Below are 72,089 nucleotides of genomic sequence, written 5' to 3' on the forward strand. Positions count from 1 at the left end.
TGATGGAGTAAGAGGAATTGAATTTACCTTCCCACTTTAAACAACTAAAAAAAAATCATCAGACATATGAAACCTCACTTTTCACTAGATAGAGCAAGACAATGATCCTGGAGGGAAAGTGAAACAAATAAATGAGTCATATGATTGCCCACATTTACTATCTGAAAAGAATTTCCAAAGATGAAACTCACAAGCCCACGGAAAGACCACCAGATGATCAGGCAGAAAAAAATCCAGAAATTGCAAAAGACCAGGTTCCTGTTCACATGAGCCAGAGTGGAAAAATCTCCTAACACACAGGCATTAAGTTGAGTCCACAGAAGATTATTGCCTCAAAAGTGGGGCCAGACTAATCCTAGACTAAATGTTGTCCTGGATCTGCCTAACAATGATTAAACCCAAGTCTTCAAGAGATCATAACATTGTTTCTAGGTAATGTAACTGTGTCCCAGAAAAGAATCCAAATTTATAAAGGAATGCAAAAGTTCCAGCCACCAACAAAGTAAAATCCACAATGTCTGGTATTCAATAAAAATCACTAGGCATGTAAAAAGTAGAAATAAGGCCACTAACGAGGAAAAAAAAATCAATCAATGAAAATACTCAGAAACAATACAAGTAGTATGTCTAGAAGATGATGAAGTAAAAAAAGCTATTGTAAATACTCGATACGATAAAAAAGGTAGAGGAAAGAATGAGGATGATAAGGAAGAACATGAAAGATTTTTTTTTTAAAGGTTGGCACCTGAGCTAACAACTGTTGCCAATCTTCCATTTTTTTCCTGCTTTTTTCTCCCCAAATTCCCCCAGTACATAGTTGTATATTTTAGTTGTGGGCCCTTCTAGTTGTGGCATGTGGGACACCGTCTCAACATGGCCTAATGAGCGGTGCTATGTCCGCGCCCAGGATCTGAACCCTGGGCTGCTGAAGCAGGGCCTGCAAACTTAACCACTCGGCCATGGGGCCAGCCCCAGAAGGATGGTTTTTTTTAAAAGATCCAAACTGAACACTTAGATATGAAAAATACAATATCTGAAATAAAAATATTTGAGATAGGATTAACAGGAGATTACACACTGCAGGTGAAAAGATTAGTCAATATAAAGTAGAAGACTTTCTTAAAATTTCCCTCCCTCACGCCCACCCATAAAACTTTCTATCGCTCCTAACAGGTCCTTTAATCTAATGGTTAAACACCATTACTCTCAGTATAGCCTCAAAAACCTGCGTGGTACATCCCCACGTATTTCCAATCTCATCATGCATCATAGTCTCTTTACTCTCAGGAGGCTTTAGCTACATTGCCCTTTTTTTTTTAATTCCCTAAAACTAAAGATGCATCAATTGCACATGATATTCCATCTTCCAGAATTTCACCCTCCCATTGCCTCCCTTTTTCTCCTAGTTAACACTTTTAAATATCACCTGCAGCATCACCTCTTCAGAGAAGTTCTCCATGACCCCACAGTTTAGGTCCTACCTTCTTATCATACACTCCCATAGCTCCTGTGTTTATTTCATTGCCAATTTATCACTCAGCTGTAATTTTACATTTTTTCTGTCATTACACTATTAGTGCCTAGCTTTTCCACTAGTGTGAGTCATAAGAGTAAGAGAGAGATTTTGTTCACCAGTGAATTCCAAGCATCCAACACTCTGCCTGACATATATTAATTATTAAGTAATCAGTACATTTTTTGAAAAAAACAATGAGCAAATTCATTTTAAATTAAGCTTTCTCATTGAGTTAAAATGTTTTTGGTTTATGAAATCTCTGCTTCGTTCAATATAATTATGCAGTCGTAAACTTTTTCATTAGCATTTACGCCTCAAATCAATTAGTTTTCCATATTTGGATTTATTATTTATTATTTATTTATTATTCTCAAGTGGCAATTTCTCAGAAATACTAAGTAATTTATCAAGACTAACACTAAGCTCAAGTACAAATGGATTCATGTTTTAGCTAAAAACATATCAAAGAATAATAAATAAAATACATTAAAATGTAACAGTATCCATATCAAAATGCTAACAGGTCTTAAACTTTATAAAATTTTAGTGTTTATGGTAAGAGCTAAATTTAACATAGACTAATAGTTAAATCATATAGAATCAGCTAGTATCTAATACTAAAAATATTTTGCTTCCCATTATTGAATTTAGTCCATGATTGACAAAAGTAATTACTTATTCAAATTCCCCTAGTAAAATATGTAAGATAATTTGTATTGATGATAAAAGTTAGTGATGATGCTAGTCAGTATGTGCCAATAAAAATTCCCCCAGAAGTCCGGAGAGATAATGAAATTGCTTACCTGCATCAAGGTGTATATTGAGTTTAGGGGGAGTAGTCTCCCCTGAGTAGAAGCACTCCCTTCACAGAGTATGAGGTTAGATTTTAGACTACTTTCACATTCTGGAAATTAAAAGCAAAAAATTAATATAAAATGATCCTCTTTATGTGTGAAACCAATGGAGTGCTTGACAAAAAAATAAAAACCACACTGCAAAAGAACATAATCTTATCCCAAGTCAAACACAATTTTCCATGAAAAATACTCATGAAGAAGATTCATATTTCAAAATTACAAAATTCACAAGATTTTACCACAAAGCAGGGTGAATTGACACAACAAAGAGCAGATAAAGATCCTCCAGAAATCTTCAGAAAATAGTTGACCATCTGAAAGAAATTATACGATAGTACATGTAAAATTATTAAAAGCCTAACAAGAAGGAACATAAAACAAGGAAAAGAAAACAAAATATAAGAAAAGACAACTTGGAGGAAGAACAAAGCAATTTCTGAAACTAAAAAGTAAAAAAAAGATGAAGAAAATGTAAAATTGGGGATTATCTAACAGCAAATACAGAATTAGTGAACTCCAAGATAGAGCTGAGAAAATTATACAGCATGCATCACATGAGATAAAAGGACAGATATGCAAATGAGATTGAGAGACTTGGAAGATAGAATAAGAAGGTACTTATATTAGAGTCAACCATGGAAACAGACCCAATATGAGTGCTATGAGATAAGAAATGTATTACAATAACTGGATCTTACACTACTGTGGGGGGAGCCAAGAACATAAAATAGAGTCACATGACCAAAGAAAAGTCACTAATAAGGGACCTCAAAGGAGAGCTGGCGCAGAAATGAATGAAGGGCTGTTGCCTCTGAGTCTAGTAATGGCCTGAAACTGCTGTATGTCAATAGGACAATAGTTGATTAGAACAGCTGGACACAAACCAGGGGAAGGCAAGGACAAAGGGTAACCAAACAGCAATAGCTTCAAGGACAACCTTGAAAAAGTAAAGAGGAGATCTGTTAAAAGCTGGAGAAGCAAAGGGCCGGAATGCTATCCCACACCAACAAAGTGAGCCAATAAGTCACCAGCAACATAGCAGAGCTGTAGTGGGGCCTAGGACCTACCAGCTGCTTCAATTCTGCCTTCCAAATCTCATGCAAAGTTTTCTTGCAGCCAGTGCTAACCTGGAACCATAGACAGAAAAGAATTCTGGGAAAGATAGTTCTAGCTTAGCTACACTGACAAAGTATGGATTCACCACAGTCCTCTTCTTTACAAATGGCATCCATACATCACTCTTTAGAACATATTTAATTTGCAAATAAATACACAATTGTGCTTTCATCTTTGCAACAATCTCTTCTACAATTGAAAACAGCTAACTTTCACCATAAAATAATACAAAGTTTCATACGTCACCTTGTCCCTCTTTGGGTGATGTTTATTCCTCTTCTGGCTGAGTCTCAGTCCCTCTTTGATATCCTTTAACATAATACCAATAAATTTTATATATATGTCTATATAACACAAACCCAAATATACAAATATATTATTTTCAAAACAAGCAAGAAGCACTCATAAAAATGTAACTAATCACGTGGTAGTAACAGGCATTTAAACTTTCTTTTCCTAATAATTCCATATTCCTTTTGCCATCAGCCAGCATCTCAAATGACTGATTCCTTGTGTGACGGAGTAACTCAAAACTTCATTCATGAAATGTCTGGGTCATAAATCGGTTGCTTGTACTGAGTTGTGTGTGGATCACCATCGATTTTTATCACAGGAAAATGACGGTATTAGAAGAGAACTTAATTTTTCCATCCTTAAGTGTGGTCTAGACTTTTAGTGACTTACTTCCAATGAATAGAGTATGGAAGGTGAAAAACAGTACCTTTATAGTGGAGAACCCAGGCAGATACCACCTCAACCAAATGATTAACAATAACATCGTTAGGGAGAAGTCGAGTTGAAATCATATAGCCCCTGATAGGATGAAATGAGGAAAGTATTTTATCTCTATGGTATTCCATAACCCCAGTCCCAAATCCATAACCCCAATATAATCATGAGAAAAGATTAAAGTCTTAAAATTCATAGAACAATGAAATGTTTGTTAGTATATATGTTTATTAACATAGAAATATAAAAAATATATATGTAATGCATGGGAAAAATAACACAAAATTTAGGGATGTTGTTAGCAAAGGAGGCAGAGAATAGTGTGTCTGGAATTCTGGGGTCCGCTAAGACATCTTTTGAAGCTCCCATGCCCCATTATAATAGTGATTGGTCAATTGTATTCAATCTTAGCCAAGTAAGTACAAGGTTACTAATGCCTCAAAACCCTTGTGTTGAAGTATGGGTCAACCAATCAGGCTAACATCATCCCAGTTGAAGTGACACCCAAATGTGAGGAAAATATAGAATGAGTGGTAGTAGAAGAAGGAAATAAAGAATATTAAATGTAACCTTGGAACTCGTTAGAGCAGCAAGGACAATAGCTTCTTGCCCTAATTCTCCTGCATTAAATATGGAAGACTGGCTGAATGACTTAGGCACATTGTGGGCAGATCCAAGTGAAGCAAGAATGGACCATGTGAATCTTACTTTTCCGCTGACTTATATCCTCTGATTCCAGCCATGGCTATGTGAACAATTCTGAGCAGACTTCAGCTTACTTCTGTGTACCATATGTAAACATCAGGACTTCTCTGATGTGGAGGCATGGGATACCTCAAAAGGATGCTTGGCTTTCATAAACAAACACTACAGGAGTGTGGGCAGTATATGCTCTAAGGGTCAAATCTCAAGGAATAGGAGAATGGAGCTAATGGATACATCTTCCATTTCTCCCCTAGGCAGGCAATTACACAGCTTCTCAGAAAGTCCTGGTGGAGTCTAGCATCTGAAGCCCACGGTGGTCGCCAACTCAGCAATAAATTTTTATTTTGGCTCTCCCTCTTTCTTGTTTCATTCTCTTCATTCTTTACTCTTGTTTCCTGAATTTGGTACCTTCATAAACTATGTGCGTACAGGCTCATGTCTTGGGCTCTGCTTTCTGGAGATATTCAAGCTGTCCAATTAAGTAACTTAATTTCTCTGTGCCTGAGTGTCTTCATTGGATTGGGATAGCAATAATAATACCTGTCTCATCTGTTTATTATAAGGATTAAATGAGTTACCGTTACAAACTACTTAGAACAGTGCCTGGCACATAATAAGCATTTTGTATGTCATTAATAATTAAAGAGGGGGAAGGAAGAAGTTTTAAAAGATTAGATTGGATACAATATAAATAAGAAATAAAATTTTCCAGAAATATATATAGTTTTCTTATTTGTACTGCCTTCAACTCCCCAAATTTTCCCATTTCTATGCCATCAGAATTAATTTATTTTGACTCTACCCACATAATGAATTTCTGATGATAATGGAAAACATGAAATGCCAGATCACACAGTGTAATGAAAACCGTCCACTGAGAATAAAAATAGAATGCCCAAGTGAACAAGTTGCTGCTGATAAAATCTGGGCAGTATTTACTAACCACAATTAAGGCGAGGACTTTAAAAATACGGTTTCCAGAGTACCATTAGAAGTAGATAGATAGATAGATAGATTCCTCCCTCATGAGGCTGAGTAGAAGAGGAGAAAGGAAGGAGAAATAGGTACAGTATCTTATGAGTTCCAATACTAATTGTCCATTTCCTCAAGGAAATAGGAAGGGGGTACACACCTGTGAGATTTTCCTCAGGGCACTGACAAGCATCCTGCATCCATCTTCCTCCCGTGGAAGAACACTTGATTAACCTGAATATACAGCTTTTCAAATAGCCTTTAGCCTTGCACAAAGATAGTACTCCCAAACACTACTGAATTATTCCTTCCTAATGTGCCACTTCCTCAAATATTCCATAAAATTGCTGTCCTAAGCCCTCTCTTTCCTCAAAAGTATAATGAAATGCGTTATTTTTATTGTAAAGGAAAATATTTTCATGCTTGATTACATAAATAGGCAAAGTATCTATTCTTTTCACACTCTTGGAGAAAAAAGGAACTTTAATAAAAGTTCAATGTCTGCATATAAGAAATTGATTGACAATGGGGGTGAAATCTGGATAACAAACAAACAAATCTCCCAAAGTCTTTTTCCTCAGTATTTTGGATATTTAAAAATAGTGGTAAAATGTATTCCCTCCATTCCTCTTGCTGCCGTAAATATTATCATCTACCATGGAGGAAGCCTTCATGTTCAGCTGTCAAGCAGAGACATGAGCAGCCACTCTATGTATGCATTACAGTAAATTAAAAAATCTCAGGTTGAAACATTTCACACGATGAAATGATGTTATAGAGATTTTTATCAATAAGTGGATTTGGTAAAGAGGGTTAAAGGATTCATTTAGTATAAAAATGTCACTTAAGAACCATTCTTGCTGCTTAATTGCACTCTGTGTAAAATACTGCCCTTTCCCAATCATATTTTTGGAAAGTGAAGTATTTTTCTCAACTACATAGTCACGCTTCAGAGAACAATGTTAAATGCATCTGCTCTGGAGCTATTATATCCTTCCTTCATCGCATCAATCCATTGTTATTCAGAGAAGGAGAAAGGATGTATAATGAATGAGAACTTTATTATTTTATAGCACTTGTCAATCTGACATTTAAAAAAAAAGAAACACCTGCACGGAAGTTTTGTTTTGAAGAAATGACATTTTTCTCTTATGGACTCAACATTTCTTAGTAAATCGAAAGAAGGAGATTGCAAAGAATACAATGAAGGTATCTAATCATGTCAGAAGGTAAAATAAGCACTATAGCCAGGAGCCATTCCATGCTGAGATATTGACAATTTTCTTTTACCATTTACTTTAAATATTAGAGAACCCAGCTCACTTGACCTTAAATGATAATGCAAATCAAATGTGGCGAGGAAACAGATTTCAGATGCCAAAAGATCCCTCTTTCTAGACTGCCTGCATTGTTTATACATATTTATCTAGATTATTTTGTTTCCATATTAGTCAGATTAATAGATAAAACAACATGCTTGATTTACTGACAAGCTTAGTTTTTCTTTCTCTTTCAGATGATTTCCCTTAATAATTCATCTTTCCCAATTGTAAAGGAGAAGATATTCATCTCTTTTCCCTATCTTTGCATTCAACTTTCACCTAGTTTGTATCACGTGGTGTAAAAGATATTCTTTACAAAACCCCATCAATATCAGACCTTCTACCTTTGTGGAATATATTATCACAGTGCTTAGAAGGAGGGTATGAAATGACATCAACAAAAGAACATGCAGGCACAATACTAACTTTCTCTGTTTCTATAGCTAGATAGCTCTATACGAGGTCAGAGGAAGCCACAGAATTATACTAGAGAAGTTATAAAACGAATATAGATTTCCCACTTGTCATCATTGAGTTCATACACAAAAGAGTAAGAGATACACTGGAGAATAAGAAAGATGGTGGAGGGAACTCAAATCACAGAATTATTGCTCCCAATGCCTAATAAAATGAGTATAAAGCAACAAATCATGAAAGAGAGGAATTCAAAGTGGTAACCAAGATGGAAAGGATAGAATTTGATTCCATATAAATAAATAAAGATTCTGGTACCTTAACCAAGCCTCTATACTATGCTCCAAACACACACTCACATGCACAAACACACAGAATTAACACCAAGAAAGAGAATGAGCGACTGAGTGACACAAACGTGAGCACTTCCACTATTACACTTGAATTTGGAAGGAAACAGACTAAGGAAACAGAAGGTACTCTGGGGAAAAATGAGAAAAAAACTTATTGAGAGTAGGAGATTTTACTAAGACAGAGGATTTCAGCAGAAGCAAGAAAAGTGTCAAATTTTGACATTTTCCAGTATTCCTTGCAGAAATGTGCTAATGATTAGAAGCCCAAAGTTATTCTTCTTATAGAAATAGTTGCCTTAAATCCTGGTAGAGGACATTTGCCAGGATCTTAGAAGAAAGAACAGAAGTTCCAACTGAGATTCTCCCACATGCTCAGACTGCAGAAACAGGATAAAACACCCCTCTGACTGGAGCTCAGAGGGAAGACAAACAGTCTCAGATAAGGTGGGAATCACTTGATGCCAAGGAAAATTGGTTTCAAGATAGAGTAAGTAGAAGGGCGGGCTACCCTGAACATGAGCAAATGACAAGTGGTACTGCACAGCAACATGGTATGTGCAACAAAGACTATAGCTGGAGAGAAAGAAAGGAGGAAAGAATTGATGGTAGAGAAAGAGAAATGAAAGAAGAAAGAAAGAAATATAGAAAATAGAAAGAAACAAAATAGGGAGCTCATTTTGGAAGAAAACATAATGGAATGATCAGAAGAAAATGAAAAGAGAAGAAAATGAGAACACAAATTCAAAAAAGTAAGACCACAATGATGAGATTAAAAGGTATTATTGTCTAAAAAGTGAGAGCCAGGGAAATAAATTAAGAATCAAGACAGCCATTTGAGAGAACTACATTAGAGTCCCATACCAGAACAAACACGAATGAAAATCTGATCACTGGCCCCAAAGACGGACGTGTGCTAATCGGAGCGAATACGAAAGAGAAAGACAAAGACTAAAGATATCAGAGTCCATAACTTTTGTCCAATTGAACAAGAGGTTCTGTGCCCTCAAAAAAGGCAAGAAATACTGAGCACCCTTGAAAAACTAAAATATGCTTGGGTTTCAGAATATGCTTGTATGTCCATTTCCAAAATACAAAGCTTTGTTAACCTCGCTTATATTGCACCCTCACAACAGTCACATGAGATTAGAAGTAACCTTTTTCCTCTTTAACAGAAAACTAAATGGAGGCACAGAGAAATTGACTTGCCCAAGATCAAATGTCAAGGAAGTTAAGGAGAAAAGGTATAAACTTAGTCTCGACTCGGAGCCGAGCCAGAGCCGACACTCCCTCTTTTGTTCTGGAAAATTGCTTGAGGGAAGCCAATTAAGGGAAAGAGTAGTGTTGTGAGAAATCGTGTGGAATCGTGAAGGCAGGATGAGAGTGGGATGGTCATTTATCTGTCATTTTAAAATGTCTTATATCTTTCTCCCAGATCATAAGCAACTTCATATATTTTATTTCAAATGACATCTTCAGAGAATAACCGAAAATAACTCAAATTGGATGAAATGCAGCAGCAGGTTCCTGTAGGGACCAATTACAAATAAACAGCCTCATTAAAGCTGTAAATGCTTATAAAGAACATCGGAGCAGGAGCAACCAACAGTGCAGCACAGGTGTACACAGTTACTACCAATATTTAGCATAATTTAAATTTGGAACATAATTTAAAGTAATTTATGGGAGAATGCGGGCATATGAGGATCTCCCAACCAAATAATGAGAGAAGAAACTGCAGTGCAGTGAAGATTGAAGTGTCTACTTTGTTCTCTATTCTATTTGTCCAATTTGCCTTTTCTCTTTCCCTTTCTGTCCCCCTCTCTCCTCATGTCTCTCTTCTTATTAGAAATTAACTAGTGCTTTTTGTAATTCATTGATGTTCCCCACATTGGCTTCCTCCTTTGAAAGTTATTCCAGATCTGTTCATACATTTTCCTCATTTAGATAAGTCATTCCATTCTTTCTTCCTCCTGGATTTTTAGAACCAAGTTTCATTAACAGGACTAAGAGGATATTTATCAATACATGTCTTAAAGTGCCAATGCTTTTCATAAAATGAATTCTTTAAAAAGAAAAAAAATTTAGAGGAATAGATATTTGAGGATGATAGGGCAAAAACTATGATTATAAAGAAATGCATGGAATTATAATATCCATTTTTGCTTTCTAATTCCATAAAACTGAATTTAGCAGGATAGGCTAATTCCTACCACATCCAGAATAGAAAATGAAATCTTCATCAATACGAGTCAATGCACTTTGTATTGAGACTAAAATAAAATGTAACTGGCAGAATTAATTCTAATGGCTTCAAAGTTAGTAGTAAATAGCTCCATAAATAAGAATGATGTGTAGGGAAAAAAATTTATTTTCAAATTGAATTCACAAACTGAATTTACTGACTGTGATTTTTATATTTGCATTAGAGAAAAAGTTATACTCAAATAAATTATTTGAAAATCACTTCATCTGCTTGCCTAGGACCTAGTTAAATTTGACTTTTAAACTGTCAAAAATTGAAAATGTGAAAGTCTGAATGTGTGACCTTAGTCAAAATATTAACACTCTAGGCTACTGTTTTCTCATCTATAGAAAGAATATAGGATAGACTGAAATAGATTCTTTTAACTTGAGAACAAAGGACCTTTTGTTAACAAACTATACGTTGGCTTCACCCTTGAAGAGATCTCAGAATATCCCAGAATTTTATGCAAAATCATGTGTAGGTTCCTGTGTGCATTGTTCTGGAGAGAAGATCAATAAATTTCACGAGATTCTGTGCAAAGCAAACTATATGTTTCTTTGCCTCTCTAATATTCTGTTAATGCTATGATGTTCTATCCGTGGTTCACTAACTTGAATGCATAAGAATAATCTATGAAGACTTGAAAATATGGATCATTGGAACACACCAAAAAGCTTTCTGACTCAGGAGTGCTGGGGTCAAGTTTATACGAGAAACACTGAGAAGGGCCAGTCCTGTGGCCTAGTGGTTAAGTTTGGTGCACTCCACTTCAGTGGCCTGGGTTTGGTTCCCAGGCATGGATCTACACCACTTGTAGGCAGCCATGCTGTGGTGGCAACCCATATACAAAATAAAGGAAGACTGACACAGACGTTAGCTCAGGGCGAATCTTTCTCAGCAAAACACAGCAACATTGCTGTGCGCCACAAGACCCATGCTAATTGTAGATGGGACAACCGAAAAGTAGTCCAAAGTTTTTTAAAATGATAAAACAGAATATTCTTTTATAGTCTGTGCTGATTAGCATAACTGATTTTCTGAGAATCCAAGCCCTTTGAATTTTCTTTATTGATGTGTTGATTCTTGATAAGATGGCTCTGCTCTCTATACTTTCACAAGCAGGGACAAGAGTGGAGATGAAGTTCACCTAAATAGATTTAAGTTCATATAGAATGTCTGATAAAAGATTTAGACACATAGAAGAGCAATACTATTAGCTAAAGTAAGGTTTGAGTTCCGGACACACACACCATATACTCTTACTACTTCAATGTAGTTGTACTAGCTCTATTTCTTTCAATTACTCTGAATTGCGAAGATCTAATTTTCTTCTTACAAAGCGGCCATTTTTCTGCATTACTGTTAATTCTACAGGGGGTCATATGTCAGAGAAACTCTAAAAACAATCATGTCACTAAGGAATCAAAGCCATTACTTTAAAATTTCTTTGTTTCATTGCTTATCACTTCTACAAAGTCATCTCCTTTGAAGTATCCTGGAGAATTTCCAGAGGGTCATGAGACAACACTAGTTATACTTCCAATTATTACTGAAAAGAAATGGAAATATCTACTTTGTCCAGATGAGGTCATTAGCTAAAAGCTAAGGAGGATGACTGCAACACAATAGAAAATTCATCTAATTCACTTTTTAAACACTGCTGCCAACCTGAAAAATGAGGAATTTAACAAAGCATAAGTGTTCTCACGAATAAACGTTGCAGCAAATTAGGACTTTTTCTTAAAAAAACAGAATAAGTAAACTACTGGCCTCTAACCATGGTTCTAGAAAATAAGCATATGTCAAATAAAGAACAAATCCAGACTTAGTAAGAAGAGACTTTATTCAAAAGGATAATCGCAAGGCGGGGGAAAGAGACTGTTGCAATAGAGAGAAAGCTCTGATCTTAGGGTGACCCAACATCTTAGTGGTCAATTAAAAAGGGCTTTCATCTTATAGAGAATAGTGAAGAAGCTAGAAAGAGCAGAGTGAGGGGAAGTGGGATGACAGGATAGTGTGACAGGATAGTAGGTAGAGAATGTTTTATCCTGAGGTCAGACTATACTCCGGTGGGGTTCCTAAGAAGGGCCGTATGCTGGCTCAGGCTGAAGGCAGGCCAAAAGTTAGCGACCTGGGGGAAGGAGACAAGCTTAATAGAGCTTTCTTAACGAGCATTTTGTTCCAAAGACCAGTAGGGACAGCAGTTCATCTAATCATTTATGAGGCAAAGAATAGGAATTGGAGTATCTGTAGCTGACCGTATCACAGGGAAACAAGGGGCATTGTGAGTCTTATCTAAGTTATAGGGGAAGAGTGGTTCTGTGCAGTAAGCTGTAGGGTAGAACACAAAAAGGTAGGGAGATTTCTTACCCTTCACTGTTTTCCAGGCTCACAGGACTCTGATAAAAGTCAACAGTGTTACAGGTTTTCCATATGTCATAGTAAAATATCACGCGAATTTTATATTCTAACTCATTGTGCATCCTTCACAGACAGAAACTAACTCCTCATTGATCCAGAGATGCCCTTCTTTTGGGGGTGGGGTGAGGCAGTAGAATGGGGGATCTAGATGTGATAGATAACTACAGAGCAGAAAGAGCTTCCCTCACCTGTGAGGACTCAGAAAAGGGAGACTGCACAGCCAAGGAGCCATAGGGAAATGTATGTTGCCTTATCACTGAAACAAACATATTGTCACGGCACCCAATATAGCAGTGATTTCAGCCAGAAGATGTGGTAGAAACAGATGACTCTGGCAGCCAATTTTAGATTCATGGAACCTTATATCTGATCTACTAGTTGAATCCAGAGAAAGGATTTTTCTTTTTCCTGTAAAATAAATTAATATTGCTTATTATGTTGTAAGCCCTACACTGTTTGCTGGTTTGCCAGACATGAAGGCATCATTCATATTTAATTTTAAATCTTCGTGAGTAACAATTCCTTGGTTATTTTCAAAGTTTATATATGACCTAATACTTCTAAATAAAATTTAGCATTCGTGGAAAATAGGTTGTTAAACATTTCCATTTAATAAACAACCTAAATTCAATAGTTATCTTAAACATGTCTCTGTACCTTCTCCTACCCCATTACCATATTGTCATCATCATTTAAAACATAAACTACACAAATGAACTGCGGAGTAATTGGACCATTTCCACAAGCTATAGACCATATGCCCATGCTCTCATCTGGCTGTTTCTCTCGGCTTCCTCCAGGGGAAATCTGAGAAACTGTAAACTACAGATCAACACTTGTCCACTTCATAAAGTATCCTGGAGTTTTATAAGACAGGCAAAGGGAAGATATATTTCAGCAAGCTTCCACAAGAACAGGTGGCATGCAGCTTCTCCTAGGCCAAGACTAAGAGGATGTTTGCCTCAGGTCTGGTGCTTTAAGAGCATTCTGTGATTCTTTGGGGAAAAACAAATAGGTATTCCAACAGCTGGTGCTAAAAAGTAAGAGACACGAAACAATGAAATCTATTTTCATAGGTACCACATGGAACTGTTATCATTTTAACCATCATCCTATTTATATAGTCACACATTTTTAAAAAGGTATTGTCTATAATTAGTCCTTAAATTTTAAGCCTCCCTTTTGTGATTAATTTCCCTAATCCAATGTGCTCCTGCTGTCCATTTCAGCTTGATTCTAGCTTATAAAAATATTGATGAAAGTGGAAAAATACCTAGATTACAAGGTAATGTACCCAAGAAACACAGCTCTAGAGGTTGACCCAGTATTATGATGTAATAATTCCACATGTATTGCCACTTGTTAAAGATATCTTTGACTAGGATGATGAAGCATTAGAAATAGATATTAACATTTGATTATTCAAACTAAGAATGTCTTGAACATCATGCTTGTAAATTGTCCATAGAATTTTCAAGGTTTATATCTTTAAAATATACATAAAACATAGAACTACAGTCCACAGATCAAAATATAGCCAAATATATTTATCTAATTGTTTTAAGCCACATACAATAGTAGAAAATGATGCGTACACGTCCATACCAAGCAAGGAGAGACAGAACAGGTCAAGTGCACAGGCTTTAGACCAGCCTGCCTGGGTTTGACTCCCAGCTTCACCACTAACCTTGGGCAAACCACCTTGGGTGAACTACTCTCTTCCTCATTTCCTCAATTGTATTGTGAATATTAAAATAGGACGAACTTCAAAGGTTGTTCTAAAAATAAAATGAGCTAATTGTCATAAAGCTCTTAGAAAAATCCCTGACATATTTTAAATGCCCAATAAATACTGGCTATTATTAGGGCACATGACTTTAGTAAAGACATTCGTCTACGTGCTGTAAAGGAACCAGTTTCTTTATTACATACTCTTACTATGTAATGGATACTGCTAACTAATTGCAAGATGGCACTATACTAAGCATCATGCACTCACACAAATGCACACATGTATACATAAAGTCTCATTTGATTTTTGTCACCCATCTAAGGATTATAAGTAATATTATAATGCCCATAATACCGAAAAGGAATTGAGGCATAGAGTGGCAAAGTAACTTTCCCAAGATCACAGTCCATTTAAATAATGGGAGAAAACACTACTCTAAGAATTAACAAAATCTAGATTCTTATTCAAGATTTATAATTTATTAGCTGTGTTAGCTAAAGAAAACCACGTGTCTGGGTTTGTTTCCTCACCTGTAAAATGGGAATAACATTATGTACCCCTTCCTGCTTCTCGAGTAAGTGGAGAGAATCAAACGATGTAATCGTGATGAAAACACTCCACAAAGTGGAATAGGAATAATTGAAGATTCCTCAACACGCAGTATCTAGGTCTCTTTGCAGAGTGCTTCAGATTTCAATGCTCTTACCCACCTGCTTAATTAGCACGGAGCCTGGTTTTCCTTTGATGCACACTCCTGTTATTCCTCCCAGGAGTGCCTAAAGGAAGAAAGGATCTTATCTATAATCATAGCTGATGTCTGAATGCGTGGGGCTTCTCTTCTCTGCCTGTGGTTACTAGGCTGCCAGGAGATGTAGCTGCCTGTGGTTGCTACATGCACATCTATAGATCTCATTCAAAATGCTAAACTCCAATAAATTTCTCCTTTTCTGGCCTGAAGATAAATTTGTTCTGCTTCTCAAGACTGCTTGGGAGTTCCCAAAATGGAGCTGCTGAGATTTTAATGGTTCAATTCATCTTGTATAAAACAATCATCTCCTTAACGTAGAGACTCTCAGGAGCATTTGGAATTGGGGGTTTGGGAAACACAGTTTCAGTGACTAAGGCTTAACCTTACACTTCATGTTCTTATATCAGGAGCCATTGAGTCCTCTAAAACATAGGCCTTGTGACTCATCCTTAGCCCAGCTGCCCAGAATTCTGCTTCTCTCCTGGTGTTTGTAAGCTCAGCAGGACCATTCACTTTCCTTGGCTGCTTTAAAGGATCCACAATTTATCAAATAAGTCTGAATCCATCCAAAAACTTTGACTATGACAGCAATATACCTCTACATTTAGAGAAACATGTTTTATAAAATTGTCATTGCTACCCTGTTAACAGCAATCTGAAAGAAAAAAATATGCCTATTATTATGGTAAGTAATGTAAAGTCATAAGTGTGGTTATATTGCTTGTATTATCACTTTAAAATGGGGAAAATCTAAAATAAATACACAGAATTTCAGTCATTAACCCAGAATATATTAAAAGCTATTTTTTAGGAGTTTATCAGTAATTAATGGGTCCTGATATGTTTTTAACACTCTGCTAAGAGATTCAGTGTATTCTTAAAAAGTAAGACATGATTTCCAGTGTTAAAGTGCATGAATGTTTCATAGTAAGAGAGGGCTGACACACTTTAAACATGAGAATAAGATAAAAAATATTGATACATATGTAGGTATAAATAATGAGGGCAAGAAAAAAGAATTAGAGACTTCAAAAAGAGCTTCTTGAAGAAGAGAGAATCAAGTTGACCTTTGGTATTCATTCATGATAAAAAAATGCTTTGTAAACTAGAAATAGAAGGTAAATTTGTTAATTTCACAAAAGTTATCTGCCACGAAACCTTCTTCATTCATCATACTTAATGGTGAACATTGAAAGCTTTCCATCTGTAATCAGAGACGAGAAAAGGATGGCTGCTGTCACTATTTCTATGCCTCATCACTTTGAAGGTCCTAGCTGGTATGATTGTGCAAGAAAAAGAAAAAAAATGTAACAATTAGCTACAAAGAAATAAAACTCTCATGATTCCCTAATATGATTGTGTTTAAGAAAATCAAAAATAAAACACACAAAAATTATTACAGTTAATAAGTAAGTTTAGCAAATTTGCTGGTTACCATCTTATAATACAAAAATCAGTTTTACTTCTATATAAGAGAAGCAAACAGTAAATATAATTTTAGAAATTAAGTGAAATCTAAAATAATTTAACAATAGCCTCAAAATTATTAAATGCCAAAAAATAAACCCCATGGAAGATATACAAGATCTCTACAAAGAAAACAATGAGGCATTGTTAACAGAAATCAAAGAAGATCTAAACAAACAGACATCTATTTCATGTCCATGGGTTAGAAGACAAAATTATAAAGGTTTCAATTTTTCCTTCACTGATCTATGATTCAATGCAATACCAGTAAAAAATCTCAGCAGACTTGTTATTGGTAGAAATGAATAAGCAGACTCTAAAATTTATATGAAATTACAAATAGTCAAGGCACTTTCAATGAAGAAAAGGTGAATAATTTGCTCCACCAGAAATAAGGCCTTATAATAAAACTACTCCAATAAAGAAAAGGTAGTGTTGGTTCAAGGATGAACAAAAAGACTAATGAATAGAATAGTCTAGAAAAGTAAACACATACTTAGGGACACTGATTTAAGGAAAGATATGACCAAAAAAAGAGAGAAATGGTGCTGAGCTAAATGGAAATCCGTAAGGAAAAACATTGAAACTTGATATAAGCCATACACAAAATCAATCCAGGTACATTATTGACCTAAATTTGAAAGACAAGATGGTAAAGCTTCTGGAAGATATTATAGGAGGATATAGTCATGATTTGGTTTAGGGAAAGATGTATTAAGACACGGAAAGCATTAGCCATAAAGGAAAAAAAATGGCGCTAAACTGGACTACACTAAAATTAAGAAATTTCATTTTTCAAAAGACATCATTAAGCAAGTGAAAAGATGAACCAAAGACTGGACAAAGATGGTTACAACATATAATTCACAAATGGTTGAAATTCAGACAATGTGAAGACCTCCTACAAATCAATAAGAAAAAGAAGTAACAAGACAAATGGAGAAAAGATTTAAACAATTGATGTTTGTCATTATTGTACACCATGGATACAGGCCATATTCCAATGGCCACAAACTTATGAATGATTCTCAAGTGCATTAATACCAGGAGAAGGCAAATTAAAATCCAGTGTAGCTAAAATAGAATATGACTGTCAATATCAAGTGCAGTGAGGACGTGGAGCGATGGAAAATTGAAAAATCTAATAAACTGCTGGTAGGAGTGTAAATTAGTAAAACCACTTTGGAAAATAGTTTGGAATTATCTACTGAGGTTGGAAATAAACCTCCCACATGATACAGCATTTCCACCTCAAGATATATACAAAAGAGGAATGTGTAGAGTTGTACAGCAAGACACAAGTTTAAGAATGTTCATGGCATTGTTATTGGTAATAGCCAGGAACTTGGGGAGGGGTACCAAAAACTATTGTCCATTAACAGTAAAAGTCATAATTAAATGTGGAATATTTATATTATGGAACACCACTTGTTGTTGTTAGTGCTGTCAAGTCGATTCTGACTCCTAGCTACAGGCGTACAGCGGAGCGGAACCTTGTCTGGTCTTTTTGCGCCCTCCTCACCTTCTCGTGCTCTATCAATGCCCTGCTGCTATTCATAGGGTTTTCACGGTCAGTTTTCTCAGAAGTAGGTGGCCAGGTGCTTCTTCCTAGCCTGTCTCAGTCTGGAAAATCTGCTGAAATCTGTCCATCATGGTTGACTCTGTTGGTATTTGAAATATTGATGACGTAGCTTTCAGCATCACAGCAACACACAGCCGCCATAGCGTGACAATGGGTGTTGTGGTTCCCTCACTGGGAAACAAACCCAGGCCTCGATGGTGAGAGTACTGAATCTTAACCACTAGACCACCAGGGCTGGCTCATAGAATACAATATAGCATTGAAAATAATTGAACTAGGGGCTGGCCCAGTGGCGTAGGGTTAAATTCGCACACTCCACCTCAGCAGCCGAGGTTTGCCCATTTGGATCCCAGGTGCTGACCTGCACACCACGTGTCAAGCCATGCTGTGGCAGGTGTCCCACATATAAAGTGGAGGAGGATGGGCACGGATGTTAACTCAGGGCCAGTCTTCCTCAGCAGAAAGAGGAGGATTGGCAGCAGATGTTAGCTCAGGGCTAATCTTCCTCAAAAAAAAAAAAAAAAAGACAGAAAGAAAAGAACTGAACTATAACAAGAATATAAACAAATCTTACAAACATGTTGAGAAAAAGCTGGACACATACTATATAAATTAATTTATATAAATTTCAAAAACAAAAGAAATTCAACTATAGTATTTAGGAATGCCTGACTACGTGGTACAGCTATAAAGGATATAACAAGGATTTAAATATCATAACAGCCAGGGTAGTGGTTACTTTTGAGGGGAAGGGAGGCAGTACTGATTAAAAGGGCTTCTGAGATGGTTTCTGAGATGATGTGAAAGGTCAACATGTTGAACTGGGTAGATGTTACATTGGTGTTTCTTTTGTGAAAATTCATTGAGCCATACATTTATGTTTCATGCACTTTTCTCTTTACATGCTATATTTTTTAAGTGTTAACGAAAGGAGGAAAGTAGTGATGCCAATTATTCCTGGAGGGTAACACTGACCATGTTCTGATCTGCTAGGCATGGTTTCGCCTTTAATATCACCATCTTTTTTAAAGGGAAAGCTGTCACCTAGGTTCTGCTCAGGTTCATCTAACCCTCACTGCTATTATTATTTTTTTTCTGCTTTTTCTCCCTGAATTCCCCCAGTTCGTAGTTGTATACTTTAGTTGTGGGTCCCTCTGGTTGTGGCATATCACTGCTATTATTGAGCAAAGAACCCTTAGCATGAGTTAGAGCTTACTGTTCCAGTAAGACCTAAGTCAACTTGTCTTCTGTCTCTGATAGAATTAGACATATAGGATGGACACAGATCATGGAGCTTCTTAAATGCCAGGTTAAGTTATTTATATGTTATTTGCAATCAATGTTTCTATTTTTCTGTGTTTCTCAAATCCCAGACCCCCTGCATTAAATACGCCTGGAGCATTTACCAGAAATTTCGTCTTCAAATCAGCTCAATTAGCATTTTGAGAGGTAGAGACCCCGGCAAACATATTTTTTAAAAAATATTTCATCTAATTCTTACATACACAAAAGATTGACTCAACTGCAATGAGTAATGTGGTACCATAAAAGACTTTTTTGATTAAGGAGTGACATGTTCACAGTTACGAGCCACGTTGAAAACCCTGAGATATAGGCGGTTATTTTTGTCTCTATTTTACTTATAATGAAGCTGAAGGAAACAAGGTTATGCAGAACATTAATCAGCAAGTTTGCTTCCAATGGCAAGCAGTGCTAAATAAGCTGCCTGAAAATTATTTGTACATCAGAAATAACTCTGGTTGATAGATGGGCAGCATTTTTTGAATACGGAAGCCTGTGCTTCACCCACCTGCCCTCCTAAAATACAGAGCCAAGGCTGAGAACCCTTGCTCCAATCAGGATGTGCTTCATAGTTAGATCCTAGGCCATCTGGCAGTCAATTATTCCTGTTGTTTGCTGATTGACTAAAGAATGGAGGCATATGGGAAAGGATAGCACAATTATGGTTTAGAAGGGGTTAAAATAGAACTGAATATATAGAAAAAAAGTAAGTTAAAAATTTTATGATATAATAAAAAGCCAAAAGATGTATCAATTTTTAAAATGTCATTATGCACTTATGATTTTAAATATATTTTCCAGCTTAGGCATCCAAGTGGCCTCACGGCAATGGGTTCAACCAAGTCACTCCTAAAATCTGATGTATATTTTAGCACCCGTACTAGGGACTCACTAAGGGAGAAAGGCTGGGAAATATGAAGATAGAATATCAAAAAGCAGGTATAATTTCAAAAATGCCTGTGATTTTACTAAAAGGATAATGGAGCCAAATAAAATGGCTACAATTGTCATCACAAAATAATGATGGTTCGGGGCCGGCCCTGCGGCATAGTGGTTAAGTTCATGTGCTCCACTTCGGTATCCTAGGGTTCATGGATTTGGATCCTGGGCACAGACCTACACACCGCTCATCAAGACATACTGTGGCAGTGTCCCACATACAAAATAGAGGAAGATTGGCAACAGATGTTAGCTCAGAGCCAATCTTCCTCACCAAAAATAATAATAATGATGATGATGATGGTTGATTCCAATGGTTTTTAACCAGGGACAATTTTGCCCCCTGGGAGACATTAGCAAAGTCTGAAGACATTTTTGGTTATCACAATAGGGAAATGCTACTGGCATCTAATGGATAGAGGCCTGGGGTATTGCTAAACATCCTACATTTCCCAGAACAACTCCTCTACAAAAGAGATTTTACAGTCCAAAATGCTAATAGTGATGAGATTGAGAAAGCCTGATCAACTAAAACAACTTCAGGCTATAAACATACTCCAAAGGGGAAAAACTACACAAATGGAAAGAAATGTAGTTGCACGCAAAGGAAGAGCAAGTTTAATGCATATTTTAAAATGAGTTTTAATGTGTGAGTGGATTGACATATATGAGTGTGCTTATCTCAGAGTTTTGTTTGTTTTTATTAAGAATACGCATGATATTAGATATTTGTTTGCTAACTATGTGATGGAGAAGAGTTGACAAGAGTCACGAGTGAGCCAAGCTGAACCAGAAAACTAAGAACCATATTATAAACTAGAAGAGTGGTCAGCAGAAATGGTCACACAAAATAATTAGGTAGAACCAGCTTTTAATGGTGGACTGCAAGACAGTAGTTTAACCAAATAGCCGTAAGACAGAGCTGACTCCAGACTCAGCCATCCTGGGAGGGGAAATCTCTGTATGACTCTCAATTATAATGAGGTATTAACAAGATAAAGGGAAGTAAATAACTATCTGATGCGTCTGTGGCCAAAATTTGATGGATGAGGGAGCAAAAAGGGGAGGTGCAAGAAAAGGAATGGGTTTAGAAAGTCTTGTGAAACAGCACATGAATCTGTACTAAAAGGAGGGAGCCATGTCAACTAGTGTAGATCTGAAATTGAATTTTACCCCTGGGGTAAAACCAGGTCTTATCTTCACACCAAGAATCAGTCAATAAACTAGAACTTGATATCTTATCTTGAGAGACTATTATCATTTGAGGAGTGCTGTTAAGGTTATGCTATCCAAGAGGATGAAGACAAATGCTAGTTTTGCAAATCCACAAATCCAGAGTATCAATATCCTTATAATGGTTTAAGTGTCAATGTAACAATATTTGTAATCATTGAACTGTGTTGTGTCTATTTGATTTAAAAGGTTGAAGCATTTGAAAGATCTCCTGTATTAGATTCTTATTTTTATTGACATTCAGAACTTGCCTCGGGTTTAAGTAAGTTTTAAATGGTTAGAATATTGGATTTCTAAATGCATATGTTTATTCATTAGAAATTTAAGTAGTATATAAATGTATAGGGACTTTGCCTAATGATTTATGAGCTTAATAAATTGAGTGTTAAACAAAGCAAAAGGAGAAGTGAATGTTCCTTTCAACACACAATAGTCCTCCACACCTTACTGATGAGAAATGGCAATAAACAACAGTCCAGGTATTGGCAAACTTTGGCCCACAAGTCACATCTTGCCTGCTGCCTGTATTTGTAAAGGCTTGAGCTAAGAATAGTTATTGCCTTTTTAAATAGTTGAAAAAAATCAAAATAAGAACAGTATTTTGTGATACGTAAATTATGACAATCAAATTTATGTTATTCATTGTACTATTGGAACACTGTCATACTCATTCATTTATATATTGTCTCTGCTTTTGTACTATAATGGCAGAGGTACCTAGTTGTGACGGAGAGCATGTGCTGACGAAGCCTAAAATATTTTTTATATGGCCCTTTCCAGAAAGATTGCCAAGTTCTTGGGGTAGCAGTTATAACCTTGGGCTCCAGAAAAAGACAGACTGAGTTTGAATGCCAGATCTTCCCCTACTAGCTGTGATTTGGGGGAATTTCTTAAATTTCGAAGACCCCAGTGTCTCCAACTGAGAAATGGAGACAAATTTAGTGACTACCTTGTAGGGTGGCTGCAGAGGGAAAATATGTAATACATGCAGAACACCTAGAGGAGTCCCTGAGTGAGGGAGTCCTTCAGAAAGGCTTTTATTAACACCAACTAGAACGGAGCTTACTTATTGCTACTTCTGGAGTGACGGTGGAGGAGAGCATATGCTATCACCTTGGAACTGTGCAATTGCAAAGTTGCACACTTACTTACAATCATAATTTAAAGTTTATATACCTTCTAAATGTCAGACCCCTGACACAAAGCCAGTTGAACTTCCCTTGAGCTGGCCTTGGGTCAGAAGGAGTTGGTAGCAGAGGAGAGAATCAGTGTGTGGTGGAACCACATGGGCTTTGAAACCATACAGGCTTGGGATAAATTTTAACTCTTCTCCTAGCAATGTGGCTTAAAACAGCTCAGTGTACCTTTGTGAGCATTATTTTTCTCATCTACATAATGCAAAATATTATACCAACATCACAAGTGCCAACAGAGATCCCTGGACCTGCTGAATCTCAAAGGATGAGACCCAGATATTTGCAATTTTTAAAAAGCTAAACATATGCATTTGGTGTACATGCAGGCAGGGTGGACAATCACAAAATTAAAATGTTTATGTAAGATCTAAATGAAATAATCAGTGTCAAACTCCTAGCAGAGGACCTGAGACAACCAGTCTCCCCAAACCCAATACTTTCTAACATTCTGAACATTGTCCCTTTAGGGGTAATGGAAAACGTGAAGCTGGACTGGTTGGCTTCATCCCAGAAAATTAGGAAGGATAATTTCTGTGCACTAACAACAGGTAATGAGCAGACCTCGCATACAGATGTCCTCCAATCTCTGGAGGAAAAAAATATGCCTCTATACAAGAGTCAGCATTTTCTCAAACTTTTCATACTGGAAAACAAAACTACTCCCAGAACCTTACCAAGTCAGGTTAATGATTGATAGCATTAAAAGTTTGAATATAAAAAGGACATTCTCTGTAAGGGTGTTATTTTTATTAAAATTAGACCCTTTCCTCTTAAGCACCATTGTGAGCTTATTAACAATTTAAAATCACTGGAGAACCTGTAAGGCAGTGCTTACATAGCCCTGCTCTACTCTAAATGGTTCAACATCAATACGAAGTCTCATTAACCTTATCTCTTTCTAGTCCTTGAGCACAATGGGATCTGTCAGGCAGCTGCCACTGTCAGTGTGCTCCAATGCATAAACTTAATGGGGTTGGAGAACAAGACTTCCAACAGTGCCACGAGCTATTCGGAGGTACTTTTCAGCTGGCAATATGTTATTCTGAACCATCCAGCTATTATTGGAAGGTATGGAGTCTTTAATTTTGGTTTAATGATGTTTTTGTAAGGGAGACATCAATGAAACTTAGACCACATTTCAAAGTCCAAGAAAAATGAAAAGGGCTCTCCCTCCCGCACAGTCCTAGTGACATTAAACAATGCCGTGTGATGATGGCTTCACATTCCTCCTAGCCGCTGCCTACCTGGTTTTGAAAGATAACTTCACCTTGTGGGTTCAATTGTACAAAGTCTAAGTAAAAGTTCAAAAATAAACTCAATTCTCTTGGAATTATTATAAGAAAAAGAAAACATTTTTAACTGGACTTAATTGCTAGAGATGTCTAAAAGTTCCTTCTGAGAATAGAGAAAAAGACATTAGGGTATTGGACAAAGTATCATTATACTCAAGAGTCTAAAACCACCACCACCATCCCTATCCATTCCACACCCCTTAAGTATAAATCTCCTTGATACAGTATGTCACACTTAAGATACGTTGAATATAAGAGCAAGAATAACGTTCTGAAATGGTGTAATCAAAATTTAGTTAGGAAAACAATCTTGTAGTTAAAATGATTTTGAAAAAAGAAAGAAAGGAAGATTTAAACAATCTACAAGATGAGGAAAGATATCTATTTTATGTTATTTATTCTCTTAGTGGTACCACTACCATTCTTCAAGGAAAATGAATTCTCATTTGTATAAAATACCACAATGCATTTTATAAATGGAATCAGACTGGATGTAAACCCAAAGAGCTGGGCCAGGGAAGATTAAAGCCAGGGTCAGTCCTAGACTGATTAGCTGCATTGTACACTTTGTTATTGACAAGTCAGTACAAGAGACCCTGAATCATCAAACAGCATTTCCCTTATTGACTAAATTGTAAAACTGGAAATGATTTTGGCTGCCACCTAATTGGGCTCTTGCCACCCTCTCCCCCATCACACATATACTGACTATATCCGTTTCTACTTTATCCCTGTCTGTGGGTAGTACTTGAGGACAAATAATTTAAAGAGAGTTTTCTGGACTTTTGTCTTTATGACTTTCTCCATATCCAATCAGCTACTAAGTCATCTTTATTATTATTTTCTTCTTTAAGTGTGTAGGGAAGGAAAAAATTTTTCTATACATTTCTAGATTTTTTTGGCTGGTCTAATAATTAAGTTGATGTAAGACAGATTAACAGGAGAAAAACAAATTTAATTTCATTTGTACAGGAGCCTCACAAAGACATGAGAGGCTCCCCAACAGTCAGGCAACTGAGGCTTCTATGTCATCCTGAGCTAACGACAAGGGAGTGGGGTCTGGAAGTTCACAGGGGAGGAAGACAATTTACAAAAAGATGGGAAGAGCAAAGATTTGGTAAACAAGTGTTTGCTATGCTATTCAGAGAAATGGGACACAGAGAAGACTTTGAACAAATAGGCCCTGCCAGATTTCCCCTAGCTTAGCACACCTAGCCCATACTCTTTGTAGTTATCTCTGGTGATAGTTCTCTTCCTGGACCAGGCCCTCTGTCCAAATTCTTTTAGGCAGCAAAGGGGGAAGTAAAAAACTCTTCCTGAGTCTTTTGGGCCTTGATTGACTTCAGCTCAAAGTAATCCACATACCAAAGTGGCACATTTTGGGGCGACACATTCTGAGTTGTCATGTGTCTTGTAAATTCTATTCTCTTCCAATCCTATCATCCAAGTGAAACTGGTAGACAGCCATTAATGATTAGGTAGCTAGTAACTCACGTTACTTTTTCCGGTTATTAATTGTAGTCTTTATTTGTTTGCCCACCCATTGTTAGCTGTGTTGCTTATTTTTAAAAGTTGCATAGATATGCAATATATTATGTAACGTCCACCAGGTTCCTCATAGATAACATCTCTCTGATGCTTGGGTCACCATGGTAATACGCTTGAATTGTTTTGCAGGAACTAAGAGTTGACCTTGGTCTGGTTCAGGCTGGTGGAGACTACTAACCCACCAACTGGACCTGTGCAGGTGTCCAACAGGCAACTTCCTGACATCAGAAGTCAAAAACTCAACTCTCAGATCTGTTAACGCCACAATTTTGTGAACATGCATCCTATGAAAAGCCATGAAGATTGGCTATGCTTGCATGGACCATCAATTCCTCTCTTCTCCTTGCTTCCAATCACCTATTTCCACAGCTCAGACCACCCTGACCCCATAAGTATCCCTAATCCCTATTTTGGGGGAGACGGATTTAAGATTTGTTCTCCCATCTCCTTACTTAGCTACCTATGGATAAACCCGTTCTCTGCTGAAAACTCATCATCTCAGTGATTGGCATATCATGCAATGGGAAAAAAGGAACCTAGTTCAGTAATACAAGTGAAAACTCTTATTCTTTTTTCCCAGGCTAATGAAATACTCAATTTCTCTCTAATTATAATCTCTCTTCTACAGTACTCCTTAGTCAATGTTAAAACGTTATCTTTCTAAAATAGTACTTTGATCATTTGGCTGGGATATTCTGTCTTTGCCTCTTTGAATTCATTTTACCCAGTCTGCACTCTTCTCTGTGCCCAGAGAAGTTAACCTCTGCAGAACAGCATCAACCAGTAATCATGTTCTCTGGCTTTTCTTTGAGTTCACCCATGAGAATCATCAACAGGAGATCAGGAAGTAAGAGGACAGAGAGGTGAGTATACCTTTTACCCTGGGCACCACCCTGTTGGGCTGTGTTTTGGTGGTAGCTGTATTTCTCTAAAGTAAGGACACAACTCTCGTAGGATGACAGTCTCCAATACCTTCAACTCTCTTCAAATTCTGGCAATTGCTTTCCCATCCTGCCTTTCCAGGTCTAATATTGCTACTCTCAGAGTGGTTTTCCCTTAATTCTGCCCATAGTTTTCTAAATAGTCTCTTCAACTGTTTCCTAATAAGATTCTGACTGCTATAATCACACTACTCCCCAAACAGGTACTTTCCAATGTCTTCTTATGCCTGTAACATAAATTCTACTTTCCCATATCTGGTCTTTAACCTCACTAAATTTAGCCCTAATCTATAAGTCTTGATTGTTCTCTATTATTCAGTTACATGAACACTACTCTCTTGTCAGACTACATCACTCACTCTTTCCCTCCCATGTGTTCCCAAGTCCATTCTGTGATATAGAGGACATAATTTGGCTTGACTGATCAGCTCCTTTTCTCTGAGGTCAGCTCTCCATGTCCCCTATTAAACTACAAACAGTTATATTTCTGCCTTATGACCCTTCTCTCTGTCCATAAAAGACTGGGCCAGGCAAACACACAACGTCCAAGTTGGGCAATCACAGTCCTCTTCTCAGGAACATGGATTTCTGAACAGCGTTATTGGGACTAGATTCTGTGGGTACTGAAGTAGCATTAATAGGATTGTGATAAAAAAAGGTCCACAATCATCCACTCTGGGCCCCATCCTTGAGTTTTATTTGAAAAACTCTTCCGTGACTTCTATGAGGCACTAGAATTTCTGCTGTAATAAATTTGCTTATGCTAGCTAAATCTGATTTCTTTAACTGAAAAGCAAAGGAACTATCACTAACAGACTAAGATTCAACATTACTTTCTCTTGGAATAGCAGCATGCCTCCCTCCATATATTTAAAGCAATGGTCTCCAAAGTAGGTTGTGAGTACCAGAGGATGCACAAGATGATTAATTGGTGTAAAAAAAATATTGAGTATCTATTTTCTATCAAAATGATTTAAAATCAAGCTACATTAATATTTAATATGCAGATTAACCTTAGTGCCCTCACTCAACCTGTAGATCAGCAGATGAGGTGTCCTAAGGGAGAGATGCTGAGGGAAGAGAGGGAATTTTGTTAGGTGAAGAGGTTGACAGTGGTAGCAGCTCTTCTTTATTTGCTTTTTTGCAAAAGTTAAATTATAATTGTTTATGTATGTCTTTTTAAATTGGTTTAAATGCTAAAGTTTTTGCAAGACAATGACATGAGAAGGGAAGTGACCCTGATTTACTTTTATAACTTTCAGAAGTTCACTGTTTATGTCATGGCAAAGTACTTTAAAGAGTTGTGAAGCTTAAAGATAAATTAAGCATTTTTCTTTTAAAAAGATAAATGTTCCAAATATACTGAATTTTTGGTGGTAAAAAGTTGCTATCAGCAGTGTTCTACCTAGCAGATTTTTTAAAGAAATTCGACCTCCACTGAACCCTTAAGTTACAAATGATATTTTAATAATAAATATGAAAGTAACTTCACTTCGAAAGACACTCCTTTGAATTTGGGTATTTGCTAGTTTCTTCTAATATGAGATTTTATTGCAAAAGTAAATCATTTACATAAACTTTAATATTTGCACATTACAACATGGAAATAGATATTTCTAATCAGTTTCAAATTCTGCAAATGGACAGTATCATTGAGCTTTGAGCCATTTGCTTAAAATATAAAAATATAGCACCTCCCAAACAATTCAGGAATAACCTATAAACAGTGGTTAGGATAAAAATTTAATAGCTATATTTCAATTAAACATCCTTCATTATTAGAATAAAAAAATATGTAATTATCAAATATGGCCACTTATGAACTTCTCCAAGTAGATCTATATATCTTTCTCAGCTATGCCAGCCATCCCTTTAAACTCCAATATTGAAATATACTGAACTTCTAGCCAAAACTTCAAAATATTATTCAAAAACACAGGTTAAAATTTGTTTTTCAATATACTGAAATATTTTCAATAATATTTAGTAAGAGCAAAGAGGTTTGGGAATAACTAATAAAAAGAAATGTAATAATTTAAAATGTCTTTTATTTATCTTATATGAAATTTTTGTCTCATTTATATATACTATATAATTTATAAGTATATTACTACAGAAGTTCATGTAGCTGATTTATAAATGAATTATATAACTAATACAGCTTATTTATATATTATGTTATTTTTATATTATTTGTATAACATTTTTATAATAAATATGATTATATCTTCATAATTTGTATATAATTATATTCTGTAAATAGATAGTCATTGTTATGTAAATAAATCATACATTTATACTTATCTATACTTGCAGGTGTTCATTTTTTTTTCATGGTGAGGGAAATGGGATCAAAATATTTCAGAAATGTCAGAATTAAAGATGGAGTGTTAAAGACAAACACAAGAGGCTCTGAGTTGGTAATTGTTGTATCTGAACCTGGGGTTTTATTTTGCTATTTTTTCTACTTTTGCATATATTTGAAATTTTTTAATAAAAACCTTCTTAAAGCAAGATATTCCTGAAATTATAGCTGTAATAAGTCAAATTTCTAAATGGGGGGATACTTTACAGATTTTTCGAATAAGGGGGAAAAATGCTTTGGGGGATCAGTAAAATGAAGATCCAAATCAAGTCTGTCCTCCACCAGGAAGGCGTCTGAACACAAACCATAGGGTTTCTCCCTTCACTGAATTCCATTCAAAACTCATTATGTAATTACTCTTAAGTTCCTTAATTTCACATTTATGTATTTTCATATTTTGTTATATTTTACAAGCGTAGGTGTTACTACTTCAAGTATTTTTCAAGTTCCTTGGGACAATCACTGTGTTTCCTGTATGTGTGTGTTCTACCTTCAGGCTGTCTCTTCTTTCTCCATTTTCACTTGGACCAAATAGACCCTGTTGAATTTGTAAGGGAGGAAGACATTTTCTCTACCTGCTCTGGATCCTTCTGGCCAGAAAACAAATTAAATTCACATGAGACAGAATAACAGGAGAAAATTAAACAAAGCTTTATAACATGTATACATGGAAGAGCCTCAGGCAAACTGAGCAACTCACCGAAGTGGCAGAAGCTCTTACCTTAAATACCACCCTCAGCTAAAGACAAAGGAGGATGTTGGGGATGGGGGGAGTCAGTTATGGGAGATTACCAGATGAGTGCAGTAAACTAGAGTAAGATTATTATGCAGATTTAAGTGCTTGCCTTCTGGACTGATTAAGAGTTTCTAGAGATAAGGTCATCCCGCCTTCTTCCTGATACAGAGAGGGAGACAGCTTTACAGATGGAGATTTTCTTTACAAATCTAAACGTCTCTTAACAAAGGGTAAGTAAATTCCACTTTGCAGAGTTTCTCTCATGTGTGCAGTTTTAATTTATATGTAACCAGTCCAAAATAATCCTCATGCCAAAGAGAGGCATCTTGGAGTGGCCAATTCCGACACCCCACAAATTCAACTCTCAACCTGCACACCTGAAAGTGGTTGGGAAGAACTATTCACGCAGCTGGTTGACCTCACTTTGAATTCAAGGTCACTGATCTCAAAGAGACTATGGTATATCCTTGGTCCTTTCATTATCCTGCTTTTCCTCATGACTATTTTATACTTTCTTTTTCTTTAGACTTTCAAAACCTCTTTGTTTATTCTCTCTCACAGCAGATGAACTTGCATTCTATTTCCTGAAGCAATCTGAAGAAAACTTCAAAACAAGTTCTAATAAATGCCTCTGCTCATGTTCCCGCATCTGTGACATCTTTTGCTCCTGTTGCTGTGGATCAATAGCCTAGGTCAACCCTTTCCCTCAACCAGATCACATCTTGTCTCATCTGCTCAAAGACTTAGCTCTCACAATGATCTCTTATCTTTCTCACACCCTCAATCTCTTCATTAGCATATGAACAAGGCTCTGATTTCTCTCATCTTAAAAAGTGAGTTCACTCTGCCTTCCATCCTTTTATTTCCTTAGGGTTCAAAGGAAGATTTCCTAAAATATTTGTCTATAATTGCTGAATCTGATGCGGGGTCGGTGAGCCGAGGAGTCGAAAGAAAGATTTCTTAGACTCTTAAGATCTGGCAGTAGTGCTCTTTTATTTAGAGAATAGTGTAGCATGGGGACAGGACCCATGGGCAGTCAGAGCTTCCGCTGCTGCCGCTTCTGTTGCCCCTGCTGGCATGGGGACAGGGCCCATGGGCAGGCAGAGCAGCTGCTGCTGCCCCCGCTGGCATGCGGACAGGACCCACGGGCAGTCAGAGCTTCTGCTGTTGCCCTCAGTTGAGGGTTAGGGCTAAATTTAAGGCATAGGTATATGATTCATCTCTTTACAAGACAAAGGAAAGAACATGAAAAAAAGTTAAAATGGTGTCAGTGCGGGTGGGGTCTGGTCATTGGGTGATCCCATGACTTTTAGACAAGAATTAAATCGGATTAAGTAAAGGTTAGAAAGGTTAGACGCCACCACCCTAAACCAGTTACATGAGATTGCCAGACAGCAACCAACTTAAGTTCTTGCCTTCCCCATTAAGAGCTTCTAGTGATAAGACCATTCCCCCTTCTTCCTGGCACAGAGAGGGAGGCATCTTCACAGATAGAGGTTTCCCTTAGAAATGTAAATGTTTCCCAACAAAGGGGCAAACAAATTCCACTCCTTGGAGCATGAATCTCATCTGTAGTTTTAAAACTAACCAGCCTAAAAATCCTCATCATAAGCCATTTTAAAATTAAGCAGCCTAAAATCCTCATCAAATCCTTTCCCTTTGAACTCTCTCAATCAGGCTTTACTTCCACTCTTACTAGGAAACTGTTATCAGTGTCACCAATGATCTTTTAATTCCCCAATTCAGTGTTCAATTCTTCAGACCTCAGTTTCCATGATCTATAAGCAATTTTGTCATGATTGATTACTCTATCCTTGTGAAACTCTTCCTGTATTTCCCAGAAGACATACTCTTTGGTTTTCCTCATTCCTCCTGGTTGTTTTTTTCTTTTTCTCCTTTATTTGTCACTGCCTATCTGGCTCTTAAACATTGGAGTCCTTTAGAGTTCTCTCTTCTGTTTTCTACATATGTGTAGTACTTTGGTGATGTCATCTATTAAAAACTATATATAAATACATATATAAATAAGAATATTTTAAAAATAGGAAAAAGAAAACAACTCATGTTGCTTTATAAGTAATGTATTTTTATTATGATGTGGGCTTGGTGAGCTAAGGAATCAAAAGAAAGATTTCTTGGACTCTCAAGATCTGATGGTAGTGCTCTTTTATTCAGAGAATAGCATGGGGACAGAACCCATGGGCAGTGAAGAGCTGCAATGGGTTGAGGGTAGCGCTAAATTTATAAGGCATAGGTATTTGAGTTATTTTTTTACAAGACAAAGGAAAGATCACATAAAAAAGTCATTAAGATGGTGTCTGTGCAGGTGGGGTCTGGTTACTGTGTGGTCGTATGACTTTAGATATGAATTGGGTCACATAGATCAGCATGTAGGCCAGGACGCCTCAGGCTTCTCTCCCTGGGGCAGCCTTGATCCACATCATTATATATAATACCCTAACAATCATTGTTTACAAATTTTTTAGTATTTATTTCAAGTCTTTTTCAAAATAAAAATAACTTTGTGTTTTTATTGTACAAATAACGTTCTGACTATAATAAGTGTAAAAATAGAGAAAAAATAGTGGTAAGTGAAGGCATGTTATATGAAGTATCATTAAAGAGTAGTCATGTAAATGTAGACAGCAGTCTGTTATAAGCATAGATGATTTTGATGCTTGCCAAATATACTCACCTTCCCACTGGCTACCATGCCCGCTCTCTGAAGCCAGAATATTAGAGACATTTCCTACAAATACATAGAACAGACTTAATGTGGAGCATTCAGTTGTTTCACATGCTATCACCCCAGTTTATTCATTAAAAGTATTTAAATATCTGTTAAGATTGACAGTGTTTATTGACTTAATTAAATCAACTATTACTATATTTATATGCCAAATAGAGAAGTATATCATCAAAATCTTAATTTGATTGGACATTAATAACTTTCAAATATATCCAGAATGTAAGACCTGTTCCATACTTGTACTCTTTCCACCATGATCCAAGCCACCATCATCTCTCATCAGGATTATTGCAATAACCTCTTGCTCTCTACTTGCTTCTCCCCTTGTCCACCCTTCAGTCTATCCTCCACAGGGCAACTGAAGTTATCCTAATCATAGCTGTCAGATTATGTTAAACCCATGGCCAAAATCTCTGAGTGGCTTCCCATCTTTCTTAAAGTTATAGTCAAATTTTTTACCACGGTCTGTAAAGCTGTCTCCAATCCGGCTACCCCTTAGCTCTCTGACATATCTCCTACTGTTCTCAATTATTTCCTCTGCTCCAGGCATACTGACCTTGCTGTTCTTGTCTGCATCAGCTTGCTGCTTCTGCCTCAGAGCCTTTCTACTTGCTGTTCCCTCTGCCTGAAATGCAATTCCTTATGTATATAATAGGCATTCCTTAGCCACCTTCCTTGGTTTATTTTTTCCATTGCTTTTGGTACCATCTAACACACTATATATCTAAGTATCTGGTTTTTCCTTTGTCCATATTTTTTCTACTAAAATATAGGATCTACAAGGACAGAAATTATTTTATTTCTAAATAGAAAACTATTTTAACATCTAATGCAAGGCTTACAAGATCAGACCTTCCAAGGAAGGACACATTAAGCTTCACATATATTATTACAAAATGCTACATGAATATTATAAAAATGAATGATCCATTTCTCTTACATGTTCTCATGATCCTGTTTGTAGGGGAGGAAGAGAATTCCTCTACCCATTCTAGGTCTTTCTGGCTGGTCTATGAATTAAATTGACCATGAGACAGAATAACAGGAGAAAATCAAACAAAACTTTATAACATACATACATGGGAGAAACCCAGGAAAACTGGGTAGCTCATCAGAATGGCCAAGCTGCCAGCTTAAATATCATCTTCAGTTAAAGAGAAAGGAAGATGTAGGGGGTAGTGGTTCGGGGACTGCAAAGGAGAGGAAGGCAATTCACATGGAAATGGAAAAGCAAATATTTGGTAAACAGAACTTTGATAAGAGTGGGTTTAGCAAGGATCCTATACTCAGAGTTATTTATGGTGATGGGCTGTCCTGGAGAGAAGCTTTTTATCTTAAATTTCTTTTAGGCAGTTATGGGGGAGGCCAAAATTTCTTTCAGAGTCTTTTGTTCTTGAAAATAATCAAGGCAAAGAGACATATTTTGAGGTGGCCAATTCTGATCCCTGACATGTTCATGCCTCTCTTACAACAGTCAGTGTGTTCACCGTAGTTGTGTTCATGTTTGTCTTTCTTGATGCAGTAAGAGTTCTCTGAGTATAAGGCTGTGCTTTATTCACATTTGTGTGGCCAGATCCTAGCACAGAATTTGATATTTACTAAGTCAGAAGAATTGGTGTTTGATCCCTCTTTTGTTATTTTACTTATTTATTTATGTTTATATTTGGGGAGAAAGTAGGCATTAAAAAGTAAATGTTAAAAGCTACCCACGACCATGCAGTAAAGGAAGGCTGAATGAAGTCAAGCTCATGGTGCTGTGCTGGTTACACACTCCACTGAGTGAAGAGATCACTTCTGTCCTTTTTTCAAGTGTCTGCATGACTATTACTGACAATTCCCCCATCTTACCGTTTCTATATCAACAGGCCTTTCCAACCTCACTTCATTTCTCATAGACAAAAATACATAGAAAAGAGACACAGATAGGAATAAAAGAGAAAAGCAGAACAACTATGAAGTAAGAATAGAGAGATAAAGGGAGGGGCGTCCAGGGCAGAGGAGGAAGGAGGAAAATCCAGGTCTGGGGGCCTTCGCACAGGCATTTGCACCACACAATTTTACTGCTGCAAGAGTCAGAACTACGTTCTGGAAAGTGATCACATTCAAATTGAGGTGCCAGGGAAAAAATGTGAGGGAGGTGTGTCATAGGGAAGAGGTATGCCATACAGTAGAAGAGATGAATTCACACCTAATAGGTTTCACGACATCCTAAATCTTTTGGTGTATGTTTCTCAAAGCTTGAGTGACTGAATGGTAATGCTTTGAATAAGACTGTCACATTGGTGTTTTTTCTTTTTTGAGTGTGAATTAGCTCTGTTTTGAAAGATTATGTTTTTAAATACCTGCTTTTCTAAAACCTAAACTAAAACTTTCTTTATTTTGTTTAATTGCTGCTTTGTTTGTGAAGGGGTTCAAGGGAACAATAAAAGCTTATTTTAAGGAAGATCATTGTATTCATTAGTATTGTATTTTGATTTATTTATTAGTATTTATTTATTATTTATTAGTATTAATTTATTAGTATTTATTAGTATTTGATTTTGATTTGAAACTTTGTTACATTAAACATTTAGTCAGTGACCTTGAGATGAGGCCAACTCCAACTCAAATGTCAGCCAAAAGAAATGCAGTTTTTTATGAAAATTTTGCTTATGAATTTTAAATGTGAGAATAATGCCCTTTGGTTTTTAAAAATAGTCCATTCTCTTTCACCTTTATTGTTATTATAATCTTTAATATTTCAGACAAAGACTTTTCAGGTGTTTGAGTTAGTCAAATTCAGGTAGAGAGATCTTATGAATATTGATCATTAAAAGTTTACCATTTGCTATGCTAAAGTAATTTCTAGAACTAATTCTCTGACATTTAACAAAACTTCCAGGTGCACTCTCTGGGTTCCTTTATCATATGTTTTCCCTTGGAATTATTTATTAAATATTGTTTTATTAATAATCAGCATTATTAATTCAGTGTGATAAGGAAAAAACTTGGATTGGAAGCAAAAATCTAAAACATTCTCTCAACTTAAGTGTAGAATAGAAGAAACTCAATCACAAAATTCTTATAGAAGTGTGAAATAAAGGTGTGTGATCACAAGCTATTTATAATTTATTATAATTAATTAACCAGAAATTTTCTTCTGATTTTGTTATAAAAACAGACATTCCATGCTCTCTCTTTCCAAATCCTTTCCCCTGTCCTTGCTATAATATGAAAAGTAAAGACATATTATGTGAATTGCTAGTGAATATTTAGAACTAACAGCTTCTATTAGTTTCCATTAGCCACTTGGGAAAATTTAGAACTACTATTTTCTTTCAAATATTTTACAGAATTTTATTATAATGCTAAAGAAACCAAAAGCATCAAAAAAAACTTTAAACAGAGCTTGACTATAATAATAGCTAACACTGGGTCTTTATAACTGTCTGGTACTATGCAAAGTTTTTATACGTATTATCTTGTTTAAATATTATAATAGCTCTATTAAAAAAGTACCATAGGGGCTGGCGCCGTGGCTGAGTGGCTAAGTTTGCGCACTCCATTTCTGCGGCCCAGGGTTTCACTGGTTCAGATCCTGAGCACAGACCTAGCACCACACATCAGGCCATGCTGAGGAGGCATCCCACATAGAACAACCAGAAGGACCTACAACTAGAATATACAACTATGTAGTGGGGGGCTGGGGAGAAGAAGAAGGTAGGAAAAAAAAAAAAGAAGATTGACAATAGATGTCAGTTCAGGTGCCAATCTTTAAAAATAAATAAATAAATAAAAGTATCATAGAATAGAATAAAAACTGAGACCTAGAGAGCGCGACGTACCTGTCACACAGTTAGTTGCTGATCTGGAATTTGAATTCAGGTTTCTATGACTCCAGCAGTTGAGCTATTGACCAGTGTGGTAGGTGGTATTATCTATTCAAAATATCTACTGCTCCTCTTGCAGGGGCCCTTGCTATGGGGGACTATCCCTTCCCAACCTAGTGACTTTAGACTTAGTTATGTGACTAGCTTTGGCAAATGGACGATGGAAACTGACATGTGCCATTTCCAAAGAGAAGATTTACAAGCCATCACATGGTTCTCCACCTTCTTATTTTCCCCTTTCTCTTGAGCCTAGCAGTGTCCCCAGTGGGGCTGTTCCTACATTCTAGGTCACAGGTGATGGAGACACTGAGTAGGGCCCCAAATAGTGATAAACTAAATGTTTATTGTTATATGCCAGTGAGATCTACGGGTCATTTTTTGTTATCGCACAATTGAGACTAGCTTGACTGATAGCTACACTATTCCGTCTGTACCCCTATCTGCTTGTTCTTCCCTCTATGTAGAGAAGTGTATTTGTAATGTAAACTTTTTCCTTACTGCAAATAAACTACAACAAATCAAAATCTCTTTTCCTGTAAAACATTCTGAATACATCACAAAGTCTTTTGATAAACTCTGTAAATAACAACATAATTAAATTATGAGGGCATGAGAATTCTAAAATGCCCCCTCTGGTTGGATGCTGCATAAAGTGCATTTCAAGTAGAAGAGCAAATACTTTCAGAGATTATTTTCCATTATCCACTGTTAATAACACTTCTCTTGGTACTGGATAAACCATTAAACTTTGTCTGCAAGCACATTTTAAAACAGATTCTGTTGACAGGTGCAACTCCAAAGACGGCTTCATTTTCAGTGAAATTATATTGCTTCCCCACTCACGCTCCTTCTTTTAAAGTGGTACTTACACCCACTGCCTCCCAGATGCTTTTATTGTAGAGGAAAGACTGAAGAGTGATTCATCTAGTTTTTAATCTCTTGGCCTTTTCAGTGGGATGCTAGAATCACAGGAATTAGGGATGAAAATGATCAATTGCTTTTGCATTTACATTTTTATACCCATGGTCAGCACCTTCCTAACAGTGTGGCTGAATAAAAAAGGATAGGTAGACCCACAGCCTCCGCTACAGATAATCAACTACCTACAGACCTAAGAGTGGGCGTGTGCTTTATTGAGAAGGATTACCTGATGGATGTCACTATCGTCTCATTTTAAATTCAGTCTCTTTTAGTTCAGCATGTATCCATTGATTTTGTTTTGGTTCAAATCTGCTGAAAAATAAGATAAACAACCACGAATTCCTCATTTGTAACCATTTATGTGTATGGGAAGTGACTTATGGATCTTCTAATTGAACAGTCATCGCTCACTCTTTATCAGACATGCCCTGCTATTTACCATTGTCCAGGTCCTGACCTGATGTCCAGCTGTGAGCAACTCTGCAGACAAGGGTGCTGCTTCTGATGTTAGAGCAACCATATATCAAATGCCTGTATACAGACTAAACAGAAACTTCAGGTACAAAGTAAATATATTGTAAATGATTACTATAGCCTCTTCTTTATGGGTCTGACCTAGCAAAAGCAGTTTGTTACCTCCTGAGCCAGCACTTCTGGCCTCACTATCAATATTTTGGCAAATGTTTTTAATAAAATTGAAACCAACAATAGTAAGGTCTAGATAATACAGGTAAATTGAAAAGGTATATGCCTCCTTTATATTAGCAGATTTTGGCATTTTTGAATGATTACTTCATGGTTAAAAGTAGTAAATATAGAAAATATGTTCTAGGAAATTCCACCAGAAGGAATATAAATTACAGCAGTTGAAAAATATGTCAAAGGCTGGCCCTGTGATGTAGTGGTTAAGTTCAGCATGCTCCACTTTGGCAGCCTGGGTTCATGGGTTCAGATCCCAGGTGCGGACCTATACCACTCATCAGCAATGCTGTGGTGGCAACCCACATAGAAAGTGAAGGAAGATTGGTACAGATGCTAGCTCAGGGCTAATCTTCCTCAGCAAAAAACAAAGAAAAAAAAGAGTGTCAAGACTTACATTGATCATATACTCCTTCTTGGATATGGTGTAATATGAAGTGGATTATTGAGTCTTCCATTTGAATTTTTCTCTTGCTCTGCTACTCATTTTACTTAGTTCTTCAAAAAAAAAAACAATCTGTGTAGGCCAGCACTGTTCAATAGAGCTTTTTGTAATGATGGAAATGTTCTATAATTCTACATAATCCAATATATATAGAGCCACTAGCCACATGTGCCTAATGAGCACTTGAATTCTGGCAAGTTCAGCCGAGAAACTGATTTTTAAGTTGTATTTCATTTTAATTGACTTAAGCATCTACTGGTGGCTAGTGATTACCATATTGGATAGTCAAGTCTAGACCACACATAACAAGTTCTTAGAATCACAGAACTTCAGTGTTGAAAGCAGTTTTCAGAGAATCTAACCAAAGTTCCATTTTGTTACTCGACTCTTGGGAAGATGATTTCTAACATCTTTGGAAAGGCTCTGCTGTCAACTATAGTTGCTTGCTCCATCTAATCACTACAGGTGAGGCTAGAATCCAGTAGTTTCTCGGTTTCATTCTCACGAACCATAAAACTGTACTTGTCAACCATAAAACAGTTCAGATAAAATACTGTTGTTAAAATACTGAATGATAAACATCTCTCAAAATGCTACAAATTATCTGAAATAATGTTGCTTGCCCTTAGAATTCACACACAAGTAAATACAAAAAATGAAGTTGGGTATGAGTGTGTATTTGAGGTGAAATGAAAGCAGAAAACATTATTTCTATTATTTCTGCAGAAACATTGAGAATTTTCTTTCTCTGCTGCTAGAAGCCATGCCATGTTTATCTTTGCCTCTTCCGTCCTGAGCACAGTTTGGTAGATGAACAATAAATGTGATAGTGATCTTTCGAACTTAAACAATCGCATTACAGAAGATGAATGGCATTCCAATGATTGGTATCCTGCCCACAATAGATTGACTAGTTAGTTTATCATTCCACTGCTTCCTGCCTCTGGCTTTGTATTTATATCACCTGGGAAATTTAAAATATGTCCAGCCCCAGCTCCAGAAATGGTGGGGACTGAGGCATCAGGAGCTTTAAAAGCTTCCCAGGTGATTCTAAAGAGCAGTAAGAGTTGAGAACGATGGTTTACTTTGTAAATTATGGTAATAAGCCAAAGTTCAGATATATTTCAAAGACAAGATTAGGCTTGACTCTGATTTATAGCCGTACAATATACCAAAGAGGATTTCAACTGGACTAATGAAAACACATTATCATTACTAAAAATAGGAAGATGAAGCTCTGCTAATTTTTAAAACAGTCAAGCAAAAGACAATCAAGGACAAAATCAGCGAATTCTATTCCCATCAGGGCTTCACATAGCTATAGATATGGCTGAGAAACTGGAAAGGCGTACGCGACGGAATCAAATTTTAATGGCATAGGATGTGGGTCCTGAGACAGAAATCACTCTTGAAAATGAAACAGAAGGAGTTGGGCCCAATGAACTGGATTTCACAAACGGGCTTTGGCAGAAGGGAAGAAAAAGTATACATAGGTGTGTAGTTGATATTTGCATAGTCATATTTGTCAACAACTATTGTCACATATAGAACACCTATTCTGAGTCACACTCTACTCCAAGTTCTGTGAAGCCATTTTCTTTCTTACTTCATGTAAAACTATTTCAGCATCAGGATTGTAAAGGACTGAACTCCTAGACAGCCGTGAGGATCAGCAGGAATCTATACGATAACTCTTCTCCCATTCTGGAGAAGGTAACAGAGTTTAGAGTGGTTGGTTTGTTCAAGGGAGAGTCTTTCCTCCATTATCTGCTTATCAAAAGCCTTTCTATCCAACGAGGACAATTTTGGAAATAAAATTCTCAACTCCATCAATAAAACTTTAGTTAAAATTTTAATTTGAAAACATGGGCCTCAATTTCCAAATGTAGTTAATGAAAATATTTGAGTAAAAAAATTATTGATAGTGACTGCAAAGCACTAACGTAAGGAGGTTAGAAAATATCTACTTACCGCTTGTCATAAAATTTAAATAAAGACTATATTTATACTGTATCTATTCATTGCAAAGTTGAGTTTCTGAGTTGATCTCCTTTCCAAAAGAAAAGAGATTTACTGTAGTTTACAGAGATAGCTTTTAAGAGTCTCCTATCCTAGACTGTTTATTTGCTATTTTGAGATTATATTTTTATAGAGAAGTATATTTTTAGTAGAAAATTGTATTTGTTGACTTAAAGTCAAAGTAAGTATACTCTTTAAGCCCAACTTAAAACCTTGAATATGTATGTGCCTAGAATAAATATTTGCTGATTGACTAATTTAGCTGAAAGTAGGAAAGACTTTATATGGCAGTTGAATTTGGGGTGGCTTGGTAGCTCAGGAATATAATTCCCATATGACACAAATACGGGAAATTGTGTGTGTGTATTCACAGATTTTGGATTCAAAAAGAATTCTTAGCTTTGGAAGTAAGAAATCATATGGATGATAAATTTTTATTTTCTACGTCCATTTTTTTTTGTATGTGTGTAAGGAAGATTGGCCCTGAGCTAACATCTGTTGCCAATCTTCCCCTTTTTGCTTGAGGAAGATTGTTGCTGAGCTAACATCTGTGCCAGTCTTCCTCTATTTTATGTGGGGTGCCACCACAGCATGGCCTGACGAGCAGTGCTAGGTCTGTGCCAAGGATCCGAACCTGCAAACCCTGGGCTGTCAAAGCAGAGCATGTGAACTGAACCACGACACCACAGGGCTGGCCCCCTCTCTATCCATTTTGAACAAAGTAAACAGATACCAAACAAAAACCTTATAGAATATGACTATGATCTCTACTGAAACATTTCATGAAGGCCACAGTCAACAAGAAAACTAAAGGAAATTTACCAGATATAGACTGGAGAATTCTGAAACTGAAAAATAAAGGTTAAAATTGTTACTTATAATCACTAATCTTTTTATCATTTATAGAAAGGAAACATTCTTCTTAAAATATGGTCAATCGGCTTCCTTTCTGACAGACTCTGCAGTCGTTGGCACCAGTTTGAATACTGCATAACAAATGGAAGCTGCATTCCCTTATGCAGAGAAAGAGAATTTGATGAACAATTGTGAGAATTGTGGAGAGAATTACTCCAATCCCCGGATTCAGGAAACAAACTTGATGAAGTATATTTAGGTAAATGTATATAATTTTAATTTTAGAACTTTATTATTGAGGCAATATAATGTAAGATTTTGCATCCTTTCAAATAAAAACAAATGAAAATATTTAAAAAGAAACAACAGCTGAATTCTCTATATACATAAGAATAGATTAGAAACCACAGAGGTCTATTTAAAACCCTGCATGGTGTTTTTATTTTCAGAGAATCAAAATAATGCCAGATAAATCTCTTTCATGTCTGATGAACAATATTATTGCTCTATTTGCATTTTGGATTATAGATGTAAAAGGAAACTATATATATATGCCTAAGATTTTCCAAAGAGTAAATGAAGAGCCAGGAATAAAATGTCTTTTATTCATAACTCCAAATCTCTTACTTCCTCTGCTTGAAAAGATGACAGCATACTGTTGAAAATCTGCAGAAAATCACATTCCGATTATGTAACTATCATGGGTTCAAATAAGCAATGGTCTAAAAATGCATATATACTTAGTATTGAAAGTGAAAATTAAAAGCACTATTATTCCAAAACCTGCGTTCATTTTTTGGAAATAACTTATTGGTAAAAAGTTATAAAAAATCAGACACAAATCAGACTTTTCTGAATAACCAAATGATTCCAGATGCAGAAACCACAGCCTTGATTAAAGAGCACACTCCAAACTTCAAATTTTCTTTGCTCTTAAATAACCTTCATGGCAATAAACATTATGCAAATATAGGCAATGAGGGAAAACCACTCGGAGGGAAAACTGCAATGTGTATTTAAGTAAACAGCCATTGAACACAGAAATATGCTTTTCTGATTCTACTCAGTGATTTCTTTCTGGAAACTCCCAAGTCAGGATGCTGATGCTCTTAAGAACTTTGATTGCAATTCAAAGTAAACAAAGGTAGGGCATGACATTTTGTACAGATTTGTACAATTATAACCTAATAATTCACTATCATTTTAAAACGTACTTTTGGGACTTGTCCCATTTTTGGAAAAAAATTTGTAATTTTAGAGAAAGAGATTATTCTTCTTGTTTTCTTGTGCAGTAAGTCCCTGTACAAGCCAGTCCTCATTCATCAGGGGCAAAAAGGTACACCTCCTCACCCAGGAAGCTAAAGGATCTACTTCCTTCCATGGGAAGAATTTAAAAATCATGCGGGAGATGCCTCCATCAAATTAGAACCATGGGTGTGCGCCCTCATCTGGCAGTCCTGCATCAAAGAGCTGTGTTTGCTTTTTGAGTGATTGCTCTACTTAAAAGTCTTTGCCTCTGGAAAAAAAAAATTCCTTCTTTCTTTTGAGGCTAGAAAATCTGTTCCCCTCAATGGCACAATCATTACTGTGTCCTCACAGTGAAAGTTAAATACTTGCAGAGCCTAGGCAGGTAAAGAACATATGATAAGCAGAAAGGTATAATCTTTCTGGAAGTGGTGGTTACAGGGTCGACACACCTAAAGCCATTCATATTTGCAAAAAAATTAAAATTCTCAATCAGCACACTAATTATTAAAAAGCTTACCTGAAAACTTTAGATAAAATGGATATAAATAGAAGTTTCCATATTTCTTTGCAAATCCCTCTATATCACCTCTATCTACACACCACATGTGTAAGCCATTGGGAGAACTCGGCCCCAAATTTCCCCATAAGGCTGGATATGCTACATGTGACTCTTTTTCCTCTGAGTAAGCCATTCTATCTTTGGAGACTATATCCCAAAGGGCTATAGGAGACCAATACAGGCATTTCCAAGTAAGGGCCCCAGGTAACATAACACAATTTGAAAATCGATATTTTACTGCAGGTCTCTGACCCAAGCAGTGATCTCTTTTCTTGTCTCCCCCAAATTCAGGGATTTTTGAGCATCTATCATCTATGGTAGATAATGTAACTATAGAATACAACTTTATTTCTTTTTTTCACTCTTTTTATCTCACTCCTTTCCTTTTATTTCCTTTATTCCTTGCTTCTTTTTGGGCAGAAGAGGAAGTCATGTTCATCAAATTTTCAATTTTCTATGTGGAGTTTGACGATGGCAAAAGAAACCTACTGACGTTCACATCGAATATAGTGTAAACTCAAATGGAGTTAGGCATTGTGATGTTTCTAGAATGTAGATTTCATATTCTTTGTTATTAAAGTTTATAACATTTTTTAATATATTAAAACATTTGAACAATGAGAAAATCTTCCAGGAATGTGTTTCCTTTTTTAAAAGAAACTTTCCACTCCATTCGATTGAGGAATTCTTTATACACAAGAAAATGTATGCATTTTAGGTGTACAAGTGGATGGGTTTTGACACTGGATACACTTCAATCAAGATATAGAACATTTCCGGGGCCAACCTGGTGGCATAGTGGTTAAGTTCCTGCGCTCCAGTTCGGTGGCCCAGGGTTCACAGGCTTGGATACCAGGCATGGTCCTAGCACCTCTCATCAAGCCACGCTGAGGTGAGGTCCCACATAAAGTAGAGGACGATTGGCACATATATTAGCTCAGTGACAATCTTCCTCAAGCGAAAAGAGGAAGACTGGCAACAGATGTTAGCTCAGGGCCAATCTTCCTCACACACACACACACACAGAAAGACAAAAACATTTCTCTTGTGCCCTTCAGCAGTAAATATCCCCAGCCTACAATCCTGGCTCCAGGTAAGTATCCTCTTCTTTCTGCCGTTATAGATTAGTTTTACGTGTTACACAATTTCATATAAATGAGTTTATACACTATGTACTCTTTTGTGTCAGCCTCCTTTCTCTTAGCATAATTTTTTTGAGATTTATGCATGTCGTGTGTATCAGTAATTTATTCTCTTTTTATCCATGAGTAGCATTTCATTACATGTACCACAGTTTTGTTATCCATTCACTTATTGATGGATATTTGGCTTGTTTCCTTTTTGGGGTTAATATGAATAAAACAGTTAATCTATTCACCTGTTGGTTTCCAGTTCTCTCCTGGAACGTATATGCAAATATATGTTGTCGCTTCACTTGGGTAAATACCGAGGAGTGGAATGGCTGGATTGTATGGTAAGCATATGTCGCCAAATTGTTTTCCACAGTGATTGTACCATGTTACCTTCTACCAGCAATGCACGAGAATTGCTAGTGTTCTGTGTCCTCTCCAATACATGGTGTTGTCAGTCTTTCTAATTGCAACCATTCTCCTGGCTCTGTATTGGTATCTCATAATGTTTGTACTTTATATTCCCTAATAAATAATGATGTTAAAAATCAATTATGTTTATAAGAGCATACACGTTATTCTTCTAGGAAGCTTTAAATATAGTCTTAAAATATTAATGCAGCGGTATGACAATTAATTATAGGTATCAACGCCAAAAAAGATTTTAACTTTTCATTATTTTTCCATGACACAATAAAATACAGAACATATTATTTATGATGTATTAATAAACTAGAGATTAATCAGTTCTGGTAATTTCTGTTTTTGCAATAATTTGTACATTTTATGTAATTGTCAAATTTAGGGGCACAAAACTGTTCATAATATTATTTTATATGTCTTGATAATTCTGTAAAATCTGGAGTTCTCTTTTTCATTCCTGATACTGATAATTTGTGCCTTCACTCTTTTGTTTTCTATCAGTCTAGCCAGAAGTTTATTCATTTCTGATCTTTGGAAAAATTCTTTGTTTTTATTGCTTTTTCTTATTTACTTGTGTTCTATTTCATTGATTTCTGCACTTATCTTTATTTTCTTCCTTCTATTAATTTGAATTTGTTGTCTTTTCTTTTCCTTGCTTCTTTAGGTGTTACTGTAGATTATTTTAGGCCTTTCCTTTTTTCTAATATAATCATTTAAAGCCTTAAATATTCATCTAAGCATTGTACAAGTTGTATCTCCCAAATTTTGACGTTATGTTTTTATTTTTACTCAAAACAAAATATTTTCTAATACCTTTGTGAATCTCCCTTGACTCATGAGTTTTTAGAATTGTTTTGATTAATGTTCGAGTATTTGGGAATTTTCTAGATAAGTTTCTGCTGTCAATTTAAATTTCAGTTCTGTTACATGCAAAATATAATCTTTATAGTCTTAGTCCTTTTAAATTTATTAAGACATGACTTATAACTCAGTGTAGGACCCATCTTGATGAATGGTCCCTATGCTATTGAGAAGAATGTTTATTCTGCTCTTGTTGAATAGACTGTTCCACAAATAGCAACTAACTTACATTGGTTAACACTGTTGATCAAGTCTTCTTTATCAGTTACTGAGAGAGAAGAGTTGAAAGGTCCACACACAATTGTGGATTTTTCTATTTTGCTTTTCAGTTCAGTCAGCTTTGGCTTCACGCATTTCGAAGGTCTGTTAGTTGGGGCACCACCTTTAGGGTTGTAGTATCTTCTTAATTAATTTCCCACTTTACCATTTTGAAATATCTTTGTTTCCAAATATAATTCCTTGTCTTAAAGTTTTTATTAATACATTAATTGATATTAATATAGTTATGCATGTTTTCTTACTATTAGTGGTATATTATGTATGGAGATATATTTATATTTATTTTGTATTTATTATAAAGCCTATCTGTGTCTTGAATTTGAAATGCATTTCTTGTAGGTCATATAATTGGGTCTAGCTATCTTATCCAGTGAGATAATCTCTCCCTTTAATTGGAGTCTTTATATCATTTCCTTTAATCTAATTATAGATATTGCTGAGTTAAAATATATCACTTCATTATGTGTTTTGTCTTTGTACCTCTACTGTTTTTCCTCTTTTCTCCTTATTTTGACTTCTAATTGATTTTTTTATTCCATTTTATTTTCTCGGTTATAGCAATAAACTTTCTATTTCATTTTTAACTGTTGTTCCAGGGTTTCTGAATGCGTCTTTAACTTACTACACTTTGCCTTCAGTTATTGTTACATCACTTCAGGTAAAATGTAAAAAAATCTTAACAACAATATAATTACATTCACCTCCCCCACCCATCCTTCATGTTTTCATTTTCATACACAGGATTTATAACGTATGTTATACGTATGTTACAAACTCCACAATAAATTTTTTATTATTTTTGTTTTAAAGAATCATTTATCTTTCATAGAAATTGAAAATAAGAAAATCATGTTAATGCAACATTATATTTACTCACATCTTTACCATTCTCAACATGCTGACTTTCAGTAAATCCAAATTTCCATCTGATGTCACTGTTCTTCCTGTTCCTGAAGAACTAAAGCTCTTTAATACTTCCCATAGTGCAAGCCAGCTGGTGGCAAATTCTGCTTTTGTTTGTTTGAAAAATCCTTATTTTGCCTTTATTTTTGAAGTATGTTTTTGCTGAGTATAGAATTTTAGGTTGATAGATTTTTCCCTCAGCACTTTGAAGATGACATTTCATTATTTTCTGGCTTGTCTTTACCATTCTGTAAATAATTTGTCATTTGCTCTGACTCGTGTAAGATATTTTCATTAATTGCAACTTAACAAGTTGATTATGATGTGCCTAGGTATTTTTTCCTTCGTGGTTAGCCAATTGGGACTCACTGATCTTCAAGCAACTGAATATATGTGGCATTTATGAAATTTGGAAAATTCTTGGCCACCATCTCTTTACCTTTTATCTGCTTCCTCCCCCTAAACCCTCTTTCTGGGACTCCAGTAACACGTTTCACTGTTTTGTATTGCTGACAGCCAATTGAGATACGAGGCCTCATAACAGGTCTCAGAGGCACTGTTTATACATTTTTAGTCTTTTTTATATTTTTCTCTAGGGGAGTCACTTTAGAAAAATTTTATTTCCATGTCTTCAAGTTCATAGATCTCTTTTGCAGTGTCTAGTCTGCTGTTAAAACCAACCAGTAAATTTTAATTTCAATAGTGCATGAGATATATAAAGCTCTAGATGCTCCATTTAGTTCTCTCACACGTATCTTAAATTTCTCTCATCATGAGATTCATGTTTCCCTTTAAATACTTAAGTATATTTACCATAGTTGTTTTAAAGTCCTATCTATTTATTATTGCTGTATTTGGGAGTTTGTTTTCATTCATTGAATTTTCTCCCTTTTATGGGTCACATTTTCCTTTGTTTTTACATTGTTAGTGATTTTTGATTGGAAGTTGAGCACAGGTCTTGTGAATTTTACGTGGTTTACGTGGTTGTCTTTCTTTAAGGAAAGTTGGACTTTAATCTGCTGGTTTTTAAGTTATTGCTGATCAGCCTGATCCTTTTCAGGCTTGTTTTAAGTTCTGCTAACAGATCTGTAGTAGCTTTTACTCCAAGGCTAGTTTAGCCCTTATATTAATTATCCATATTTAGAGATTTATTATGGTAGCTCCCACTTCCAGGTGGTTATCTATTGCTACATAAAAAATTATCCCAAAGCATAGATGCTTAAAAAAAACACACATTTATTATCCTATAACGTCTATTGGACAGGAATCTAGGCATAAGTTCCTCTGGTTCACTGTCTCTCTTCAGCTTGTAACAAGGTGTCACCCAGGGCTGCCGTCATCTCAATGCTTTGACTGTGGGAGGATCCTCTTCCCAGCTCACAAAAGTGGTGGTTCACAAGATTTGGTTGCTCATGAATTATTGGCTAGAGATCTCCCTCAGTTCCTTGCCACATGGTCCTATCCATAATGCAGCTCACAATACAGCACTGGCTTCTATCAGAGGAAGCCAGCAAGAGAGAAGGCAAGTAAATTGCAAGCCAGCATCTTCTAATCTAATCTCAGAAGTAACATCTCATTACTTCTGCTGTATTCTATTAATTATAGGCAAGTCACTATGTCCCATGCACACTTAAGAGGAGGACATCATGAGTCCCAGGAGGTATAGGTCATTGGAACATCTTAGGATAGTAGCATACCCCTACTACAGGGGCGTCACTGTTGTTAGGGATATCCAGAATGTTCCCTATGTTCAATGAGGACTCTTAAAGTCTGTGTGGTCAGACTCCATTATCTTCCACACCTGAATGAACTCTGGGAATTGTTCACCTTACAGATCCCTGAATACTCTCTGTCTGACCTCAAGGAGTTAAGCCTCACACAGGTTTTGCTTAGTATTTAGCAACACGCTCAAAGGGACCCTTATACAGATCTTGGGAGCTCTATCTCTGCATAGCTCCCTTCTGTCTGGTATTATGTCTTCTGAATTACAGCCACCTCAGCCTCCCTGAGCTCTGCCCTCTGTCTCTTTCACTCAGTGAGACCCTGATGCTCTACTTTGCTTTCCCTTCCTGCCCTGTGATCTGGAGAGTGCCCCCAGGCAGAAGGCTGGGGCAATTGTAGGACTTATTTGTTTCCCTTGTCTCAGGGGTCATAGTTCATGCTGCCTGTTATCCCATATTTGGGCACAGATATGGCCTCTATTATGTTTGGTTTTATAGATACTTATGTAAGAATGGCAAATCTAGTCCCAATTACTCTATCATGTCCAGAAGCAGAAATCTTCCAGGAATTTTTGAACCAGATTTATTGTTCCTCAGATCCTATATATAGTATAGTTAGAATATATTTTGTTTATACAAGTGCTAGCCCTATGTAAATAAACAACAAAATAAGACTTAGAGGTTGAAAAGAAACCAAATTAACAGGAGTATGAGTACCCCACCAAAGTGATTTCCATAGAGTTCATCAAGAGAACAAAGTATCTTTAAAATATAGTTTTAAAAAAATTTTCAGGAGCACACATTTTATCTACTTTAAAAAGTAACTGGGTGTGTGTGCCAATCTAATTGTGTTATAATTCATTAAAAATTCTTAAGCATGAAAAATTTAAGAGCATCAAATCATTAGTTAATGTTGCCCATCTTTATACACTTTAAAATCCTAAAAATGTCTCTACAGGAATTTTTTTTCCCCATGCTTCACTTTATGGTAATAGTACTTTCAAAGGTTTCAAGTGAAAAGTTCATCAGGTTAGTAACAGCTGATGCTGTACGCTGCTCCAGTTCCCAAGGTTTTCCGTTTACTGTCATACATTTATCACATGGCTACCCACAATGACCAAGAGATTTGAGGCTAATTAAGCAAAAAGAGCACAATTTCCCTTTGCATTTGTTTGTTTCTTGCCTTAATGTCTAGAACATTATAGCCCTCTTCTCCCATCTCCCATCTGAGGCCGAAAGAAGAGGAGAGGGCTGCTCCCTCTGTTTCTGAGGAATGAAACCACTAGAGGATTACCTAGTTACTCTTACGTCTACACTGCTCACTCCACAGAGCCATTGCTCCTCCTCAGTGCAGGTTTGGTGTATAGACAAATTCAGCCTAAGTGTGTATGAAGGAGGAGAGACAGTTACTACCAAGAAGACTGTTGGATAGTTACAGATAGAAGACTAAAAAATTGCATATTCATCCTGTCTTCCCCTTACTATAATTCAGGCTGAGCCTGGGCAAGAAGTTCTAAAAAGTTCACAGGTTACACAGCCCCCAAGCTGCACGCATTAAGGCTTCTCAAGATGTATGTCACATATTTCTTTATAATATTGAAAGATTCAATATTAAGTATTTTGCAGTACATTTTTTTGCTGAGGAAGATTGTCCACTGAGCCAATCTTCCTCTGATTTGTGTGTAGGTTGCCGCCATAGCATCGCTGATGCGAGTGCTGTAGGTCCAAGCCTGGGATCTAAATCTGCAAACCCAGACCACCAAAATCTGAGCGCACTTAACTTAACCACTATACCATAGGGCTGGCCCCTACAGTACTTTTTAACACTGTTTTGTGTCCCTTTAAAAAATTAGTGGGGCTGGCCCAGTGGTGCAGCAATTAAGTTCACAGGTTCTGCTTCAGTGGCCCCAGGTTCACCAGTTTGGATCCTGGGTGTGGACCTATGCACCACTTGTCAAGCCATGCTGTGGCAGGTGTCCCACATATAAAGTAGAGGAAGATGGGCACAGATGTTAGCTCAGGGCCAGTCTTCCTCAGCAAAAAGAGGAGGATTGGCAGCAGTTAGTTCAGGGCTAATCTTCCTAAAAAAAAACAAAGAGTAAATAAAGGGTGACAAGTGCCAGGCAAACAATTATGCTGTATGTGCTACAACATTTGTAAATGGTATTTGCACTGAGCTATCATCAATAGCCCACTGCGACCTCGCTTTTTTGTATATCTGGCTCTTTCTGCCTGTCCTTCTGTGTCCTCTCTCTGCTGCCTCTGTTTATTGACCCACGTTCTGCTGGTGGGAAGAGATTTCTAAAATTTAATTTTTTGGTGAGAAGGCTAATTTTCAGATTGGATCTGAGTTGAAAATAGTTCCCAAATTGCCCTAAAGTTATAACTGTCAGAATGTCTCTATTGTAATATTTTTAAGCATGCTCCTGGGCTAGCACTGCTAAAGGTTTAACTGCATAATTGGCCTCTACTCACTGTCTAGAAGACTCCTGGAGTCTGTTGGCACAATCTCAGTGAGAAGGCACAATGTCCAATTAATAAGGGTGAAAAGATGAGCAAAATTTTCTCACTGATGAGAAATAAGTACTATGTTTGGAAACTTGGCTTGATTAATAAATTCTGATGCAGTTCTTAATAAAGATCCTATTTTTAGTGAATGAGTTCAACTAGTAATGCTGGAATGCTAAACAGAACCTGTTTAGCTTCTACGTTCTCAGTGTAACTTATAATTGGCGATGTTTGCCTATTTTACGTATTTCAACCTTTTAGTGTTCCAAAGTGGAATATTAAAAAAATATCTGCTGCACAGAACTGGGCAACTGTGTTTGACAGCGAGTCCCTACTCCTGCCTGCTCTGGGAGTTACTGAATTCTCTGCTAAATGTGAACAGCGCAGGAAGCTACTTCTATTCCTTCTCTCTCCACAGCACAGCTATGAACTTAAACGCGCTGGTGGCATTTGAATACGAAGGCATATTCATTCTTCTCCTGACCAAAATTGAAGTACTAGCAAATATATAATGTTGTCTGACTTAATTGATTTTAATTTAATTAACCTGTTATTCTTCAAACTGGAGAATATTTGTTTTCCAAGCTAGAGTTAAATCGTCCTTTATAAATAATTTTTATTAGAATTTGGATTAAAACCATTTCTATCTCTACACAGAAACCTGGGATTGTAAGGTTTAAATTTGCTTTTCAGTTTACACAATTTAAAAAACAAACACTAGTAAAATATTTTAGTCTACTGAATACGGCTAAATTTCCAAATTTACCCAGTAGTTCTAAAAATATATCAATTGCTCAAATGAAGATTAAATTTACCCTTGCCATCTCATAACAGGAGTCTAGAGAAGCTAATTTCACCATGAAAGGTTTATTACTCATCTTGTTATTTTAGACAGATCTTAGCACGAAAAAAATGGATAGAACAATGCACTTTATAAAAATCCATCTTTAGCATCATTTTGGTAACTGAAATATTGAAAAGTTAGTTTCTTCTCAAAATAAATCTCTATAGGTAATGTTCGAAATATATCATAAGTTGTTTATTTATAATAAAGCATAGGATTTCTTTTTACTGTACTGGTATAGTGACATTTGTAATATTTTGATCTGCTATTCTATATTTATAAGCATATTTGCCAGTGGTTTCAAATTCTTCAGAGTAGAAATTAAGGCAATTCCCACAAGAGATCTGAAAAAAGAAAATACAGTGTTCATTTGACGTAGTTCTCTCTAGACAACACAACGAGCAATTTCAATGGTTTGTTTTTACCTGAATTAACCAGTGTTTTTCATTTGGGTTCAGGTATGAGTTCTTGCAGTCAAAAAACAGAGAAGTCATCAAAAAGTGATGTCTCACTAATTCATGCTGCTCTGAGACAGTAAATATCAAGCTTATGTCTGCTAGAGTGAACCTCTACAAACGATCCTTGACAGCCCTGTTCATCTTGCAGTTAGCCCTATTTATATTTTCCATCTTGTAGAACTCTGAATTGGATATAATTGGGACTTTTCAATATTTGCAACTGTATGGCTCATGGTTAACATCACATTGAAGAATAATTAGGGGCCAGCCCGGTGGCTGAGTGTTTAGGGTCCCAAGCTCTGATTCGGTGGCCCAGGGTTTTGCTGGTTCAGATCCTGGGCGCAGACCTGGCACCACTCATCAGGCCATGCTGAGGCAGCGTCTCACATAGCACAACTAGAAGGACCTGCAACTAGAATATAGAACTATGTCCTGAGGGGGGTCTTTGGGGAGAAGAAGAAGAGAAAAAAAAAAAAGGTTGGCCACAGATGTTAGCTCAGGTGCCAATCTTTAAAAATAAATAAATAAATACAAGAATAATTAACCTGCATAATTCTAGTTTTCTGGTAAAATGACTTGAGATTGATTAGTTTTGTTTGTTTATTTAATTGTTTTTTATTTATTTATGCCTTCTTTGTTCCAATAAGATTATAAATTGATTTGTAAAGATGCAAACAATACATGTATACATAAGTCCATATGTACATACATACATAAAGATGCATGTAGAGATGCATACAATACAAGATAAAATATATTAAAACAAGAATATGGGGAAAAAAGAGGCAGTGGGAGGTAAAAGCAGGAAAACCATATAGAGCCAGGAGTTTAGCATGGAAAAATAATTCCAGAAAATAGTTTAATTTGGTAAATTTGAGTCACAGCATGGCTCTATGTTTATTTAACAAGCAGCATAGAAAAGGGAAAGGGTAAATTATAGAATTCCCAGTGTTTCTAGGATCAAAGCAAAGAAGCAGGGCAGCTGTGCCTAACTTGAACCTCTCAAGAGAATGTCACACAGTCAACATGCTCTGGAGGCCAGCAGTCTGGGTTCAAATTCTGCCATGTCACTCACCAACGATGTAACTTTGGACAGGTTACTTTACCTATCTGTGCCTCTGATTCATCGTCTATCAAATAGAAATAATAATAGCAATAATACTATTATTGGGTTGCTCTGAGAAGTAAATGAACTGATCTACGACAAGCGCTCTGCACAATGTCTAAAATATAATACATACTCAGTACCCAATGAATGGGATGATTCATAATGCATAGTAATTTTCACATCTAAAACATGGGAATATTATTATGAAAAAGATTTGTTCATAACTGTAAGTTTACATTTAAAAGTGATCTTCAGATTATGAAGCAACAGCATTGGACCAAGAGTTAACCTAGTTACCTAGTTCTAATCCTCTTTCTTCTAGTATCTGATTGACAAGGGATCATTCAGTTAATATCTCAGAGTTTTAGTTTCCTAATCTCCAAAGATTGACTGGACAATATTAGCATTTGTGCCAGTTCTAGTATTTTCTTTTTAGTAAATCTTTTTTGCTGTTGCTATTGCGTTGTTGTAAGTAGATACTTTCAACAGGTATAATATTGATCAAAATCAAACTAAAAGAGATATGAAAAATGAAGATCACTCAAAATATTATTGAGAGAGGGAATTTGTAGTTTAATATTATAGATAGGGAACAAATTACTGGAAACCAAGAAAAGGAAATTAGAGCACAAACACAACTGAAGACATTGGCCTCACGTTAACAAACCTAGACATTGTTTCAATGATTACTATCTTCATATTTAGGAAAAACTCATAAACAAAGGGTTATTTTAAGACTCTAGAGATATTTTTTTCATGCCTTTCAGAGTAAAGTGGATCCATTGGAACAATGTAACTCAAAAATGAAAGACTTCATCTCTTATCTACTTTGCATCTATGAAACACAAGACCAAAAAAAAAAGAAGAAAATTATTACCTCATTGCAGATGCTATTAATGGAAACTCAAGGAAATTTGTCTACAATTCCACATAAAATTGAATGAAAGGTATTTTTTTCCATTCATTTTCTAGCCATTGTCCATGGACACCTTTAGTGAGTACATATTGTACTGATAACTAGATATATTTTACAGCCTAAATTTTTGCATATTTTTCCAGTTTATGATAGTCTCTTTTTGTGTTACAGAGATATCTGACCTTTTTATCTCACCTCCACTGTTCAACATTAATTGCCACACTGCTCTCCATGCCTATACAATGTTTACAATAAAGACACGTGTAAAAGAAAAAAAAGAAACACTTCAGCTTATGTTGCTAGAAAGGTAAGATTAGTTTAGCTTCTTTAGAATTGCTCAGGGCTTATTAAACACAGTTGACAAGAGGGTACCAAAACAAATGTTTCTGATGATATTTTATTCTTGAGGTTTGTTGTAACAGTCATTTGATAAAGGGAAAAATATTCACTAATATCTAATAAAACATGTGTCCACGTTGAAGTTCCTAAATTTTACATATTCACTAAGTACTTCACTGCATTAGAGTCTCCATTGTGTGTTTCAGCATTATGAAAACTATGTGTGGCTATCATCAAACCATATTTTAAATATACCTTAGCCAGACCCTTTGAAATTATCCCCCCTCTCAGTATCTCTTTGTAAGGGTTTAATCAGTAGCCTGTCACATCAAGTAAAATGAAGGTAGGCTTGGCCTGTGCCTTCAGGAGGCCGCCTGTGGAATTGAGAGCCAGAAGTCTGCAATGAGATTATTGTGTGAGGGAGGTGCATGAACCATGGATGGATGTGGCGAAGATGCAGGGAAAACTGAAAGGGATCAAGTAGCAGGGAGTCACCAACTGACCTTGACCATATCAAGAGGAGATGCATAAGTCCACCTGCCATAGACATTGGCAGCAAATGTATGCAAGGAACTCAGGAACAAGGCAAAAAAAAAAACAAGGGCATCGATCTCCTCAAAAGCAGATTGAAGGATCCCCTCTCGATGGCAATGAGGATACAGTGAGGTACCCAATCCAGATGTCATCCTAGGAAGTACAGGAGGAGAAAGACAACTGGAGAGGAAGTTTGACTTTTAATTGACTGAATGTCTATCCCCAAAGGGACCACATAACTTGAAAGAATCCAAAAGCCATGCGTCTACAACATGACTCTAACTAGAAGACTGTAGACTCAGATAAATTTCTTGTACATCTAAGTTCGTAATATGCTCATTTTCAACCCACCACATGTTATTTTCTTATTATATCTAGGAAATATATACCATTAAACTAGGGTTAAGTACTTAACAAATAAGTTAGTCTAACATATTTCCAGTTTCAAAGAGTATAGAGACATGAATTACTGTCAGTGACTCCAGTGACATGGCAGTTATATGCTGTAAGTACCCTGTTTTAGTCGACTCAAGTTGCCATAATAAAATACCATAAACTGGGTGGCTGGAACAATAGAAATTTATTTTCTCACAGTTCTGGAGGCTGGGAAGTCTAGGATCAGGGCAGCAGTATGTTTGGTCTCTGCTGAGGACCCTCTTCCTGGCTTGAATATGACCGACCACCTTCTCACATGGTGCAGAGGAAGAAAGAGAGCAAGCTGTCTAGTGTCTCTCCTTATAAGAGCATTAATCGTATCTTGAAAGCCACATCCTCATAATCCCATCTAAACGTGATTACCTTCCATAGGCCCCATCTCCAAGCACCATCACACTGGGGGTCAGGGCTGCAATATATGGATTTGGAGAGGACATAATTCAGCCAAAGCATAGCCTGATCAAAAAATACAGAAATTGCTGCATATCTGTGTTATCAGCAAAAATGAATAAGAAGGGAGACGAATAATTTATAAAGGAAGATTAAAAGGAGCTAAATATTAGGGACCCTGAAGCGCAGGCATGTAATTGCCGAGGAGTCTGACAGCTGCATGAATTCCCATGTGAAGTCTCACGAGGGACCACTGAAGTCAGTCAGTGTACAAGAAGCAGCTCTGCTCACACTAGTAAAAGCCCACAGCATATTTAAGATATCTCAGGAGTATGCTGTGACCCACTTTATAAAGTACAGCGTTAGTTCCAGCGCTATCTAAATGAATGCTTGGCCGGTCTCCAAATTCTCAAAGAAGATACACAGGAATTTTAGCAGTATGATTTCAGCACTTTACCTGGATCTTGAATAGACTAGGAAAAACATGTTGGGAAGTAATCAGGAAATCTTGTGAGTCATACTGCACTATCATTTTATATAATTTTTCTCATATTTGTTGCCATGATATTTGTGGAATATCAGGCATGGTTTTTATATAACGTCTATTTGAAAAGAGAAATATCCTAAGGGTAGGCTTAGTCAAATGATGAAAGTTAAGTTGCAGAGTCAGTCATACAGTGGAAAATGCACTTAGCTAAGAATCTAGATTCTAGAGTCTAGTCTCTCAGCTGTCACTAAATGCTGGTGCCACAATGACTTGTCATTTACTTTCCAAAACCATGAGTTTTTACGATCTGTTAAATGGCACTATGGCAACCCCTTTCCTTGCTTCTCTACTTGTCTTATGTGAATACTCAACAGGATAATGTCAGTTAAAAACAAAACCAGGACACAGTACTTAAGTACAAGGTGGTTTTTTACCCTCTCTTTTTATTATACTACCTTGAAATGCTCTGATTGCTCTAAAACTGGGACAGGGATGGGGGAAAATACAGGTAAAAGTTAGAAACAAAGTGTACATGTGCCAAAGAACAGCTGGGTGTATATTGAATGGTCTGGGGTTACTTTAGTTTTACTCTTTTAGCAGTTGCTACAATGAACTTGTCACTGTCAAGGACTCCACCTTGTATTTCTGCCTTCTAAAATGCCAGAATATATCATGAAGGGCATACCTTTCTGGCTAGTAGTATTTCTGTCTGAATTATTTTACGATTTCTGGTGATCTTCCTTTATGCAAATAAGGAAATCCAATTCCATAGTGGGTGCCTTGATGTCTTGAGATCAGCACCCTTAAAACATCAAGCTTGTTCGTCCTAAGCTCTCTCTTTCTCCAATGACTACAGCTTTAGTCAGTGGAACCCGAGCAAGCCCACTGTCCCTTAGCCCAAAACCTTTTGGCCAGTTATGCTTTCTAATTCAGAGTTTTTTGTAGATTTATAGACAGGCATACTCTGCACAAATTGCATGACGCGTTAACATTCTAGCCCCCCTCACCTTAAGGAGTGGATGGAGTACCTCATAGCCAAATACATTAATATTTTGGCAGCAAAGCAAAAGAATAGTCACAAGTGTGATAAATAAAGACTGGAAATGGTCTTCCATCAGTTTAGGTTAGTACTTGCAGCCAAATAAGTTCAAGACAGGCCAGATTTTGCTGCCAAGTGAGTTTAAGAAGTTTTGGTTTTCAGAGTTGGTTGGATATCAGAACAGCAGATAAGAAAGTATACAGATCCACAGCAGGAAAGACCTGAGGTTCACTTTCTACACTCAGCCCCAAATCCAGCAGAACTGCCAACTTTTCCAAGGTAACAGATCAACTCTGAGTTTCCATATCCACTTCTCAAGTCTGTGGTTGATGGTAATCTTTCAAAGGTTGCTCATGGATTTCTTAAATATGTTTATATTTAATTTAGAAAGGACCTTAACGATCACTTGGTAAGTAGTTTTATTTTCCTAATAATAAACTGGGCTCAGAGAGTTGAGGTGAAGCTGCGTGCATAGAGAATCAAAGCATGAACTTTGGAGTCAATCAGATAGACTTGTCTTCAAATTCTTCCTCTGCTTCTTGCAGGTAGAATGAATCTGAGCAGGTTACTCCGTTTGCTTAGCCTCAGTGGCCTCATCTGTAAAGTGGGGTTATAGTCACTCCTTCACAGACGTGCACCTTCATTACTGAATGTTTACTGAGTGCCACGTTAGTGACAGGTGCTGTTCTAGGCACTGAGGATATATCAGGATGTTTTGAGGATTAAGTGTCATGGTGAATAAAGAACTTAGCACAGTGGTGGGCACCTTATAGAAGATACCTAGTAAGAACTATTAATCAGCTATTATTATATCTAGTGGAAGAGACACAAAAAATCTCAGCCTGCTGGGTTCACAATCCACTTATTCTTTAAGAAAAATAGGAAGAGGTGGTATAGAAGCACAAAATCTGGTTCCTCCAAGTCAATATGCCCCAGGAGTAACATTGGATGCACAAGATTACAATATTAGTGTTTCAATGTTAGTAAGTCTCAGGTTCATGTTAGAGGGTTGCCTAGCTTTATAATGCCATTAAAATGTCCCAGTCTTGGGAAATGTCCTATGTAAAGGGGTGGAATCTCAGAGGCTGCCTGAGTTACAGGCTGCCCATGTTCGTTGGTTTGTCAGGATTATTCTTTTGATACACTTAGTCGTTTATCTCTTCACTACTTGAGCCAAAATTGTATAGCTAAACGGAAACATAGCTATTTCTAATAATAACCTATGGTCCACAATTTTCATTACTGGCATAATGTGATAGCATTTTCTTGGGAGAGAAACATAATGTAAATATTTTGAGCGAATGAAAAAAGTTTTAATTGTTAGAATAGCATTGCCAACATCAATAAATTATCAGCAATCAGCATGCTTTGTTGGGTTAGGTGCTATACTAAATGAATCAGCAAGGTGTTATTTCTATTCTATATGAAATTGAATGCCTCTCCCTTATTTTTCTGCCTTTCAGTAAATTTTTTAAAATTTAACCATTTTCTGTGCAAGACAGTGTTATTTTAAGTTTAAGAAAGAAAGTATCAGGGACCAAGAGTACTTCTTACCCCCTATAGTAGATGAACTTTTCTTTTCACTGGAACTTTCCTGTAATTGAAGAGTGGTTATGGAATTTTTAAAGCACATGGGAGCAGACGGAGAGTCATCTTAGCAGAAGTATTCTCTGCTTTGACTTAAATCATAGAAACAAGTGGATAAACTGAAAGCATTTCCCTTCAATATAAAATAATGATATATTTAACATTCTGGATAAAGAGAATAAAATATCTGTGAGTCATAGGATTATGGTTCCTTAAAATGAAACACTACTCAATCAATGGATTTGAACTTTGTTTTTTGGTGGAAAATGACATAAACTGTTTACTTTGTATTTAAAAAATTATTAGAATCCCTGCTGAGAAAATATGTTATAATATAACTGATACACAAGCTCCATTCAGTTCGCAAGATCCTATTTTTAAAAGGGCTCTAGTCTTTATATATATCGTTAAGATTTTAACATTTTTGAGGCATTTTTGTGGGATGGAAGAGGTACAAGTAGTTTAGGGAAGTGCATCACTTTTATTTTCAAAATCCTCTAACAATGTACTTGTTCTAAGTGAGTTTTGTTTCAGCATTGAGCAAGTGATATATTTCTCAGGGAATTTTTCAGAGATTTCTGAAAATTGTAGAAATTATCACCCCAGGTTTTGAAAACTTTGACAGTATGGGGGTCATGTTTTGAAAGATAGAAGGTTATAAAAATACTCTGCAAAGGGGCTCTCAAATCATTCAGAATGGGAAGCAAAAACAAAAAGAAAGTCTAAGCCGATGTGTTTTTCCTTGGCCCTGTCTTTGAAAAACAACATTATGTATTGACTCTGACAAAACATTAGGGACTAGAAGCTCTAGAGGTACAAGAGACAGCAGCAGACTCCTGTAATACCCGCTCTTCTAGCCCTCTACATGAGGCTGCATCCAGAGCAAATTTTAATTATAGCCACCAATTCCATGTTACTTAACATAAAGAGAGTCCATACAGGGAAGCATAGTCTAAATGAAACGTAGCAAGTAATAACCTCAGAAACCCAATGATGTGACGACTTATCAAGGAATGCGTAATTTCTAAAAATAGGTTGATAAATAATATTGGAGAGAGTCTTCAAGTCTCTCTCATTGCAATTGCCTAATTTGAACATGTGCCCTAACTTTTACAATGTGAAAAATGTCATAAAATATTTTGGGTGTGATAACAACCTCTTTTTTTTCCACTTTGGTGATGGTGGTGGTGGTAAGAGAAGGTAGATAGTTGATGTAAACCTAGCTTTTTCATATAAATAATGTTTTTTACTGATTTAGATAAAATTCCCCAAGTGATATTTTTTTATTTATGTTACAAATTTATAGGTTTTCTTCTTGATGGTTTAGATTACTTTGAATATGAAAATTGAACTGTCACTGATGCGGGATTGGTGAGCCAAGGAGTCGAAAGAAAGATTTCTTAGACTCTCAAGATCTGGCAGTAGTGCTCTTTTATTTAGAGAATAGTGTGGAATAGCATGGGGACAGGACCCATGGGCAGTCAGAGCTTCTGCTGCCGCCGCTTCTGCTGCCCCCGCTGGCATGGGGACAGGGCCCATGGACAGGCAGAGCTGGTGTGTGGGGACAAGACCCACGGGCAGTCAGAGCTCCTGCTGCTGCCCCCGCTGGCATGGGGACAGGACCCATGGGCAGGCAGAGCTGGTGTGTGGGGACAAGACCCACGGGCAGTCAGAGCTCCTGCTGCTGCCGCTTCTGCTGCCCCCGCTGGCATGGGGACAGGGCCCATGGGCAGGCAGAGCTAGTGTGTGGGGACAAGACCCACAGGCAGTCAGAGCTCCTGCTGCTGCCCCGAGTTGAGGGTTAGGGCTAATTTTATAAGGCATGGGTACGTGACTTATTTTTACTGGAAAAAAAAGAAAAAGAAAAAGATGATGTAAAAAGTCATTAAATGATTTCAGTGCAGATGGGGTCTGGTTATTGTGCGGTCATATAACTTTAGATACGAATCTGGCCATATAGATCGGCATGCAGGTGAGGATGCCCCGGGCTTCTCTCCCTGGGGCAGTCCTAATTCATACCATAAAAAAAGTCCACTGGGTCATATAGTTTGGCATGTAGGCCAGGTCACCTTGGGCTTCTCTAGCTGGGGCAGCCTTAATCCACATCAGTCACCACTTTAGATATTGTTATATTTACCATAGCTGCATAAAATATATAAATAGTATTTTATTCACTCTTGAAAACCAAGTAAGTGGTTTGAACAGAAATAGAATCACCATTTTTACATTCACATATTACAGCCTCTGAGAATACAATTTATGATTGACTGAGACTCTGCCTTAATGCACAATTTCATCTTGTCAAACAGAACCACAAACTATTATATTAATGCATATTTATTTTTCTTTTCCAGTATCGTAAACTCCTATCAGCCACACTTAGAAACCACATGACAAGAGAAATTGTTTTTCCCTTTTTAAAGGAAAAATTGTAACGTTAACTGGATACAGTGGGAAACCAGCGTGAACCACACCCATTAATAACACAAACATCCCAAGGTGCATAACTAGCAGCAGTACCAGTAGAGTATAAATGACAAAAGCAAAATATTATTTCTAAAGATGTGACAGCAAAGTAGGTCTGACAGGAGGACAGAACCATCCTTCATACCTTGTTGATGATACTGAACAGGCCAGAGAAAAATAAAAGAATCTGTCTCCAAGAATCAGAACCCTGCAAAAGTCCTAATTAGAATCTAGGTGACAGTGCTGAAGGCAAGTAATGGATTAAGTAACAGAAATGTAACAGCCCCTTTTACTGCAGTATTTTATTTTCCCTTGAGAAGTTACACAAATGGATTGAAAAGTACAGTGCTCTACTTTTCATATAGTTTAATAGACTGATCTTGAAGTTAGGAAGTTATTCTGGGCAGTCACTTGCAAATTATTCATGCCGCTGAAGATGCAGGTGTAATCAAGTCCTGAAATTTTTAAAAAATATCATTTGCACTTGGTTATGGAATGTGTTAATATACTCCACTTAAAGAGAGAAAAATGACTTTCTAGGTGATCGCTAAAAATAAAAAGGAAGCAAATGTTCAATATTGGTTGAGAGGGAGCTTAGAAGTCCACACTAACTCCTTTCTCTGAGCTCTTAACATTGAGCACAACTAGAAAATGGTCAACTCAGTTTACGACCCTGTAACTCCATGATGGTTAAAGAGCTCCATTCTCTTAAGGGGCCCAAGGAGGAGATGGAGGCAAATGCTTGTGGTTCTAAGGATGCTTCTCCCACATGAAAAGTAGAAATAAGCAGTCTGAAATATCAACAAAAGGTGTAATTTAATGCAGTAATTAATTACAATAAAAGTGATATACTTGTCACTATACTCAAGAAAATTGTAGAATAAAGACCAAGAAGGGTGTTCTAGATGATATTGATAAATAATAAACTAAATTTTGTATTGGTTGACTACAGATATAGTCTGGAACAGAAGTTGTCAACTTTCATGGGACATTAAAAGTACCTGAGAAGCTTTTAAAATGTCGACGAAAATAACCCATAACCAATCTATAAATGAAAACTTGGGTGAGTTTATTCTGAGCTGAAATCTGAGGACCATGGCCCGGGGCCTTTCTTCCCCAAGGAAGAAAGGGCACCAAAGAAGTGAGGTATACAGAGAGGTTATATACCCCCATACAGGACGTTTCACATATGATTGAAATGTCCCTCCCACAATAGTCACAAGATTGCCCTGTTGGCACAGCGCTTGATGGACACAGCAGGTAGTGGGTCTGCTATCTTGGCGGCAGTAGCAGGAGGCAAGTCTATTGTCTCCAGCTGGCTGGTCACAGGTTAGCGCAGCAATCAGTTCCTAGCCTAAGGAAAGATGCTTAATCCTTAAGGAAATGCCAATGTTGGGAGGGGGAGGGAAGTTTCACCTTTATCTCAAGGGCCTTTGTTCTTGCCATAGTGAATATCTAAAGCAGATATACAATGCATGCTCAATGGCCGCGGTCAGGCCCTTTTGGAAAGACAAAGTCAGGCCGAATTAGGTTTACACCAAATGGCTTCCTCACAGACTCCAATATATCCTATTGCTTGCCATTTCTATTTTGTCAAAAACAACACCTAGGTCACATGCTAGAATTTCTGAACATGAAACCTGGTGTCAGCATTTATTAAAAGTCTTCCAGGTGGTTGTAATGGGTGTCCTAGTTTGAGAATGACCGGTGTACACTGAGAATCCTTCTTTAACTTAATCCTGGGTATGTATCTTTTTGCTCCTAACTGAATCAAAAGTGTAAAAACTATCATTTATATGATTGGCCTTATATTTGAGAAATTATCTAGCTAAGATTTCTTCCAATCCTAAGCTTTTTATTATATTTATGTGTAGGCATGACTTATTAGGATCTTTTCCATAAATGGCTGATGAACATATTAAACACAAAAAACTCTACCTCACAAGTAATCAATTGTGAATTGAAACAAATAATTTTTCACCTATAAACTTGCATATATATTACAGAAATGATTATATTTAGTGTTTCTTGGAGTTCAGGAAAATATCACTAAGTTCAAAAAAGCACTTTTTAAAAAAGAGTATGCCTAGTATGTTGTGATATTTGTTAATGAAAACTAGTCCATCGATTGACCTGGAAACCCATTTCATCACAAGATCTCAAGGACTTTCCTCCTCAGGTTTTTCTCTTCCTCTAATTTACTATTCCTGCTGAATCCTTAATCTTTCTCATGTATCGTCTTCTCTCTCCACCCTGAATTATATCTACGGCACATCCTTGCTTCCTCGATTTCCCACAAACATTCTTCATACAGGCAGATTTAGCTAAAATTTCTGGAAAAGAGAGGGTACTGCAAAACTGCACCACAAAATAAACAATCAAACCTGAATTTTGAAAGCCCTGTTTAAATGCCTGAGTGACTACTACGTAAGTATGTGTGTATAACATACGTACTTTTGTTTTCTTATTTTGAGGATAATAATATTCAAAAAGTTGATAGTTTTAACTTCAAAATGAGGAAGAAGTAGAACAGTGCATATTAGGAACTATCTCTATCCTAAGGAAAAAAATAACTTGATGCAATTTATTTAAATATAATATTACTAAAACTTTCCGTGTTTCAGCTTCCTGATCTGTAAAATAAGCATTATGATGGATTTCTTGTGCAATTAAGGGTCAAGCACTTAGAACAGTGCTTCACACATTGTACCTACTTGACAAATATTAGCTACCATTCTTCTTTTCATTCTCCTTCTTCCATTTCAAACTCCATGATTATAAAGAATGTTCCAGAATCTATTAGCTATCCCACTACCCATGAATTCATCTAAATAATTCACTTTGCTTTTCCTCACCAATTTGGATTACAAATTGTCTTCCAATATAGGTTTGTCAACAAGGAGAGAAGTTTCTGAGAAGCAAATGCAAGAACTGTCAATCTTCCTCATTATTCCGGGATACCATAATCATGAATTCACCTTCTTTGAAAATTTATTTGGAACCTGCAAATCAATACACTTTCAGTCATTTGTGGACAAATGCAGAGTGGGTAAAAACGTGTCACTGACATTCTCAAATAGGCTTTAACAAGTTGACGCTCTACCTTCTTGTTTCAGCTCTCCTGCTATAAAGAAGTGTCCTTTTCATGGTCTATTGCCATGATTTTCAATTCTTATGCTTTTTGTTGGTGATTGAGCTGTTTAAAATGACCCCCATCATAGCGCTGAAGCACTGTCTAGAGTTCCTAAGCATGAAAAGGCCATAGTGTGCCTTATGGGGAAAATATGTGTGTTAGAGAAGATTCATCAAGGCATGAGCTACAGTGTTGTTGGCTGCGAGTCCAATGGTAATGAATCAACAATACACTACAACCAATAAAAAAGAAGAGGAAATTTGCCAGTCTGTACATGAGATCACTCTGGAAAGTGCTCAGGTAATATCTATAGTTCATAATAATGCTATAGAAAACATGTAAAAGCAGCTAAATTTATGGGTTCATGAGATGAAAACCCATTTTTAAAAAAAGCATGGTAAACAGTATTGTTGTGAAGCTGAAATGCAAAGAAATTTATGGTCACATTACCCAGAGTCAGGAAAACGTTAAAGCCTTCTTGGCTACTACAGTCTGACTCACATGCTTCAAAGGAGAATCCTGCAGATCAAGAGGCTGTGGAAAATTTTTAAATTACCTGCTAAGTTTAAAAGGATTATGTGGAAGAGTAGGCTTTCAATGCTGATGAGACGGGAGACTGGGTTATTTTACAAGGACATTGGCAAATGAACCTGTATAATGCAAATGGCCGCCAAAGTCCCTGGCTGTAAATCATTCAAAAGCTGTGTAATGAATTATTCATGAGAAACACATATTAAATAAGGTGTCTTTAAACAGAAGCAAACATAATAAAAGATTATATATTGATTGGTTGATGAAAATTTTGTGACCAGAGGTTTGCAGGAACCTAGTTCTGTATTTCTCCTGGGAGCAAAGGTTCTATATTTCCTAAGTTCAGTGTTTGTGGTGATCTTACAGAACACAATTTCTATCAATAATGAGAATCACTATGTTTGTCTTGATAGCTACATTTTAACTTTAAATTAGGGTCTGTCATTCTGTTTTTATTTTCACATATTTTTCTCCATGTCTTCATATTTTCTCAGTTCAGGGAATATCATTCATCATTCAATCCAAGGTTAAATCTTCTACTGCACTTAAAAAAAATTTTTTTAATTAAAAACATTTTTTAAAATTGGGACTTTTTTATTCATTGCTTTTATTGTTGTGGTTCTATATAAGCTTCTTAAATAATCATTTCCGATGTTCTTCACTCTTTCTCCAAGTTTCTATCTTTTATAATTCTCCTTCAGTCTAAATTACTTCCTTTTGCATTTCTTTAGTGTATGTCTGCTGGTCACAAATTTCTTCGTTTTCTTTTATCTAAAAGCATTGTCATCATGCCTTCATTCTTGAGATATTTTTGCTGGATATAGAATTCTGGCTTGACAGATGTTTTTGTTTCCGTATTTTAAAGTTATTTTTCGCTGTCTTCTGGCCTCCATTGTTTCTGATGCAAAGTCAATGATATTTCAAGTAATGGTTCCCCTGAGTCTAATATACCATTTTCTATGGTTGTTATCACAATTTTCTCATTGTCTTTGGTTTTCAGCAATTTAAATATGATGTGGTTTTCTTTGCTATTACCCTACTTGTGGTTTGCTGAACTTTTAAATTATAAATATTTATGTCTTTCACCAAATTAGGAAAATTTTCACCCATCCTTTTTTCAAATATTATTTTCTTCTCATTCTCCTTTTTTCAGTATCCTAATTACACATGTGCTAGAGTTGATGGTAGTGTCCCACTAGTTTCTTAGGTTCTTTTCATATCTCTTTCATTACTTTTCTGTCTTTTCTAATCTCTGTTCACTAGTCTTCAATTTCACTGTTTCTTTTCTAAATTCCAAATTGTTAATAAACCCAGCCAGTGTGTGTGCATATATTCAGATATTATACTTTCAGTTCTAGAATTTTCATTCAGTTCTTTTTAAAACATTCTATTTCTTGACTAAGATATCATATCTTTTCATTTATTATGAGCATATTTTACTTTATGTCCTTGAATACAGTTAGTTAAAACAGCTGCTTTAAAATTCTTGTGTGCTAATTTCAATATCTGGGTCAATCTCCATTGATCACCTCTTCTCTTGATATTGGGTCAGATTTTTTCAGTCTCTTCATATGTTTAGTGATTTTTATTCTACCTAAAACCTATGAATGATATGTTTTAGAGATTCTGGATTCCTTTATATTCTTCTGAAGAGTATTGATTTTTGGTGTTAGCAAATAGTTAACTTAGCCATTCTCAAGCCCAGACTGTGAAATCTCAATTCAATTCTTTTACTAGGTGAGCTTCTTAATGCTCTGCACATGTAGAGTTCAGGGATCAATCGTAGATTTGGGTAGCACTCAAGCAAAGAAACTGAGGATCTCTCCTCTAGCTCTTTCCTTCTGAGATAATCTTTTCATTTACCAGGTGTAATAGTTGCCTTTCACTCTCTTTTCTAGTTCTCTGTATCTGTATTCTAGTCACTCCAGGTGGCACTGACTGTGGTCTAATCTTAACCCGAAAGCCCTAAAAAAAATCCAAAAAGTTTAAAATATGCTATTGCTTTATTTCAAGTTTTGATCCTCCCACCTCCAGTATCTTCTTGCTTTTGTTTACTCTCCAGTACTTTAGTCAATTGTTCTTTTTATATATGGTTCTCAGCTTGAAGTTATCTGTGGGAGAGTTGTTTCAATGGGAGCTACTCAGCCATAACCATAAGCAGAACCCTCATCTCTATATCCATTAATTTTTAAATGTATGTAAGTATATGTCAGCTTTTCTTCACATAAGCAACCACAAAAATATTAGTGGCATTCAGCAATAAATCTTATTCTTTATTCACAAGTCTTCATGTTATCTGGGATAGCTCTGCTTTTGGATGCAAGTCAAATTCGGGTCTATTCTCTGTGTCTCATTTTGCACTCAGGCTAGAGGAGTAACAGCTATCTAATGCATGTTCTTCTTCCAAGGCAGAGGTTGAAAACATTCAAATGAGTACACCAAGTACTTTCCCAAGGAGTCTTTCAGGTTATTGTAATCCTTATAACATCACTGAAATGTAGGCTAAGCAAATGTTTTTATCCTCATTTTAAAAGTAAAGAAACTGAAACACAATGAAGAAAAATGCAATGCTTCTTAAAGCCTAGACTTAAAACTGACCTACAGCCCCATAACCTCTTCCATATTCTGCTGATCAAGGCAAATCACATGACCAAGCCCAACAACAAAGGACAGGAATGTATAGCCTTTACACAGAGGAGGTAGAAGTTTATATTTACCAAACAATAACCTAATCTACAAATTAGCAATATGGCACTCAATTAAGCTATGAGAGGAGTAAGAGAATTCTAATCTTGAGGTCTGTTAAATCTAGTGAGAAAGGTGCATAGAAACTTTTTGCAATGTGGTAATTTTATGATAGTATATTGCACAATACTGGATCCTTTTTATTTTTATGAATATTCTTTCTATGCTTCTCTATCTGATAAAAAAAGAAAATGACATTATACGAAAAGAAAACTACAGGCCAATATCCCTCTTGAGCATATCTGCAAAAATTCTTTAAAAACTATTCACAAATAGAATCTAGTCATGTATAAAAAGGATGATACATAGTCATGATCTGAAGTTTATCTCAGGTAAGACATACACAAATGGCTACAATTAAAAATTATGAGAATGAGTGTTGTCCATTATAGGGAACAATTACATTGTTGATGGGGAAGTAAAATGATACAACCACTTTGCAAAATAGTATGGTAGTTTCCTATAAACATAAACATACATTTATACATGACCCATTAATTTCACACCTAGGTATTTATCCAAGAGAAACAAAGACTTCTGTTCACACAAAGACATATAAAAATGATCACAACAACTGTATTTATAACACCCCAAAACTGAAAGCAACTCAAATGTTGATCAACAGGAAAATGGATAAGCATAATATAATATTCAGTGCGATGGAATACCATGCAGCTACAAAAGGGAACAAACTACTGAAACATGCAACAACATCGTGCTGAATGAAAGAAGATAGAAATGTGACGCTGAGTGAAAGGGGCAACACAAGAGTGTATACTTTATGATTCCATTTATATGAAATTCTAAAAGTTTCGAACTAATCTACAGTGATACTACTAAGAGGCATGGGAAATTTTAAGAGTAATAGAAATGTTCTTTATCTTAGGAGAGTGATTTTACAAGTGGATATCGCTGTCCTAACTCATTGAATTGCACACTGTCAATGGATACCAATTTTTTTAGTTAACAGAAAAGACTAAAGATCTGCAGCTTCATTTGTTTCTACCTATTTTGTGTCTTGAATTAACATTTGGTAATAATTATTAAACCCGTGTCAGGCATTGTAATAAATGCTTTATAAGTATGAATATTTATTAAAGTTGGTACAGGATTTTATTACATGAGACTATACCAAGTGCTTTCCCAAGTAATCTTTCAGGTTATTGGAATCCTCACAACATCACTGGAATGTAGGCCAGGCAAATGTTTTTATCCTCATTTTAAAAGTAAAGAAACTGAAGCACAGTGAAGTTAAGTAATTTATTAAGTAAAGTCACTTAACTACTAAGGAGTAGATTCGGAAATCTAATTCTATCATGCTATCTGCTAATCATCTAATTCATCTGCAATTTTTTGAATTGTATAAATGTGTATTTTGAGTACTTTTCAAACTTGGAAAGTGCTGTTGTTTCATTTGTCCTTGCATTCTAGAGAAGGAGGCTTGCATAGTTGACTCATCACTACTTAGCTTTGTTCTTATTTAACTGCCACTATTGTAAACAACTAGTCCCATTTGCAACCCACACATGAAAAGAACACTACCTCCCATGGACTGTGTTTGTCTTGGGTGGTTAATGATCCTGAATTCAACATCTACCAAGGTTATAGCTCAGGAAACTCTTCCAAAGCACCCCTTAAAGAGGGATATTTTTTCCTCTCAGAAGCGAGTTCCATATGAATGTTGCTTTCTGACTCATCTGCCAAGTCCAGCACATTGCAATATGCCCCAAAGCCACCAGAGGAGTGAGGCAACCCATCAAATTCCTGTCATAAACTTACCTTAAACCATGAAATTATTTCCCTTGGGAGGGATATTTCACACCCCTCACGCAATCCCTGGATATTTTAAATATTTTTCTCTTTGTTTGAGTGCTTTCTATTTAAGAGCAAGCAAGAATATATTTCTGAACTAGGTATTTTCTTTATCATTGAGTATTTGCTGTTAGTAGTGAGTAGTGAAGATTTGGCCGTGAGTGCATGCACGTGTATGTGTGTGTGTGTGTGTGTGTGTGTGTGTGTGTGAAAGAGAGTTAGGACTGAAAGAGAGGGCCAGAGAGGAAGGGAGAGGGAGAAGAAGAGGAAGAGAGAGAAGAGGGGTATTTAAAATATATGTCTATTACTAGATATTCTGTGGAATAATTTCTGTGCCAATTAAGAATGTTTTCAGAACATTTTTTCCTTCTGAGACATTTCTGGGGGAGTTTAAAAATTAATTTATTTTAGAAAATAACATATGGCTATTAAATATATAACTTTATGGATACTACATTTCCAATCTAGATAGTTTTTCTGAAATACACAAGTGTAAGAAAATTTTCATATAATGTGGTAAGCGAGAAATGTTCCCCTCCAACATTTCCATATACTAATCCTTAGAACCTATAAATATGTTACCTTCCATGGCAAAAAGGATTTTGCACATGTGATGAAATTAGGGATCTTGAGATGGGGAGATTAGCCTGAATTATCCAGGTGAATCCAATGAAGTCACAGTGGTCCTTATAAATGAAAGGGGTGCAGAAAGGTTAGAGTCAGAGAGAAACTTGAAGATGCTGCTGGGTTTTAAAGGGAGAAGAGGCCACGAGCAAAGAGTGCAGGCAGTCTCTAGAAGCTGGAAAAGGTAAGGAAACAAATTGTCTCCCAAAGACTCCAGAAAGAATGCAGCTTGCCAAAAACACCTTGATTTTAACCTAGTGAAACCCATTTCAGACTTTGGTGCTCCAGAACTGTAAGATAATAAATTATTTTTCTTTAGTTACTTAATTTGTGGTAATTTCCTATAGCAGCAATGGGAAACTAATACACATCAGAATAAGTGTAGAAAGTACTTTGACCTTTTCATTTCACATCCCATTCTAAGCCGGAGGTGACTCTGTTTTGCAGTCTTCATGGCTTGGAATTCTAATTGGTGGAAGATGGGATTGACTGCACCAATTTTTTTTTTAAAGATTTTATTTTTTTCCTTTTTCTCCCCAAAGCCCCCCAGTACATAGTTGTATATTCTTCGTTGTGGGTCCTTCTAGTTGTGGCATGTGGGATGCTGCCTCAGCATGGCTTGATGAGCAGTGCTATGTCCGTGCCCAGGATTCGAACCAACGAAACACTGGGCTGCCTGCAGCTGAGGGCACAAACTTAACCACTCGGCCACGGGGCCAGCCCCTGACTGCACCAATTTTTAAGGTGACAAAACTGAGCTGTTTCCAGGAGAGAAGCAGCACTACCAAAGGGGCATTAGAGAATGTTACCTCACCTGAAATTTGAGACTATTTCCCAGGAGTGTCCTTCTATTGTATCTGAACTTTCAGGGTAAACTTAGGTTTCCAGTATAGAGTAAGAGCTTAATACTTTTTGAATTAATGGCTACCTATGAATAATTTGTAGTAAAGGGACTGGATAATGAGTAAAACCACCTCCTCTACTAGCTAGTCAGTGGCTGAGTGTCACTTTTTATTTCTGTGGGTTAAGAGAGTGCATTTTTGAAGAAATGCCAGTATAATAAGGAGCAATTTACATATTAAGCCCATATGTTTTAGAGGCAAGTAGTATAATGATGAAGGGGCATATGAAAGAGACACAGAGCGTGGAGATCAAGGGTTCAGGCTTTGACATCAAACTGCATTGACTCTAACACTGAATCTTTTATTTATAAGCTATGTGGTTTCACAGACGTTACTTAACATTTGTATCTCAGTTTCATCTTATATTAGGTGAAAAAATAAATGTGCTCCCCACACAATTTAACTGTGAGAAGTAAAACATTGGGATGTAGTGGAGGTAGATAAGGATTCTCTGGCCTGCTGGCAGCCCTGTGCATGTGCACAACCACTCTCCCAGCGGCACAAATGCCCATAGTACTGCTGTGGCCCCAAGGGTGGGAGTGCACCTCGGCACATCTGTGGGAACAAGTGATGGCAACCCTGAGCCCCAGGTAATCACTTTCCTGTCCGGTGGGAGAGCCCACAGTGCCACTGCCGCTGCAGGCACTGGCTCAAGTTTGGGTCCCATGGGGAGGACCCACCCACCAAGCACAGTGGCTGGGACAACCATAGGAAGAGGTGGTGGTAGATCTGCAAGGCTGGATGAATGATTTCCCAGCTGGCATGAATGGTCATAGTACTGTTGCAGTGTCAAAGGGGAGAGTGCATCTCGGTGTGACT

The sequence above is a fragment of the Equus asinus genome, chromosome 3, assembly GCF_041296235.1.
Source record: "Equus asinus isolate D_3611 breed Donkey chromosome 3, EquAss-T2T_v2, whole genome shotgun sequence".
Taxonomy (NCBI): domain Eukaryota; kingdom Metazoa; phylum Chordata; class Mammalia; order Perissodactyla; family Equidae; genus Equus; species Equus asinus.